Genomic DNA, 61,868 nt, shown 5'->3' on the forward strand with positions numbered 1-61,868 from the left:
TCAGACAGGCCAATCTAAACGAGGCTGCGGAAAGGCAGTATGAGCGTGCAGCCAGCCTTAGACCAGATGTAAGTACCTGGACTGGTGGGCCTGTTAGCACTTATCATGGAAATGCGCACACACGCCTGCACTGTAAATTCAATTTACAACATACTATGTATTACCCATCATTCTGACATTACATTATAGTACTGTTGTTCCTGGCAAGCAGTGATACTGCTGAATATGAAATGGAAACTTTGTTCTGTTGCCTGTGAACTGCTACCTTACTGCAAACACCAAAATCCCAAAGAGAAGAGAGTTCAGTGATTCTGTTGTCTGATACTGAAGTAACACACTTTAGAGTAAATACTTGATCATAACAGCGTAGTTAAACAGCCCGAGCCTTGCAGGGATCACGTCCCCTGATGTCTGCACAAGCGGTTGAGGAAGTTGGGAGCTATTATAGCCTGTCTCTGTGTAGTATACATCAGTCACTTCAAAGGGAAAGGGTGCATGGACCAGTCTGCAGAAGGTCACTTAGAGTTATAGGAACCCCTGTGTAGTTAGATGAGGCCTGGAAGGAGGTTCCTGGAGTCATTTATTATGTGTGCTTACTGATGCCCTGCTCTGGGATTTATGTTAAGTCGTAAGAGAGAGTTAGACCTCATCTTGTCTGCACTGCATTAACTAGTGTTAGTCTTCAAGGCTACACACTTTGTAGCAGTCTTTCACCACATTTTTTTTTTTTTTTTTGACATACACCACTTTGCAAAAGTCATGAACCACCTATCATTTTTTAATATTTTCTTTCCAAGGTGCCAGACCTTCTTCTAATTTTGTTTAAAGTGATTTTGAACAGTAGTTCTTTTAAAGTTTCTCATTGGACATTGGCTGCTTTTTGTATCTACGCATAACAGAAAACTTAACAAAGAAGCAATTTAAATGATAACTTTAGACACTTTGTTATTAGTATCCTGTCACAAAAACACATTGTTATGACATAGTGTGTTCTTATTTCTATAGCTAACAAAGATAACACAGGTTGACAGGCATAAAATCCCAAACATGTTAATTAAAATTGATAACATAAGATTATCATATATGACCTCACCTGGTGGTGAGTTGGATCAGGTGGCGGGGGAAGATGCTGGACAGACCTGGCACACCTAAACGTATTGTGAGGGTGCGCTGGGAACGCCTGGCAGAAGCTCCAGTCCGGGAGATCTTCAACTCCCACCTCCGGCAGAACTTCGACAGCATTCCGAGGGAGGCTGAGGACATTGAGTCCGAATGGACCATGTTCCGCACCTCCATTGTTGAGGCGGCTGCTCAGAGCTGTGGCTGCAAGGTGGTTGGTGCCTGTCGTGGTGGTAACCCCCGAACCAGATGGTGGTCACCGGAGGTGAAGGGAGCCATCAAGCTGAAGAAAGAGTCCTATCGGGCTTGGTTAGCCTGTGGGACTCCGGAGGCAGCTGACAGGTATCGACAGGCCAAGTGGAATGCAGCTCGGGTAGTGGCCAAAGCAAAAACTCGGGTGTGGGAGGAGTTCGGTGAGGCTATGGAAAAAGACTTTCGGACGGCATCGAAGCGATTCTGGCAAACCGTCAGGCGACTCAGGAGGGGAAAGCAGTGCTTCACTCACACTGTTTATAGTGCGGGGGGGGGTGCTGCTGACTTCAACTGAGGCTATAGTCGGACGGTGGAAGGAATACTTCGAGGACCTTCTGAATCCCACTGACACGCCTTCTGTAGTGGAAGCAGAGTCTGGGGATGAGGGGGATGACTTGACCATCACTGGGGGTGAGGTCACTGAGGTAGTTAAACAACTCCTTGGTGGCAGGGCCCCTGGGGTGGACGAGATTCGCCCTGAGTTCCTGAAGGCTCTGGATGTTGTAGGGCTGTCTTGGTTGACACGCCTCTGCAACATCGCGTGGAGATCTGGGGCAGTGCCATTGGATTGGCAGACCGGGGTGGTGGTCCCCATCTTTAAGAAGGGAGACCGGAGGGTGTGCTCCAACTTTCGGGGGATCACACTCCTCAGCCTCCCCGGTAAGGTCTATGCCAGGGTGCTGGAAAGGAGGGTGCGTCCGTTAGTCGAACCTCGGATTCAGGAGGAACAATGCGGTTTTCGTCCTGGTCGCTGGACCAGCTCTTTATCCTCTCAAGGATATTCGAGTGTGCGTGGGAGTTTGCCCAACCAGTCTACATGTGCTTTGTGGACTTGGAGAAGGCATTCGACCGTGTTCCTCGGGGTGTTCTTTGGGAGGTTCTGCGGGAGTATGGGGTGTCTGGCCCATTGTTGCGGGCCATTCAGTCCTTGTACAACCACAGTGAGAGCTTGGTCCGTATAGCCGGTAATAAGTCGGATTTGTTTCCTGTGGGTGTTGGACTCCGTCAGGGCTGCCCTTTGTCACCGATTCTGTTCATAATTTTTATGGACAGAATTTCTAGGCGTAGCCAGGTGGCGGAAGGCTTCTTCCTTGGTGGCCTCAGAGTCACATCTCTGCTTTTTGCAGATGATGCGGTTCTGTTGGCTTCATCACGGGGGGGCCTCCAGCTCGCAGTGGAACGGTTCGCAGCCGAGTGTGAAGCGGCTGGCATGAGAATCAGCACCTATAAGTCTGAGGCCATGGTCCTCAGCCGGAAAAGGGTGGAGTGCCATCTCCGGCTCAGGAACGAGTTCTTGCCTTAAGTGGAGGAGTTTAAGTATCTCGGGGTCTTGTTCACGAGTGATGGGAGAAGGGAACGGGAGATCGACAGGCGGATCGGGGCTGCTTCTGCAGTGATGCGGACGCTGCACCGGTCCGTCGTGGTGAAGAGGGAGCTTAGCGTAAAAGCGAGGCTCCTGATTTACCGGTCGATCTACGTTCCTACCCTCACCTATGGTCACGAGCTTTGGGTAGTGACCGAAAGAATAAGATCGCGAATACAAGCGGCAGAAATGAGTTTCCTTCGAAGGGTGGCTGGCCTCTCCCTTAGAGATAAGGTGAGGAGTGCGGCCATCCGGGAGGGGCTCGGAGTAGAGCCGCTGCTCCTCCACATCGAAAGGAGCCAGTTGAGGTGGCTCGGGCATCTGATTAGGATGCCTCCTGGCCACCTCCTGGGTGAGGTGTTCCGGGCATGTCCCACCGGGAGGAGGCCCCGTGGTAGACCCAGGACACGCTGGAGAGATTGTGTATCTCGGCTGGCCTGGGAACGCCTTGGGGTCCCTCCGGATGGGCTGGAGGAGGTGGCTGGGGAGAGGGAAGCCTGGGCTTCTCTGCTTAGGCTTCTGCCCCCGCGACCCGGCCCCGGATAAGCGGAAGAAAATGGATGGATGGATGGACCTTTGATGAAAAAAACAACTTTTTATGTTTATTTTTCTTTTTCTAATTATTTTACCAGTTATTTAATATATTTTAAGCTAGTTGGATATTTGTGTAGCTAGCTAGCCAGCTACATCTATGCTAGCTGCTTTACTGTATATGTCTGTGTATAGCCTGTTTAAGCATTAAAAGGTCAGCCTAAGCTTTAACTAGAAGAACACTGCTTGTCCATTTTAATTTGGAAAGTTGTGTGTATATTTTGTTCTGTTAAAAATGTCTTACTTCAGTCCCAGTCTTAAAGCCTTCACATGCACCTTCAGACACACACTGAGGGCTTTTCATTTCATTTATCAAGAGTATAGGGCCTCCTGTCTTTGACATTTTCCCTGCACATGTCTGCTTGGTGAATGACAGTCTCTCAAATATCAACTTAATCCAATAGCTTTCAGGTCATGAAAGATTCAGCGCTGGTTTTATGTGCTAAGAAAAGCAATGAATATGTGCCCCCAGAGAAAGGTGCAAGGGTGTTTTTCATTTTACACTCTAAAACACCGTATTTACCCACTCAGGGATTCATCTCAAATATAATGTCGGGTCTGAGCAGAATAGGCAATGCTTCCAGCGTGTGGAAATTGTCTAATCATGACACAGTACATGTCTTTTGCTCCCAGCAAATCAAAAATTCTGATACAATGAGCTTATGTTGTAATTTGTATGCGCTTAAGGTCATAATCCCTCAAGATTTCAGTGCTGGTCGATTTGGCTGCAGCTGTCATTACTGTGGTAACAGCAAGTGTGATTTAATACTATAAAAAACATCCTTTGAGCAAGATAAGAGAATATGCTGGATAATGTGATCATATTCCTCATCTCAAACGCTGTAGATCAGAGCTGATGCTTTCGGAAAAATATTGTCACTCATCTGTGTCATCACAGAGAGTATAATAGAGCAACTTTTACCCTCAAAAGAGGCAAAAGCCTGTTTTATTTCTTTTCTCCATTCCTGTTGTCCTCTGAATGGCTTTGGTGTGATTTAATCCAGGCAGAGTGTTACATATTGCCTCACTGTTAAGAATAACAAAGGAACCCTCATTAATTTGAGCCAGCTTACAAAAATTACTGTATGGGCAAAAACTGTTTGGAGAAGCCCTGAAATATAACAGTTTATTATTATTATCCTTTTTTTGCGTAGGTGAGAAAAACAAAAGGTTAGCAGTACAGCTGATTTGCTGTAAAACTGCATTAATTAATCAGCTTTCCAACATCCCCGCTGCTTTTAAATAATCCCGCTCTGTATGCGCGCATTTGTTGAGAGCTCTCACAATCGGTGAAAAGTGGAACGTAAACAAGTGAAAAATCAGTGTTGAGAAGAGGCAAACAGTTGTGTTTGTGAAGAGAAAATCTGTGATTTCGTTTCCAAGTTAGTAACAAAATGACATGCAGCGAGGACGCAGTCCTGGGAACCGGGCCAGGTCTGAGCAATTAGGTGCAGATGACTTTTAGGATGAGATATGGGTGTGTTTGTTAGTTATGGATGGCTATGACTTAGATTTTATAGATTTTCTGCTATTCAGGGTCATATGGTTTCACTTTGCAGCTTATAAGTGTGGCATTTTAATCAAGAGGACTCCAGAAACGCTCCCTTCAATGGGTTTTATCATGCATATCACAACAAATACTGAGACCTCGCCCACACACAAACTACCTTTGTTTTTTTACCGTGGCATTAGAGGACACACTCTTATTTGGTCATGCCTGCTAAAGAGAGATTGCCTTAGATCTAATTTAATGCGTATTTCATTTTCTTAAAGGAAGCCCTTGAGCAAATTTCACCAGGGCGCTTTCCTTGATCCACCATCCAGACCTGGCGAGCTTTCTAAATTATGTGTCTCACATCATTTTCTGTGTCAGATGCAGAACTAACAAGGGCAAGTTTAAAATAGTTTGCCCAAATAAATTCAAGGTCAACACCATTGCAGAAGCTTTGTATCTTAGCACCCTTGCACCTAACAAACACCGCTCCCTCCTTTTCTTACCGTTCTTCCAGTACCCAGCAGCTTTGATGAACCTCGGTGCCATCCTCCACCTGAATGGGAAGCTTCCCGAAGCAGAAGCCAACTACCTGCGGGCGCTCCAGCTCAAACCTGATGATGTCATTACCCAGTCGAACCTGCGCAAGCTGTGGAACATCATGGAGAGGCAGGGACTCAGGACTAAACGTGGGCTCGGGATGCAGAACGGCGATGTTTGAAGTGCTGAACTGCTCCCTCACTGATGATGTAGTCTCCTTTAGAGAACAGGATATGAAAGAGCTGGTGGCTAAAATCTCTCTAAAGACAATTTCTTGAGCAATCTGGCTCACAGCACTTGTGAAAGACAGTATGAGGGTGGTCCTGTCTAGGATTCAGTGGGCACGTGCTGTCTGACAGTATGCCATATCGCTGTATGCTGGCTCAAACTACTAAAACAAACTTTATTTGAATACATTTTTATAATGCTGTGTTGTTAAATGATACATTGAAGTCAAAAGCAAATAATGGCAATGTTCCAAAATATTATACAAGGTCTCAAATATCAGTTTATTGCTGTTTTATACAATTTAAACCTCTGGTGTGAGTTAGAGCACCTAATTTGAATGAGAGCATACATTTATGTGATCATTTCTGCAGCATTTAAAGCAAATTGTGTTTCCTTTACATCAGCTGGTTTAACTGAAAGAGGAACTTCCCTTCCACGGTTGTACACATCAGATTCTGTTTGCAGGTCTTAGGGAGAACTACTGCATATGTGAAAACTTGTATAAAGACTTTTGTTGCTCTTTTTTTGAGCAAATGATGTCACTTCAGTTAGTGCTGATTGAGGCTGAAGACTGCAGGCCTGACAGTGAAAGGAATTCTGGGGCAGGGGAGTTAAAAAGAAGCAAGCTTACCAGACCAAGCGTAGCATCTCTGCTTTAGTTTCGCTGCTTGTAGCACGAAATTGAGTATCGACCAAATTGTCGCCGGTTGAGCTACATCATGGGCCATGTAGGCACCACGTTTTTGACAAGGAAGAAGGTCTTCTTTTGCTAAACTGCCCAGTGACAATGTTGTAAGGGGGCAGTGCTAAATAGGTGGAGTCATTTAAAAAAAAAAAAAAGATGTTTTTTCTAATGAGAAAAACATTAAACGCATGCCAGTGCATAAACATCTTCAATCACCCTCAAATAGAGTGCTGTACATTGCTCCAAGCAGATAAAGGAATAGGTTTGAGCATAATGTACAGCCAGCCACATTCTTATGTCCACGTCACTGAGGGTTGTTTGCACGTGGTGCATTTTAAATTCTTGTGACTCTAATGAGAAAAACTCCTCAGCGGTGCCAAAGCTTGTACCGAGTCTTTACACCTCTCGTGCCAAGCAAGAACTTTTCTTCACGCCTGTGTTCCTTGTGTCAAATAAAGCTGTTACATTTCATGTGATCAAATTTAATTTATTAATGTTATTTTTTTTTTTTTTTTTTGTGAATATGCCAACGCTGTGCCGTTTTTATTGTTGTATCCGCTCACCCTTTCTCATTCCTCCAAATAGATAGGCTACAGTAGGCAACATGACAACTATATTGAAATGTTTTTATATGTGTATCTTTTTGTTTTTTTCCTCTCTGCTCAGGGACATCAGGTTGTGATTCCTGTCACAGAAACGGTTTGTGACACAGAGAGCTTTTAAAATTATTTTAGATGTTTTTGTTTGTTTTGTTTTGTTTTGTTTTGTTTTTCCCTGATGATTGTGATGTTTGGTTAAATTAAAGGAAATGTGTAGCTGAAAAAGTGTTGTGTTTTGTAAAAGTAAACCCTTTTCATAATAAAAAGATGATTTTTTTTTTTCTTTTTTTGTGCTCAGCGATGTTGTCCAGGATGCAACTCAACAGCATACATTTCAGATAGAAGTTTGCAGTCACAGGTTTACATACACTCGTCATGGTCATGTTTTAATGATTTCTTTGAATTGTTCTTTTTTCAGGGTGGAATGATTGTACAGCATACATCTCTCATGACTTTAAAAAACAAAAATGGGGTGGGGAGTTTATTTAGGATTTTCTCCAATCCACACAGTGTCAAAAGTATACATACAGGCTTAAATATACTGCTCAAAAAAAGGAAGTATAGCATCAAGTCAGTTAAACTTCTGGGAAATTGAGCTTTTCAGTTAAGTAGCAGAGGGGGCTGTTAATCAGTTTCAGCTGCTTTGGTGTTAATGGAATTAACAACAGGTGCACTAGAGGGGCAACAATGAGACAACACCAGTGTCAGTGCTGGTAGCGTGAGGTGATACCTGGACCCTGCAGAGGTTGCAATGGTAGTCCAACTCCTCCAGGATGGCACATCAGTATGTGCCAACAAAACCAGTAACCACCAAGGCTCAAGCATGCCATGAACTGGAAACTGCTGGAACACCAGCGTCACTGTGTACAGTGAAGTGAGTTTTACATTGCCATGACTGAGAGGGTTCCAACCAAGAAAGAAGCCCCTGCTCCAAAATTGACACCTTCAAACTCGACTGAAATTTGCAGCTGCCCACAAGGAGAAAAGTTTTATGGTTGGATGAGACAAAGATTGAGCTACTTGACTACAATGACAAGACTATGTTTAGAGGATTAAAGGTGAGGCATTTCAAAAGATTTGTTGAGCACTACCAAAAGCATCTGCTCAAGGCACAATTTGCATGTAACCAAATATTAGTGAGGTTCACGTATATTTATGAGCCTTTATGCATACTTTGACCCTGTGTGGACTAGAAAAAAAAATCCTAAATAAAGTTTTTTAAAAATTTTGCGCTCAATTCTTGTTTCTGAAAGTCATTAAAGATGCATGCTGTACAGTCATTCCACCCTGGGAAAAGAACAGTTCAAAGATATCATTGAAAGCCCCAAATTACCGTGACGTTCATGTCCATGAGGAGTGCATGTAAACTTCTGACCACAACACCTCTTATTCAGATAGCCAGGATTTGTTTGCAGCCCAGAGCACAAACCATGAATGCCATGTACAGCTATGATCTTTGTTAATATCTCTCATCACAAGCTGCCTGCTGTCTCTGCAAATGCAAAGTTTAAATCCCAAAAAGACACGGGGGAGTGGAGTCTCCTGATGTAAACAGCCTTAAACCATATCGGTGCATGTGCAAACATCCAAATGAAAAGCAGCCACAATAATAAGAAACTTACAATTAATACCAATGCATATACTGTATCCAATCTCAATAAATATCATATGTAGCACAGCTTCCAACAAGCACCAAAACCTCACCCAGAGCCATATTCGTCCAGAACACTAAAACGTTTCCCTAAAAATACCAATGTGCAAAACATGCACCAAGCCCCTGAGGCCAGATTTGCACATGTAACAGAGAGCTGACGAGACTAATTAAAGACAGAGCTGGTTTGACAAATCTAGTGAGAAGTGTAATAAGTCTTCCAGGAGTATTTTGAGAAGTGACATGCTAGTACTATTTGTCAGGGAGTTGGTAAATAAAATGCCATATGAACAGCAGCTGCAGGAGTTACTACAGGGTGCTAAAAGCAGACTGATGGACGGCATCAGGAGCAGCACGATATTAACAGATTAAAAGGGTGAGCTGAGCGCTGTCGACTCAAGCTTTGTGTTTTCTTTGCTTTGTGTTTCTCTTTCTCATTTGGAATCCCAAATGACCATAAAGCATTGGTAATAAAGATAGGTGTCAGTAGCTTTCAGCCATCCTGTGAAACAAACAGTTTGGGTTAGGGAGGCAGGTACCCCACACAGTCCTAAACACAATACACAGCATTTTTAACGTAGCTGTGTTGTCTGTGTGTTGTTGCCACGTCACATATGAATACTAATCATGAGTTTGATTAAAAATGCTAGTTTTAAGATTTGCATTGGATTAATTAGCTTGTGTGTCAACTCTCCAGGCTGTGCTTAGCCTCCATCTGGTTTGGACCCAGGAACTGCCAAACCGGTCCAGGCCTTTTTTGGACTCATCTCATGCAGCAGTGTGGGGGTGGAGGATCATATTTCATGGATTTCCATATTATGCTGCTTTTACTCTGCTATAATTTTGATGTAATTACTGTACTTTTATATTAAAGCTTTAGTGTATTTTGCTGATAAATTGTATTATTATAGATCAAGATACCCACCAATATATATGGAATGAAAACCAGCAGCTGCTGCAACATTAATGAGATACATACAATCAATAAATCAATACAATCATGTGTATTATGTATCTAAATGATATTAATATTATTCTGAAAAGTGTCACTCCACATAATGAGTATATTTACTTTAGGTACTTATTATTTCAGTCACTACCCAGAGCTTGTGGGCATAGGTTTGGGTAGAAATGTAGATCAAACACAAAGCTTCTGAAACAGCTTGCCCTTCACCTAAACTCCTCCACTTGGAGCAGCAACTCATCCGTGACCCAGAGTGGGCACTCCAGCCTTTTCAAGCTGAGAACCATGTGCTCAGACTTGGAGCCAAACTCTTCACGTTTGACTAGAAGCAACCCCAGTAGAAGCTGGAGGTCACTGCTTGATGAAACCAACAAAACCACATCATCTGCATCAGCAGGTGGAGTTTTCCTCACTCTCAAGAGGGTCACTGCTGCTCAGATTGGGGCTCGCAATGTGGCATCAGCTCTCCTTTTCATGTGTGGCTTGACCAGGGCATGCAGCTCCGGCAACGTCTCCAACATTCTGATATGGGTCAATCGGATTTGTTAAAGAGCATCCAAGACCCAAAATAGAATTAGCAAGTACTACAATCCAGGCTTTTCTCCATCTGATGAAGACTCTCAAAACTGTTTTTGAGTATTTGAGAGCAGAAATGTAATTTTCTCTCCAATTCTGTTACCCACTCTTAGTTTCATTAGAAGTGAATAGTGTCACAGTCTCAGTCTCTCCCCGAGACACAGACACACAAAGACACACACACATACACACACAGATCCACTAATTAGAGTTGGTCTTTTCACAAACTCAACATGTTGATATCATCTGATCAAGCAGACATCAAAGGCTTTGCAATCACACGCCAGACTCTGAGCACACCAGGCTGTAAATATTTAAGAGGATATCAAACTTGACTCACTTATTGAGTTGCATGAAATGAAAGTCCTAGTTTCTCACATTTTAAAGTGTGCTTTGCAAGTTAGCATAACTCTGTGAGGACATATATTGTTATGTAATAATAATAATAACAGCACAGAATGAAGCATGTGTTTATTATGTGCTGAAAGATGTTTGGGTTGGAACACCATCTAGACTGAATGAGTCCATCATACCCAGAGGACCAGAGTGCTGATGGCCTAGCTCTGGAAAACAGGTCCATCTAATCAGAGCATGGCCACACAAACATACCAAATAATATACATATATTTAAAGAATGGAAAAATTTCCCAATCTTTATGTTAGTCAATAAAAAAAAAGGAAGACTGTGCATCTATGTGACACTGAGCCATTTGCAACTGATTCTAATGCTAGGATAAAACAGAAACTGCCAATGTTTATCCTTTTTAAGTTCATCCCTTTCCTTTCTGTCCCACTAGAATTAAAAATCTGATTCTACAGCTCACAAATAGGCCCATCTAATTTCGTCAAGGCAATCTGTACCTCTTACTCTACTTTACGCTCAACTGCCAATTAACTGTAAGCAACCGTTTGAGTTTCAGAAGTTGAAAGGGACTCTCACATGAGGGCTGCACGTGTGTTTGGGTGTTCCATTACTGGCAGACGCTGTGGGAGCAACAGCTGGAAACACTGTTAAACTACTAAAAATCACACTGTGGGTATGAAAATGAGGTGGGCTCTGATAAAACGTTAGATCTTCTCTATTTCACCTGGCAGCACACATATGAGAGCAGGGGACAGACACTTGGGCAATTAGAAACCCACAACTCTCAAGTCAGAAATGTTGGAAACCAAAGGTCTCATTAATTGATTACAATGTAAAATCCTCCAAAGAAACTAGTGGCCCAATTTGGCAAATAAATGTAGTGGAACAGAAGGATCAAGTTGCATAAAATAAAAATTTAATCACCTCAAAACTGTAAATCAAAATTTAGTAATTCAATAAATGTTCTTTCCACTTATAATGGTAAAAAAAAAATTTGCCAAGAGAAACTGCTTCACATAATGTAGCCCAACTGATGCTGACCTGCGCCAAGAATGAAAACTCTTCACTGTGTCAACAGCAGCCTCTGCTGGCAGTTCTAGTAAACTACAGCTAGTCATTTCCCAGCGTTTGAGCAGGAATTAAAGGATGTGTGTGGAGTTGGTGAATGACCTTTTGCTGTTTATGTCATTGAGGCTTCTCAATGGCATGGGATGGCATGTTGGGTGTGAATGGAAAATATTTGTTTTGACAAGTGTGATTATGAAAATAGAGAGCAGTGCAACAGGTTTTCTGGCTTGTGCAGATTAAGTCTCTATTTCTATTTAGGCAGATTTTAATATAGTACATAGGCATATTTTTATTTTAAACTAACAACCTTAATTATACCATTTTAAAACAACTGACATTTAGGGATGTTTTAGACTTATTTTCACATGAAGAAGTTTTTGTAAATTTTGCACTTTTTAAATTCACTTTTTGTTTTTGGTGAGTATTTATTTATTTATTTTTTTAGCTCACTTCATAACTTCAGAAGCACAGGATATATCTACAAGAAATTTTCAGTTCTGTTAAAAACTACAACCAAATTAATATGATCTTCCCAATCTAATATTTACTGACATGTGAAAAGAAAGCTTTGTGTGGAAGGGTTGCCAGGGAAAAGCCACTTCCTGCTAAACAAAACATAGCAGCATGGATTAGCATTGCAAAGTTGCATCTGAACAAACCACAAAACATCTGGAACTATGTTCTTTGGACAGCAGCTCTGGCCATAATGCACAGCATCAACCAATCGCAGCACATTAGCACAAACACCTCATACCAACTGTTAAGCCCAGTGCTGGAGGGGTGATGACTTGGGTTTGTTTTACAGCCACAGGACCTGTGCTCTGTGTAGTTGAACATGAACTCCTCTGTATACCAAAGTGTTCTAGAGGCAAATGTCTGACAGCTAAAGCTGGATCGAAACTGGGCCGTGCAACAGGACAATGATCCAGAGCACAGCAACAAATCTACAACAGAATGACTGAAAAAAGAAAAAATGACCCAAAGTCCAGACCTGAACTTGAATGAAATGCTGTGGCAGAACCTTAAAAGAGCTGTGCATAAATAAATGCCCACAAACCTCAATGAACTGAAGCTTTGCTGTAAAGAAGAGTGGGCCAGAATTCCTCCACAGGAAAACACCTCACACACATTATTTTAAAACATCTTATCTCCAGCACACATACAAACATAAAGATTAGAACAGGAATAAACACACATGTAGACTTTGATTCTGTTCTGCCAGAATATTTATTTATAGAGCTAGTTTATTACCAAGGAAGAATAAATTAAATATGAATCTCGATTATATGATAATAAATATTATCTCCAAATACTCTCTTATTGTAATATTATCTTTAAATAACTAGTGCAAACCAGTATCACCTGGTAAGTAAACTCTTCTTTATCTATAACGTCCAAAAATAACTAAATCTAAACACAACTTTCTTGTTGTCCACACAAAAAAAGATATTCTGAGTTTTTGCTTCTGATATAAAAACAATGTAATTTTCTCCATTTAAAGTGAAATGCACATTTATTTTTGAAAAGTTTAAAAATGTAGTCAAAATGCTGGAAAAAACATCTTGGAAGCCTTTGAGAGTTACCTCGGAAATGCAGTGAGACACATTGTTTGAGGTAGTCGTGTTGATATTGCACATGCTAAGCTTATCTGTACTCAATCAAATACTCTGGGTAGATTTGATTGGGATCAAAAATGACAAAAATATTAGGATGAGAGATATCGTCAACACAGCTGTCGTGCACGTTTTCAAGCCTCCCATGATCGGGCTTTAGGAAAAGAGATTGTCCAAGGATTGATTTTCCGACCATCACACGAGCCAAAATTATAATTTTCGTTTGTCCAGAGTGCTGTGTTGTCCCGCCATGCATCCCTAGCAGATCTGTGCTGCTGTCACTGTATTTGTCTGCATATGTTGCATGTTTGGCAAAATAAATTCCTACATTAAAAAGCAACAACAGTGATTTCAGATTAGCTCAGATTAGCTGTGGTGAAGAGTTAGGAATTAATATTTGCATGATTACAAAATCAGTTACCTTACCTTTGCCAAATGAGTGGCCATTTTGTCCAGCTAACCGTACATCAAAGTTATACTTGCAAATGGAACGAACATTTTTGATTTTAGTCCCATGAAAGAGTCTTCTCTCTTGGATTTCTTTGATGCCTTGAATCCTCATTAAATGTTTCTTTTTCCTTTGATGAAAATAATAAATTTAAAAAAAAAAAAGGTAACAATGAATGGAAATTATAAATATAAAGGACAGAGTAAAACTTAACTTACCTACAATATAGTTCCCAGAGATCCAAATTCTGTATCCTGTTGATTGACACAATGGATCTGTCCAACAGTCCATCAGTCTTCACATAATTTGCCACCGTCTGATATTCAGGGCTGGGTTCACTCAGAGGGATCCACTTTATAAAGTATCAGAAATGAGTTAGTGCAGTCTGGGATTTAAACCAAATCTGCTGCACTTCATGTTCCTGTGCCCTGACTGTATGAAGGATTTTATTTTGGACATTAAACTACACATTTTAAACCACTCATATAACAATTTCATATTATTATCACCTGATATGGACATGCAGGATCAAACTGTTCCCAAAAAACAGGGGCAGTGCTGAAACAGGAACAGCTGTGGGAAGAGTTAAATTTCCATTGTACTGACACTTTCACTTTCATTTTGCATGAAACCATACTGATGCTAACCTGTAAATGCCTCACTATTACGACCATTAGGAACATAAGCCTGACTTGACCTTTTTTCAATTTTGCTGCTCCGGTGGATTCTTCTTTGCCTCCCAGTGGTCAGGTCTGTCTCTGACATTGCTGCACAGAAACACATATATTCATCTGAGTCAAGTTCTTCATATGTAAAAATGAGTGAACAGAAAAAAGCATCAAAATACCAGAGAAATCAATCCTGCTCCTGTAACTGGAAAAAATGGCATTTAAAACACCCTTGGGGTTTTGGAGGTATAATCTTTCCACATCCTTGCTGTTAACGGGGAGATCGAAGTCATCCTACACAACAGGGACAAGACAACAGAAAGGAAGTTTTACTTCACAGCTGTTTTGCTCTTCTCAACATTATGTCATGAAACAGATAAGAATGTGATCTAAAGAAACACACAAGTTACCTCAAACTGGTGCCAGTTTCCACAGTCTGCCAGGTAATACCAACACCACATTGTTCTGACAGAAAAGAAAGATTATATCCCAGAAAGACTTCCTCTCCCTGACTTGGCAGCTACATACTAAACTATGAATCAAAGCTCATTCATGGACACGCCTTATAGTAAGGAGATCACGTGACACTGTTGCCTGCACAGGAGGATTTGTCTTCAGTCCTCTAACCTGAAGGATGTTCTGAAAGAATTATTTTATATGTTTGAGTTGAAAAGTTTATTAATTGCAACATGCAAATTACAGACACATAGCTTCACACACTCATCGCTGTGAGATGTTTTTGTTCCCCTTACATTTAATATAAATAAAACTCAAAAGCACAAGTGCGCCACCTTGTGGCAGCACTTTGTGCAGACTGAATACACACAAACACGTCACGCAATTAATCGAACAAATGCACACAGCAAGGTAATTTTACAACACATGTGCTGGCCTTTTTTCTTTTCTTTTCATTTTTTTTTTTTGTTAAAGTTACACAAGGTGCAAAAATAAACCTGCCTAATTCAGGTTTTTAACAACAAACTCAAATGGCTTGGAAATCAAACGCAATGCAAAACTGTTGCAGTTTAAAATGAACTTGATTGGAGGCAACATGGTGGTGCAGTCACCTCACAGAGGCCTCGGGCGTCTCTGTGCGGAGTTAGCATATGTCCCTGTGCCTTTGTGGGTTTTCTCCGTGTGCTCCGGTTTCCGCCCGTAGTCCAAAAACATGCATATTAGGCTAATTTGTGATCCTAGTTTGGCCACAGTTGCGGATGTGAGCGTGAACGACCGATTGCTTCTCTGTTGTAGCTGTGAGAGACCCAACACAGTTTTGAAAATGAACAGACAGACAAACTTGGTTGCGAACTCCAATGAGATTCAGTGGTCAGAAAGAATTGCGACAAGTAAACATAACATCACAAGTTTATGTCATTATGACACAATTACAAAACCTTTCATGGAAAGGGGTGGTGGGGTGGTGGTGCCAGATTTTTTTAAAAAATGCAGAGGTAGAAGTGTTTTTATAACAAAACCATCAACAAAAATCCATGTTTCTATAATACATGGTACAAACAGAACACAGTGCAAAATGAGCGAGTGTGTTTTTGGTTTTATAAAGAAGCATGTTTATGGCACTGTGGATGTAGAGGAAGTGATGTGGCCGGTGGTAAGACATCGCCTATAATCTACAGGCTGCAAGCACCACTCGCATTTTGTTTAAACAAATGTGCGCACACACACACACACACACACACTGAAGAAGCAAGCACAGAGTCAGGGTTAAATAGAAAATCGTCACAGAGACCGTCTTCTGTCAGCGTTTCTTTATGTCACGCAAACATTCCCACTGCAGAGTCCAATGTTAGTACACTATACAGCATACAATTGAACACAAGGTCTTTATTGTTTTTTCCAGCTTCTCCAAAGGCACTTTAGATGACCCTCGCTCCACTTAGCCATGTGGAACCAATCATCCTTTCATCTAATTCCATATCCAGATTTTCCAGCCTTTATTTAAAAAAACAAAAACAAAGCCGGTATCATCTTCTTAGGTGTCAGTAGAACTCAATCAGATACTCTGGATAAATCTGATTGCTGTCAAAAATGACATAGATCTTTGGATTGGCCATATCATCCACACAACTGTCATAGAAGTTGGTAAAACTGGCATCTTTAGAGGGCGGTCTACAATACATTGGATGACCGACTGTGTACTCTCCAACAAGCACTCTGGCCAAGAACATGGTCTTATAGGGCGGCTCACTGGCAAATATTGGTGGTGAGAGTCCATGTCTCTGTAAGGTGGTGTTGTGTTTCCCTGTGGTGTGACAGAATTTACTGGAGTATTTGGCATCACGGGCAAAGTAGCTCCCTGCAGGAAAGAGAACGGAGTGCAATGTTAAAATAGGACAAAAGGAGACTAATAAAGTCTTTTGAGATACAACATCAAAGATCTACCTTTGCCATAGACATCACCATGGCTTCCTGTGAGCCGCCAGTCAAAGTTAAATGTACATATAGCTTGTATGTTGCTGTGTCCTGTGCCATGGAACAGCATTCGCTCCTCAATATCCAATGTTCGCTTGACTTTTCGTAACTGTGTTTTCTTCCTTAGGGGAGGACCAAGGAATGACAACATAAACAAATCATGACTTTGATACTGCATGACTGTACAACGTGCAGGCAAAAGGTTCAGCAACTCCGCCCGTGAAGAGGAAAAAAACGTTCCCAATTTAAATTTGGCCCTTTCTATCTATCAAGATTTTCTCCTTGTGCATCTCTTGACCACTTCCAGTGCTGCTGCTCTTTTTAGATCATTTCCTGGAAGCCCTGCTCAGACCACTTGCACATAGTGCACAGAGCAAATTTCAACTTCTGAGTCATCACGTGTGATAAGAGCTGAGTTACCGGCCACAGTTCATTCTGAAGGGCTCAAAATTTACACACACGCACCAATTTGGAAATGGTTGCACCACCTTTGCGTCACAGCACAGAGACGGCTCTTTTAAGAGTTTTTAACGATCTGCTTTTAACTGTGGACTCTGGTAGTCCTGCAGTTTTAGTACTTCTAGATCTGTCAGCTGCCTTTGACACTGTGGACCACGAGATCCTTCTATCCCGCCTAGAACATGAAATTGGCATTAAAGGCACGGTTCTGACTTGGTTCAGATCTTATCTTACTGATAGAAGTTTCTCTGTCCATCTAGGAAACTGTTTTTCTACCACAGCAAAGCTTTCTTGTGGAGTGCCTCAGGGGTCCATTCTGGGCCCAATTCTTTTCTCATTGTATATGTTGCCTCTAGGGTCGATTTTTAGGAAACATAATATTTGTTTCCACTGTTTTGCTGACGACATCCAGGTGTATATGCCCATCAAACTGAACAGCAGAGATCCATGGGAACCCCTGCTGAACTGTCTAAGTGACATCAAGTCCTGGATGAGAAACAATTTCCTAAATCTTAATGAAAGCAAAACCGAGGTCATATGCTTTGGTAAATTTGACCCCTCAAGCTACTCCTCTGGCACTCTGAGTCATTTGGCTCCTCACTGTCGTGATGCTGTGAAAAATCTGGGTGTCATTTTAGATAGTAGTTTTAAAATGGAGAAGCAAGTAAGTGCTGTTACCAAAATCAGTTTTTACCAACTCAGAGTTATTGCCAAGGTAAAACCTTATCTCCCACAGCAAGACCTGGAAAAAGTTATTCATGCTTTTATTACTTCCCGCCTGGACTACTGTAATTCTCTGTATTTTGGCATAGATCAATCATCGGTGCGCCGCCTGCAGGTAGTCCAGAATGCGGCAGCTCGTCTTTTAACCGGTTTAAAAAAGCATGAACACATTACCCCAGTCCTGTCATCCCTTCACTGGCTCCCTGTCCGTTTTAGAATCGATTTTAAGATTTTATTGCTTACTTTTAAAGCCTTAAACGGACTGGCACCTTTGTATCTGTCTGAGCTGCTTCACTGTCACACCCCTGTAAGAGCTCTGAGGTCATCGAACCAGCTGCTCTTACAGAGGCCTAAAACCAGACTAAAACAGAGAGGTGATCGAGCTTTTGCAGCAGCAGCACCAAAGCTATGGAACGATCTACCTCTCCATATCCGCACAGCTCAGACGATACACACATTTAAATCTCTATTAAAAACACATTTCTTTTCCTTGGCATTTGGCTGCAGTGCTACCTCCTTTTAGATGATTGTTTTATGGTATTTTTATGGTACTTGTTTTAAACGTTTTAATTTTAATTTTCTTATGTTATTTATTGTTCCTAATGTTTTTATTTATTTATTTTTATTTTATTATTTTATTTATTTATTTATATACTTTTATTTTTATTTAGTATAGTCCTTGGGGTTACAGATCTTGTACAGCACTTTGGTCAACGTCGTTGTTTTAAATGTGCTTTATAAATAAACTTGACTTGACTTGACTTGACTTGACTTTGGCTCAGGCGGTAAAGACTACGTGCTCAGGTGGTAGAGTGGGCCGTCTACCAACTGGAAGGTCAGCTGATCCCTGACTCCTTTTGTTCTGCATGCTGACTAAAGGAGGGCATGTGGGAAAGATACTGAACCCCGAGTTGCCCCAGCTGCAAAGAGCTTAGGTATAAAATAAAAGCGCTATATGAATATGTGTGACTGGGTGAATGAGACACGTAGCAGAAAGTGCTTTAAGTACTCACTTGGTACTTATATAAAGTACCAGTCTGTTTATCTTAAAAAAATAAAAAAAAACAGAACAGTAATTTAGTGTGTGTGTGTGTGGTGGAACTGAAAATAGCAAGTGTTTCTGACCCAGTAACCCTGCACTATATTCCCCTCATGGGGAATACAGGTTAGCTTAATTTAGAGGAACAATTTAGAGGAAATGTGAGCACACACGGGCCTTTGAAGTGGATTTCTGTGTGATGAGTTTCTGGTTCAGCTGAATGATTAAAATCAAAAGTAAAAAGTCTTCTGCCTTTTCAGCAGGCCAGGATGAGCAGCCAGCTCATTTTCAGAAATAGATATGCGTAAATTGATGCCTTTTAGCCAATTCATTTGTTCGACCGTGTAACCTTTTGAGCGCAATGGTGAATTTGTCCCACAGGGTCATACTGGCAATGTACTTCTGGGGCATTTTTGAGAAAACATTTGGCACAAACACCCTGAACTGTGGCGGGTACCAACATACCACTGTACGCCCACACACGGGAGCACTGTACTCCACTTTTGCTATTCACCACACTTTGTTTTCCTTTATAAAAGTAAGACAAAATCATGTTCAAGTTGAAAGGATGCTTTTTTTTGACTCCAGAGGTGGAGGTGTGCATTATAGATGGATGCTGGGAATTTCCATGGAGAGATCTAAAAACAGCAGAAGTGCAGAGCTGCACAGGAGACGAGCTTGAAGAGAACATCAGGTATAATGGGTGGATTCATGGAACTTTTTGACAGCACTGCACATCTGCAAGCTACAGTGAAAGAGTTAAAGGAATTTGCTAGAAACCACAGTACAGGCTGTTTTCAGGGGCATAAACTGAGTGAGAATTCAGAGGTTGAAGGAAAATCGGTTCAATGCTTTGATTTACTCAAACAGAAAAAATCCATTGTCTATTATTGAAGTTTAGGAAAAATAGGATTCTTTACATTTTTCCCCACTCACTAATAGACTGCAACCTAGTGTAATTTCACCAGTACATAAAAGGAAACATTTTTCCTCACAAAAATACAGAAAATAATTGTCTACCTGCAGAAGAACTCCCACAAGTCCAGGTTCTGGATCCTCTGGATGGATTTGATTGGATGATCCATTGTTCTGTCATAAAGTCTGGCTACTTCTTTAAATTCATATGTGTCTCTGCCGAGCTGGATGAGCTGCAAAAGCAAAACTGCACATGGGTAAGACAGTCAAGCAACACTTACAAAGCTCTACTGTTTTCTGAAACTGTTTTTCACACCATGGTCCATCTATTATCATTAACATAACCTATTCCAAATAAGGTCTGCAGCATAAATTGCTGTGTGGCGGTAAGAAGAGAACCACCTTCCTAACACTGAAAACCCAGAGTTAGCCTCAAAACCTGCTTTGCAGTTCAGGTCTCTGATGAGCTACCCTGGGATGGTGGCGTGTTTTTTGTAGCACCATAGTGTAAGACTGTTCCCAGTATCTTCACCACTTTCATTATTCCTATCCTTTAGTTTATATTTCTTTATGTGTTTTTTCTCTTACTTTTCATCTTTCTCTCTCTCATTTGCAAATGCTTGACCTCAGACTACACAGAGTTGTGCACTTCTCCAGACCCACCAAACACCACACACAATCACACGTACACCTGCCCAAATGTCTGTACCAATTTGCACTGCTTCTGTAAGAACCCCAAATCCACATCTTTGATTTTTGGAAATAAAGCATAAAAACGTGTAACCCTTTATTCCATATTTGCCACAATTTAGTTTTACAACTTGATTTGACATCTGAAATGAAAAGACTGCAAAGCTACGTTCTCAACACCAAAAATGTGTGAAGCAAGCTAAGTGGAACAATAAAATGTGCTCCTGTACTCACCTGATAGGGCTCATCTGTGTTGATTCTCTCCCAGTGGCAGGGAACAGGCAAGGCAAGATTATCACAAATAAACCTGCCAGGATCAGTGAAGGAGAGGAGCCAGTAAATAAATCACTGCATCAGAATGAAAATTGATGTGTTTGCTCTACACTCAAGACACCAAAAGAATTCAGTAAACACATGCAAAAAAAAAAAAAAAACTTGAATTTTGGAATGACCAGAAATACGAGTAAAGCTCCCTGTGGAACGGGTTTGGAATTTGAGGTGAACTTGAAGGATTCCTCAGGACAACGGATGCTTGACCCCTAACCTCTCATTTAAAGCATGGTCTTTTTCAACTCAACCAAACCTTCTAGCATCTCTTCCCTGTTGCTAAGCAAAAAAGAAAAACACACACAAAAAAAACACACTTCTACCTCTGGATGCCCAATAAAAACCATCAAACTTACCTAAAACCAGTTGCAGAGTGGAGGGAGCGTTTGATGGGCCGCTGCTTCCCTGTTGTTACATTTATCTGTCGCATAACTGGTAAGGGATTTAATAATGATTAGGGCTTCGTGCACAATTTCTACGACAAGATTAACTAGAATTGAGAAATACTGTTTAATGCATCTTCACCAGAACTGATGTAAAGGAATTTCCTTTCAAGAAACTTTAACAGTCTCATCCTGATGAAGTACCTTTAGTATTACTTTAACTAACTCATGAGTTTGCACCTGAGAAGTCCAGTCTGTACGTGTACTTGGCAGTGTAAAACTCCATCACTCCACGCTGATTCCTGTTGTAGCACTGCTCAATCTGAGCACTGGTCACAGAGCAGGCTGCACTGGGATCAATCTGAGAGGGAAATTTAAAAAAAAGAAAAAGGAGTTAAGCAGCCAATCAGTTAACCAAGAATTAGTTAAGAGAGTTGCTTCTTCTTTTAGGCTTAAAATTTATTTGCAAAAACACCAACTTTTTGGTTTGACTTGAAGCTTCTCTTTGTTTCATGTCTTTGGATTGTCAAAAACAGATCAACCAAGAAAATACACTTTAAATGTATTCACAGACTTTCTGATGCATCACTGTTACATGCCTTTTAGTTGCACTCTAACATATAAGTTAAGTAGTGAGTGGTGATGAGATTGATACTTTGCTGGCACATGATGGCCTCCCCATAATCAATCCCAGGGCAATTTTCTTCCCCTACTTTTTGTAAATGTATATTCATGAGATTAAAAAGGGAAAAGCAACTGGTACTAAAAACCTGCAGAGTCTGGCAAAATACGACCAAAGGAGGGGCGATATGCTGGGCATACAGAAAAAAGACTGCTACAAAGTCTGCTGTTGTGTATAAAGTTGTGGTATCATGTGAACTACCTCAAACATATGCCACACTCCACACTCAGCCAAGTAGAACCAGCACCAGTTGGGCTCTGAGGTGTCCATCTCCTCAATCTCAGTGGACTCCTCCTCTGACGATCTGATGGCTAACATTGCTAAATCTGAAATTAATAAGTGAAAACACGCCAACACACTTAGGCAAATCGAAACTAAAATACAAGGTATGGGGGAGGGCCCAAGGTGGTGTTTTATTCGTCAGACGGACCTGACGTTAAGGAGTTGTTTTTAAGCCATGGTCGTGAGAGCATTACATCCTGTAAACAATTTCATACAATGCAGGAAACTGCCATGTTGAACTAAGCTATCATTAGCGGGTGCCGCACCCGACTCCTCTCAACTCTACTGGTGTCTTACCAGTTTTCAGCCTGTCTCTGTCCTTATCGGAATACAAAGCCTTCATACATTATCAACAATGCCTCAGAAAAATCACAGATTCGGTCTGAGTCTGGGGGACTAACGCCAAAAATCATTTTCGTTGTCCTAGGCTTTGTTTACTTTTGTTTCCCGGTTCGTCAGACACTCGACGTCATAGCATAGACGTCATGTAACTCCTCCCGCGCTCACGCCGGGACACTGCTTCCCGGAATTTGTCCTGGCAGGCGTACAACCGTGCGGTACATTACACTCAGGTGGTTTGACGTGGGATGAGCTTGCTTCCTACACTCAGGGGAGGGGGGTGGAATTGCCGTCCGTCAGTCACAATTTCGGGTTACTATCTAGAAATTTCGACTTAATAACACGAGATACTTAATTCCTCGAAATTATTAGTCAGTAAATCAAATTTTTGAGGTAATGTAACTCGAAATTTTGCGATAATAACCGGAAATTAGCTCTGCTCTTTTTTCCCCAGTGCAGACAGTCAAACAAGTGAATTTTTTGTTATTTTATAAGTAATATTTTACATTTCAAACATTATTAACGTTATTATTTCTGAAAAATAATACACAATCGTGCATAATTTGATTCCAGTTGATATTTTGCTTAAAATATCATAAGTTTATTTTATGCAACTTATGGCCACTGTAGTGAGGTAGCTTTGTGTGTGTGTGTGTGTGTATGTGTGCGCGCGCGTGTGTGTGCGTGCGACATTACGCTGTCTATTAAGTGTCGTTTATCAGCCATCAGCCTTTTGGATGCTGGCAGTGATTGTACATCCCGTGTGTGAGGTTGCTTATCCTTCAGGACACACCCCTCTATAGAATAAAGTCTTTCTGCAAACTTCGCGCACACGGTCGAGGGATCTCACTGTGGCGCACACGGGAAACTAACGGGTGAGTTACGTTAATTCAAATCTTGCTGATAAACTTGGGGGAAAATTAAATTTTACCTTTATTTCTTGTCTCTTTCTTTTTAGAAGCATTCACTAAATTGTATTTCGATGGTTTTCTTCGTGCCTTTATCTTTTGGAGGGGATGAGAGTGTAATTCTCTGTAACAGGAGTTATTAGGACGAATGTGAGGATTGTCACTTAAATAACGATGCTCATGTTTTATATTTGCTTGAATACAAGAAAAATAACAGGTATGCTTTTCCATTTATTTATGATACAGCACAAAAGCCAGAAAGACCATGACTGAAGAATCAGCCAGCATTGCTCCTGCTGCAGACTCTGAGGCAGATAAACGGGGTCCTGAAGAAGGGACTCAGTCCAGGGGAAAATGGGCCAACAACATGGAGTTCATACTGTCCATGGCTGGTGAAATAATTGGCCTCGGAAATGTTTGGAGGTTCCCCTATCTGTGCTTTAAGAACGGGGGAGGTAAGAGGATGGGTTTATGGGGGACTTAAGTAACTCCTGCACCAAAAACACACCTGCATATGACAGTTTGTATGCATAATTTTAGGTGTCTTCCTTATCCCCTACTGCGTGTTCCTCTTCTTCTGTGGCATCCCCGTGTTTTTCTTGGAGACAGCACTGGGGCAGTACACCAGTGAGGGTGGGGTGACTGCCTGGAGGAAGATATGCCCCATGTTTCAGGGTAAAAACAAGGCTCACATTTAGGAACTGCGTGTTTTCTGACAGTGTTTTCTTCACTGATACTGCAAAAAAACAATAGCGTCGCTGTTTGCAGTCCATGTTGAAGACGGTCACACATAGAAAGCTAAATCTGTCATTTCAAGCTTCAGATTCAATAGCTGACTTTGATGTTATCTGACTTTCAAAGTTAACTACATAAAATTGAAGAGTTATTGAGTATTGCTTTTTATCAAATGTTTCTGATGTTAAACCAGCTTCTTTTACAGAGGAGCTGTTTTCATATAGAGAAGAAGACAGCAGCCAAAAATGTGCTCTAACTGTATGAAATGTCACTTGTCCTCAAGGGGTGGGGTTTGCATCCCAAGTGATTGTGATCTATCTGAACATTTACTACATTATCGTTTTGGCTTGGGCTCTATTCTACCTAATAAACTCCTTCAAAAGTCCCCTGCCTTGGTCCACATGTGACAACTGGTGGAACTCCGGTAAGCATGCTTGTTTAAACGCATCTGTATTTTATTAGCAGTGTGCCTTTGTTTTTTTTTAAGACTTAAGAGGAAACAGCACACGTTCATCTCACTCTTGTCCCTCTTTCTTCAACCGCTCAGCTTTATGTCATAGTCGCACGGGCATCTTTGCTAACCCCCACCTGTTTCAGCCTGAGTCCAACTGGTCATTCCTAAACAACATGACCTCGCCTGACTACTTTGTGAACATGACTTTGTAAGTTACATGTATTTTTTTTTTGTTAGTTGTAACAAAGATAATTGATCCCATGCTTAGCTGAAAATGTATCATGTGGACTTGAAAAGAGAAACTATGTAAAGGTTAGTAATTATTATGGGATTAAAGAGCACAATAGCATCTTTGGGACACACCCATGCTTTAAATGTATTCAGGGCAGGAAACACCTGCATGTGCTACTGTTAACTGCTACCTTGGGATAGTAGGTGGGTGAAAAACAACCCAGTAAATCTAACAGACTTGTCAAGCTTTACTTTAATCAAGTAGGGTGTCAAAAGTTTGAAAATTGCCATGTTAAAGATATATTTAATGGAATGTCTTCACTACATTATTGTAAGCAGTGCTTTGCACATCCCTTTAATCCTTATTGATGGGATATTTTTGTGATATTGTTTATTAAAATAGAACTATGATACTTTTCCATATTTTCTGCCATATACACTCAACTGACGCTTCATTAGGCACACCTGTTCAACTGCTCATTAATATAAATATCGAACTGACCAATCAAATGGCAGCAACTCATTACATTTAGGCATATAGGCTTATTCAAAACGATGTGCTGAAGATCAAACTGAGCATCAGAATGAATGCTTGATGACTACAGTGTACTCCATGTTCTGAGGGCTGCTTCCATCAGGATAACACACCAGGTCACAAAGCTCAGATTTTCTCAAAATGGTTTCTTGAACATGACAATGAGCTCACTGTATGCAAACGGCCTCCACGGTCTCCAAATTTCAGTCTAATAGAGCTCCTTTGGAATGTGGTGGAACAGGAGATTTACATCATGGATGTGCAGCCAAAAATTTGCAGCAACTGTGTGATATCAGTATGTCAATACAGTGTGCACCAAAATCTATGAGGAATGTTTTGAAGAATTAAGGCAGTTCCAAAGTCAAAATGTGGTACGATCCCGGTACTAGCAGGTTGTGCCTAATAAAGTGGCTGATGAGTGTATATTCTGTTACATACATGATGTCAGGGAGAGGGGATGCCCCTGACCATCTCAGGCACAGTAGCCCTCCCGCCTGCTCTTTAAAGCTTGTGTTTGTGATGCGCAGTCAGAAAAAACTGCCTTAAAAAGAGAGCAGCTAAAACATTTAGTTTGTTTTAGAGGATGAATTAAGGGGCTGCAACAAGTCCCATTATTATAAACATGGATTTTTTTTTTCTTTTTAAACTGTGAATCATGCCAAGCTACTCTAGTAGAGTCCAACAATAAAAAAAAATCTGGACCCAGACTACAAAAGGTCCACTTTAAATTACAAATACATTTACTTGGAAAAGAACTTAACTGATTATTTTGGAATATTTTTGAAAAGTGTTACAATGTTTAAGGATTATTTAAAATTCATATTTGATTTCCCCACTCTTTACTCACTCATATTTTCTTATCTCCAGCAATGAAACAATATTGATGAGCACATCACCAGAAGAGGAGTTCTGGAGGTTAGAAACTCCCCCATACATTTATTTTCTTAGAACATGAGAAGAGCTGGACACTCGCCCTCCCCATTTAGCTTGTCTTTGGGTGGAACATTCCTCAGCAATAGCTCCCAACGCTTCCCAGATACCAAAAGGCCATCCTAACTCAGTAAGCATAGTGTTAATTGTGAGCCAGCAGAAGCTGAACTGAGGCCACCAAATAAAGCAAGCAGCCAGTTACAGTTCTCAAAAGCCGTAATAACACTGAATAACAGCATTTTTATTCAACTTCCAACTTTGATTCAAAGTTGTCTGCCCCTCCCTTTTTTAGACAGGTTGAAACATGGCTGCAACTTTTCACATGATAACCTCCTGATTTTGTGTGAGAACAAATATTGGGAAATCTCTCGGCTCCGTACAGCTGTGCTGCATAATGAAAACAATATGCGCTCTTTGCCGTGCCCATTTATAATCTAAACTGCATTCATCCAAAATAAACACAGAGGAATTTCAACATCTGTATTCATGATGAAATGTTTAGTAGTATATATATATATGTATGTATGTGTGTGTGTGTGTGTGTGTGTGTGTGTGTGTGTGTGTGTGGGCTTACACGTCTCTTTTCTCCACAGTAACCGTGTGTTAAGAATGTCAAAGGATATCTCCTTGGGTAAGATACACTGGGATCTGGCTCTGTGTCTGATGTTTGCCTGGGTCATTTGTTACTTCTGCATCTGGAAGGGCATCAAAACCACTGGAAAGGTGAGCAATTCCTTATCATAGAGGATCTCAGTTTTAAGTCACTTAATGCACATACATAAGCAACCCCTGTTTATTCCTTAAAAGGTCTGCCTTTAAGGATTCATAGAAAAGTATTCATTGCATTGAGGGGAAGTGATAGAAAGGGAAAAAGACTGCACATCTTGATATTTAAGTAATGTTTCAGCTACTCAACGTTCATTATCAGCACCATTAGTAAAACTTTTTGGGTGCACAGTAAACAAATAGATGAGGGGTACTTACACCGGAGGAGGTGCTGCACGGAGATATGCCAAGCAGGAAGAGCACCACCTGGTATAACATTCTGACCAGGGGTACTTATCACTTCAAAATTGTGTGTGTGGGATGAACAACATGTAACTGTAAAATGGTGTCCAAAGGGCTTTGAGGTACCGCCCTGTCCCATTTAGTAGGTTGGTCAGAAGTGTTTCTCAGTCTGCAGCAATGTGTAGCATATAAACCCTGCCCCATTAAAAATACAGTGGGCCAGCAGCTTTAGATACAATACTTTTGAGACATCACGATCACATCGTGAGTGTTGAACTTTGAGACTGTTGTTTTAATGTTAGCAGGGAAATATGTGCTTTATGTGCTTTATTTTAGCGTGTTTTAAATGACTTGCTTTTATAGACCCCAACTGTGCTGCTTCGGCTCCTGCCTGCTGTTCTCATTAGCCCTACTTTCAACCACAGACAGCTGCTTTAAACAAAAGAAATACACTTTTATCCCTTTCTTGCTATTCCATGAAGGCAAAACAGCAGTAAAAGAAAGTTAATGGCTACCTGATTAGCACAGTGGAACACATAGCAGTCTAAGAGCTGGATTTTTTTCTTGCAGGAGGTGGTGGTGGCAAAAATGCAGTTAAAAAAGAACTACCAGAAAAATGACTTCATATCAGTATTGCAGTCGCAGATTACATCTTAATTTACTCTAAACCAAATTATATGCAACTTTAAAAAAAAGGAGTGTGCGACAAGTGATGCGCATAAATATAGCCAAATTGCAACCTGTTGTATGCATTTATGTGTTTATAGGTGGTGTACTTTACTGCAATATTTCCCTACTTGATGCTCTTTATCCTCTTCATCCGGGGAGTGACGCTCCCAGGAGCTGGAGAAGGCCTGAAATATTACCTCAGCCCTAACTTCAGCAGACTTGGTGATCAAGACGTAAGAACTCTCTCTGATTATCAGCTGTTTTTCTTTAAGCGTTTGGCGGTGGAATGCAAAATTGCAAACACAGTGCACACTACAACCACTTTGCTGTCATCTGAAAGCCACAGTGTGAAGGATGCACCAAAAGTCACTAACAGCAGGAAAAATCATCTGTATTTTCATTTCTCAGCACAACTCTCTCTGTTGGATGTCTCACTGTTGTAACAGGATGAATACAGGGTCCTGTTATCCTCGGTCACGCACCCCTCCCCCCCATTTTCTCCTGTTTCCGGTCCCAAAAGAGAGCCTTAACAAGAAAAGCAAACCAAAGAGCCTCTTCAGAAAGAAGTCTGTCAAAAGAGTATCCAGCAATGTCCTCACACAGGAGACTAAAAGAAGTGTGCTCAAAGGAGAATTTCTAACCCGTTTAAAGGCTAAATTTGCCTTACAAAGCAACCCTTTTTTTTTTTTTAAAGCTGAGTCAATGAATTGAATTTATAGTTGCATATAAACAGCATACTTAATCTTTCATTCTGGATTTTCTAGCATGTTCTTGCACAACAACACTAAAAAGGGGAGGGGTCTTGCTTCAGATCTTCAATCCTCTCCACCCCAGTTTGAGCTGTAGCCCTTTGGTATTTGCTTTTATCAGTTGTTTTCCCAGCAATTTCTTGTCCAGTCTTTGCCTGTTTGGCACAGTTCCTCTGCCACTGTCTCGCAAGGGTGGCTCATACAAATAAGTGGAAATATCTGATGGTCTCACATCTAGCTGGTGTTTGAGTTAGAAGACAAAATGTTGCTGCCCCTGTAGGAACTCTGATGCAACCGTGGGAAAACGTGTGAGAATACTGTTCGGAGAAATGCAGGTGAAAGCACTTACGGTGATGGGGCAGAGTTATGCAGCGCCAGAGGGTCTTAGAAACAGATCTAGCATTTCTAGTTTTTAGTTTCTACTCTTGCTTTAGCATGCAGTTCTCTGTTTTTACTTGAACTGCAGAGGAAATAGCGGTTGAGTTCTGGCACGCATCTGGGGTCTGTTTATTATGTGAATATGTCTCCTTTTGTCTCAGTGTGAATGTGCGTGTGCGAATATGTATGCGGAGAAGCTGAGAGGACTTCAAAATATAATTAATTCTAGGGACATAACAGTTTCCTCTTTGTCCAGAATAGGATGTAAAGATCATTTGCCACAGTCTCAGACTTCCATTTCTGACCCGAGGCAGGGAATAAGCCAATGCCACCACAGGGCCAGAGTAGAGGCCTGTATATTGCTTTGGAGCTTTGCCAAGTCTATCATGAGCAAGTCAGAACTGTTGTGCCTCTAATGTTATCCAGATGCTGTCACGACTGTAGCCTGCAAATAGACAATAGTGAAAACAAGTCTCCCTACACCCACAAGCCTCAACTTGCACACTGTCTCATATAATTGGGATTTATGACAGGGTAACAACAAAGCAAAAATATGCAAATGCTGTATCTATGAGTAATTTATATGTCAAGACACAAAAACAGCTCTTAGTCTGTTGGAAAACATGCTTATGGTTATTTTAACAATGCCAGCTTCCAGACATGTCAGAGCTCCTTTTCCCTCTTCAGGTGTGGTATGATGCAGGGACTCAGGTGTTCTTCTCCTATGCCGTTTGTCAGGGAGTGCTGACAGCTCTTGGGAGCTACAACAAATACAACAACAACTGCTACAGGTCAGCATCCTCAAAGGCAGACATTATCAATTTTATTTTTGTTAATTTGTCCACTCTTTGATAGTATTGGCTTGTCTCTCTGTCCTGTTCCAGGGATTGCTTGGCACTGTGCTGTCTGAATAGTGCCACTAGTATCTTTGCAGGCTTTGCTGTCTTCTCAGTGCTGGGATTCATGGCTCATGACCTTGGTATTTCATTGAGTGAAATTTCATCTTATGGTTAGTTAATTGCACACTCTATGGGATTAAATAGCCTGTCTTCAATAATTACCTGATATATATACTCCTGTATATCTGCTGCTTTTAGTTTTTGTGCATTAAGGCCTAAATTCATCCAGTGCCCACAAGATGGCACTTGCTGTTCAGATAGAGCCAGAGGGTTGTGATGCCGTGTTTCTAATATTTGGGGTTGGGTTGCCTCAAAAGATCATCAGATACAAACTTTCCCACAAAGTTACGTTTAACTTCTTTTTATGTTTCAGGATTTTTTTTTTAACTTGAAATTCTGCATTATTTAATCTTCAATGATCTAAACACATGTATAAACACATGAAGAACTTTGAATCCCTGTGGCACGTATTAATAAATGCATTCATATTCTTCCGACAGGTCCTGGTTTAGCCTTCATAGCCTATCCAACGGCTCTGTCGTTGCTTCCTGGTTCTTCCTTCTGGGCTGTGCTCTTCTTCTTCATGCTCTTTTTGCTGGGCCTAGATAGTCAGGTATTATATGCACTGCACACTACACAGGATCAGATCATAATCTAAATAAGCTAATCTTCAGTCCTGTGCTCACAGTTTGTGTGTGTGGAGAGCCTGGCCACAGCCTTGACAGACCTGTTCCCACGTTATCTAAGGAGGCCGGGCGCAAGAGAGATATTGGTTCTGGTCATCGCTGTTGTTTGCTTCTGTTTGGGGCTGCCATTCATTACTGAAGTAAGCTGAGTGTGGACTTTCAGCACTTGTTCAAATAAAGTACTCTCAGAACTGCTGGTTAAATATTCTGTTAAGATGACGTGTTCTCTTGTAATTAAAGTTTTAGTATAGGTTCCTGCTAATAGTTAGATTAAAAACTACACATGCGTTCTCTGGCCTTCTGACAGTTTTTCATAAGGGTTTTCTCACTGTATTTTTCTGTTCTTATTTCAGGGAGGAATATTCCTCTTCCAGCTGGTTGATACTTATGGTCCAAGTGGAATCAGCCTCCTCGTCATTGCTTGTGTAGAGTGTATTGTTATTGGCTGGGTATATGGTAAGTTATTGGCTCTGAAATGCTGCTGCAGAATTTATCCATGCAGAAGTAATTATCTTCCAGTTATTTCTTTGAGTGGTTTTGGAAAGGTTTTCTCTTTTGCATTAAAGCGTACTAATTCAGCTCTTCATTAGTAAGATGAAAGTCTTCTAATAATAACTTTAAGTGAAAGGGATATGTAGTTTATCTTCAGAATATCAACATCATCAGTATTGCAGTTCATCCACTGTAGCTACAAAAAGGAACTTCATTATATTTAGTTAGCTTATGCAATTCATACAGCAGCCTTTGTTTCATCAGTGTAATCATTTTATCTGTATCTTTACAAGCTTATCTCTTAGGGACCAACTTTGAATAAAACAGTTGTTGGGAGCTGCGGGTTTATTTTTGTCCAAAGTGAAATTAAAACAGCTCTACCAACAGCATTAAAAGTGACATTTTAATGATGATGCAGGGATGAGTATTCTGTGTTTGTTTGTGTTTAATATTATTTAGAGTTAACTTTACTTCTGTTACCACATGCAGGATAAACTAGATAACTACTTCAAAGGGTATGGCGTATCAATAACAGCATCCACTGATAGCAAGGCTCATGGATTACAGCTATTCACTTTAAATACCGTGTTGTGTAAAAGTCTTGAACCACTCTACATTAATTTATATTTTGCTTCTAGTCAGACTTTCTTGTAACTTTCTAAAGTGAACATGAGCAATAGTTTTCCAGGCGTTCTGAAGTCCAGTCCTTGTACCTGACCATTTTCAGAGACTATCAAGCTTGTTATAATTGTATAAACTCTGTTTTGTCCTATTGACTCTATTTCCATTTTCCTAATAAATATATATTTAAAAAAAAGAAAAAAAGAAAATAATTGTGTTTCAAGACTTTTGCACAGTAGTTATGGCTTATAACTTTATTCAGGCATACCCACCATAATGACAGAGGGAGTTATAGTGCACTAATTGGGCCCTATAGGTCACAGAAAGTACACAGCCCAGGCTTACTCAATAATATCTAAGCATATAGAGTCTATATGATCTCATTTTTTTTGTGTGTTCCTTTCACACTTCCTCTGGTGATGAATACTGCTCCCAGCACTGTTCTAATGTCACTGTATTTGCTTTTGGATAACAGTGTGTTTTTTATGCTGCCATGGAAGCCTTATATGTCTTGTCTACTACTTATGCTTACCTTTTACCATTGCTGTTTATTCTGTATAGTATTTTCTAGAATTTTTAAAGACGCGTGACAAATGCACAGTTACAATCTTGGTGCAAGTGGATCAATTAATGCTAGTGCATGCACTTCAGACTTGTGCTCAAAGTTATATGAAAATGTTTCATGACTTGATTGTATAACTAGTTATTAGGCAGTTATTACAATGTCATTATTGTATAATAGACCATATCTCTTGTACGGTTTCTGGTTGAGTCTCACTTCTCAGAATGTCTGTATTGTGTGGATGCAGACAATTTTCTTTCATGAAACTGAAACTATTTATTACAGATCTGAAAAGACTATTTCAATAATTTTTTTTTGATATTCAGATACTTTACTGCAAACTGAAGGACAGTGAGATATTGATGAGTTTCTTCCTCTTCCATTTCTTTGGCTGTTTAGCCATTTATTTGCCCCCCTTAGTCTATGCTGTGTGTTGAGGTACTTCTTCACCCACATTTAAACGAGGACACTCACTTTCTGCCTCCATAAAGCTGTAGTTAGTTTCAAGGTTGATTACTGTATCATTCAAGGAGCTGTGTCTGCCTTCCTAAGTAGGTTTGGCAAATTCTTCAGCTGCTATGCATTTGCAAAGGAAATCCGTTTGTGGATGTCTTTCCATTCTGCAGGTCATGTACTTTTCCAATCTCACAGAAGTTTCCTCCTGTTTTTTTAATGTCTCTCGTTCTTTCTATAGCAACTAATGGTGAGCTGCTTTCTAATCTTCATCTCCCATTTAACTCATCCTCATCAACTCCTCATTAACTTATCCTCTGCTGTCCCATGTGCTGTCATTTTCTCCTCATTTGGAACAACCATTTTGAGTTTTATTTCATGCTGTTTATTGATTTCTTTCTTTCCCCTCCCTCCTGTTGTACTGCAACATCGTATATACGGATTTGTGCGACTGATGTTACATTATTAAACCCAAACTGAGATTGGTGGTTATACAGAAGTGTAACTGAATTATTCATATTTTGCTTTTATGAACTGTAGTAATTAGTATTATTAACAGATACTGATATTGCTGGGTGACATTTACAGTCATGCACAAAAGAATGTTTCCGAAGGACTCTGTGCAGTCCTGTGAAAAACTAAGTAAAGCTAAATGGGTAAGAGTCAGCTGCTGCACTTGATTAATTGATCATCAGTGAGTGTGAGCACCTCTATGAAAGCAGAAGGCAATTTGCTGGTCTCAAGCATTCAGGTGTGTTCAACACAATGCCACGTTCCTCCCAGGAGTAACTGCAAACCCCCAAGACTCTACATCTTAGACTCTAAAGTCCTCATTTAGCATGTTAAATGTTCATGACAGAAGAATTAGAAAAAACTGAAATAGTGTGACGTGTTTGGAAGGTTTCTCAGGAGAATTCCTCTTCTCTCTAAAAAGAACATGACAGCATGTTTTACTTTTGCAAAGCTGAATCTGATCAAACCACAAGACTTCTGGAACAATGTCCTTTGGACAAACAAGACCAAAGTGGAGGTCTTTGTCCATAATGCACAGCGTCATGTCTGGTGAAAACCAAACATAGCATATCATCACAAAGACCTCATACCAACTGTCAGCATGGTGTGGGAGAGATGATGATTTGGGCTTGTTGTGCACTCACTGGACCTGAGCATCTTGCGGTAATTCTGTCGAACTTCATTGTACCAAGTATTCTCGAATCAATGAATCAAATCTATTCAACAGCTAAAGTTACAGAACAGTTACTTCAAGTTTTTGCTGATAAAACAAATTCTACAAGCTGCTGAATCATAGCGTGTACTTACTTTCTCATAGGACTGCACAGAGCCACATGAAAATGTTTTTTCTACATGGCTAAACATAGTATAATAGTTGCTTTGTTTAAAGATCAGTTTTGACATATTACTTTGATATAAGAAGGGTCTTATATAAAATATTAAATTAATCAATTTTCTGTTGAATACTGCATATTAAAAGTTACATAGTGCCCCATGTGTTAGAGTATTTCCTATAAAAGAGAAAAAGTTCTTTTCCCTTTGATTGAGTGAATGCCTCCCATACATTTCTGTGCATGTTACAGGTGCAGACCGTTTCTATGACAACATTGAGGACATGATCGGGTACCCTCCGTTACGTATGCTGAAATACTGCTGGATGTTCGTCACGCCGCTCATTTGCGGAGTGAGTCTTCACTCCTGCATCACATCTTTTTAATCTGATTCATCTTCTCTGTGCCTTTGTTCTGTCTTTCACACCGGATCTCTGCTTTAGTGCCAGTTTCCTCTCATCTTTTCATTCATATTCATTGTTTTATGCTTTTCACTAATTCTGAAAACCAGTTTTAGGTCGCTTTACTGCAGTCACATTACATTTACATACATCAGGTACAAATACAACTTTTGGGACAGTGTAGCCAACTGCCAGTGAACCTTGAGTTTCTGAAACGGTCTCTTATGGACAAAGCCACTTTGACATCATTGACATCCATTGGTTTTTGAAGCCTCAAGGTTAATGCTTTTGGCCCCAGAAATATACAGACACACATCTACTAATTAGTGCTCAGTACAAGGCTAATACAACACTGGAACTGTATTCACCATAAGTTGGAGTACAAAGTTCTTGGACATGATGTATTACACAGGAAGCCATATTATCTGTCATATTCTTCCATTAAAAGTCCATTAAAAATCCAGAAGCCACCAACTGCACAAACATGTGCAGTTTCTTTTTGCCATATTAGCCACTATGCCGAAGTACATACTGTATATCGGAAAAAAAAAAAAAAGAGTTGCTGGTGCCTTTACATCAACATTTACCTAAAATATGGCAGGCACATTATTTCACTGGAGTCAGTGATTTTATAATCACCAAGTATCAAATGAATATAAGAGGACAATAAGACTATGTGAAATCTGCTACTCATAGTGATAAATCTGCAGAGAATTATCTTTAAAATCTACACCTCCCTTTCTCACGGAGCTGCACGCTGATTTTCAGCTTACTGCGTTTGGCCGTGTTTTGATTCACTGTTACAGCTTTCGAAGTGTTGATATCTGCTGCACCAGGCAGTTGTTCTCAGCTCACTGAGCAGTCACATGCAGTCACACATTTGGCGATCTGTACTGCACCTGTGCTTGTTTAATCCTCAGCGCAGTCCTTTACATTATTGTGATGGCTCTGTACTGTGTCTGAGGTGAGTCCAGTCACAGTTGGTTGGATTGCCAATGTTGGCCAAGAAGGGACATTAGTGCTATCTTATATTGTAGATAAGCTTATGTTCTTTAATCAGCTAACCCCACAGTGTATTTTCTGGAAGCTTATCAAATGCATCTAACAAGGGGGTCAGTAACTATGCCATCACACAGACTGGGCAGATAATTAGCAAAATCAAAGTGTTTCTTTTTTTCCTGTTTTGACTTGATAGTAAAATGACACTTTCAAAAAAAGCAATTAGTTGGTTTTAAATGTTTGTGTCAGATCACACAGTTAGGTCCATAATTTGCTGGATAGAGACAGTTTTTGTGCTGTGGTTTTCCCTCTGTACACCACAACAGTGCATTTGAAATCAAACAATCAAGATGTGATTGAAATGCAGACTTTTTCAGCTTTATTTCCCCATTTTCAGAGGCCCAAAATTAATCGGACAATCTAACATAATTATAAGAATTGGTTTTAACACTTGGATGAAAATCCTTTACAGTCAGTGACTGCCTGAAGTCTAGAAACCACGGGCATCAGCAACTGCTATATTTCCTCCCTTGAGATGCTCTGCCAGGCCTTAACTGCAGCCACCTTCAGTTGCTGCTTGTTTGTGGGCTTATGTGCATTCAGTTTTGTCTTCAGTAACTGAAAGGCATGCTCTGCTGGGCTGAGATTGGGTGACTGACTTAGCCACTGAAGAATGTCTCATTTCTTTGCCTTTATTTTTTGCCTCCTCAACTTGGTTAGATCATGTGAATGTTTTTTTTTTTTTTTAACCGTGGAATTCATTCTGCTGTCAAGCACTTTAGTTGTCTTCTGTGGTCTTTCGGGCTTTCTGCTGACCTGGTCAGTGAATGTCTTTGTTTAAAGAAAATACCAAATTGATGATTTGAGTCCTCCTAAAATCCTCCCTTCAGCCTACTGATGGCCTCCCTCACTTTCACAACAATTATATCTCCTTCATTCGTCATGGAATATTAAGGGAACCGGCCCCTCCTGGCTGTAAAACTGCTTGGCAGTCATTGTCATCTAATTCATTTTGAGCCTTTGAAAATGGGGGGGACTGTGTATAAAAATGGCTGTAATTCCTAAACAGATAATGCTAGATTTGAGTTGTGAACATTTGAGTTACAGTCACAGAGTTACAGTTACAGTCACAGAAACACAATTCCAAGTGAACAATAATATGGTTTCATTGATGCTGCACAACAAAGAGCGACACCACACTTGTCCAACCGTCTGTCTTTCTAACTTGACGTTTTTCCATCCCCTAGCTTACACTGCTGTATATCCTGGCACACCGTCAACCTCTTGTCTATGGCTTTGAACCTGGCACCTGGGGAGTCACACTGGCCGCTTTACTCATGCTCACACCTCTGATATGTATCCCAGTATTCATTCTGGTATCACTATATAGGGTGAGTGAACTCAAATCTTCCTTTATGGAATATTTTTTTCAAATATTATTAAATAGGATAAAGCTATATCATGTTTTTCTCTGATTTTAATTACATTTCTCTAACAACAATCAGGATCCCAAAAACATGACTACACCATCCAGTGACCTGCGTCAGATTCGACCACACAACCCAGTTCTTACACTGTGTAAGTGTATCGTATTTAAGGCACAGAGACTGCCAAACATGACTGTGGACGATAGAGAAGAGAAGCTGGTAATGGAAGAACCTGGCAGTGCTTGATATTTGCTGATTACATTTTTTTATATATTTACACTTGTTGAAAAAAAAAAGAATCATATTCCATTTTTATAAATGTTTATAGCTTTGAGGGTCTACAGGGGTAGTTGGTTTTTGTGAACACAAGTTTTTACTTTATTACTCTTTCGCTTATGAATAATGGAGTCCTGTGCATTATACAGCTACCCAGTTCCAAACTGGAACTGGATTGAAAGAGCACTCTGCTGATTTAGCATTGTGCGCTTGTAACTTTCATGGACTCATGATTAGGGTTTAATCCCGGGATCCGGGATTCCCGGGAAATGCGATCAGAACCATTTCCCGTTTCCCGGGAAACGTTAGACGGGAAACCGGGAAAAAAGTCGCGCGCGTCGATTTGACTTTCAGAAAGAAAAGAAAGCTTCAGAATGTTAAATTTAAGGAAATATTGAGAGAAGGGTTTGTTTAATGCGAAAAGCATTACTCTTCATTTCAGGCACGTTCAGCCTCCGTTTAAGGCTTCAGCCTTCATCTCAAGCGTTTTAATAGAGGTATTACACAGTTGTGCTTTTTTCCTCTTTAATTTGTTGAAATCGTAGGCAATGTGTTTACCCTAAGGTATTTTGTATTATATAATTTTATATTATTATATATTGTTATATTGCATTATATAGCCTATAAAATATGCCTGCCCTGAACAATAAAGAAATATCTGTTTAACTTCGAGTGTTTCTTTTCCTCGTTTGCAGCCGCTTACTAACAATCATGAATTAGGATACGGGCCTAATGTGTGAAGAAATTATCATGAAATAGATTGCTTTAACATATTTCGCTTTTAAAATGGAGTTGAGTAAAATGTATATTTTTTAGGCTATAAGGATTGGCCAGTTTTTCAAAAGACGATTCACAGCGAACCTACTTTAACCCTCAGACACGGTGTTATAAATTTGTTGTTGCCAGAATGGCAATGACCAAGTCGTAGTGCATTACTTAAGGCCCTGTGTTATGCCATATTATAGTGTAGTACGGTAGTTAACTTTTCAATGACTATTACAGCGTTCCACTGGTGGAGATATAGCGCAACAGATGTCGCCACAACAGCGTGGCTGAGCCTTTATCAATGCTGTGGAGATGAACCGTATTGTTTTGCACCAGCAGTTGTAAAATAGCTTGGTATAATTCCATGTACAATGGAGGAATATTCGAATTATATTTGTTAAGGGAGTGTTGAGGAACGATACAACACCGCATAGCTCGAGCACTCCAATGTCGAGATGTAGGTTTTATTGCGTTAATCAAGCCGACGTTGCCCCCTACTGGGCATAACAGGACATAGCTGGAAAGCTACCTCTACAATATCACAATAGGTTAAGGCCGACACAGGCTACAGAAGGCCTAATTAAAATAAATAAATAAATAAACTTTTTCCCGGGATTCCCGGGAAATGGCTCGTCATTTCCCGGGATTTGATTCATGTCATTTTCGGGAAAAATATTAAACCCTACTCATGATGAATGATAGTTTCGCTTATCCATAAATGATCTACAATGAAACAGCATTACCTTAGCAATTTATTAGACTTAATTCAGAGACAGAAGAGGCAGCTTTTATCACATGTGCAGTGCACCTCTCAAACACCCGCACTTCGACTTAAACATGCAAAATTGGTGTTTTTTCACATTAAAACATAATGCAACATGCGTCTTAATTTGGCACGTTTGAGTTCTTTTTATTTTTTTACCTGAAAATGAAAAATTCTAGTCTTCATTAAATGTGAGATGCATGCAGAACTGTCACATTCAGTAAAGTTAAAGCCAATCACTTCGAATAGGAATTACTCTATTATTTTACTGTTATGTTATTATCGATTTAAAGGTTCCTATTTTGTACAACTCTTCTTTAAACTGTCAAAACATTGTAATCTAAATTTTTGTGTTTTATGTGGTTATACCTTGTGTGAACAATGATACACTATATACATTTCAGTAAAAGTATCAACATGCTAAATGTCCTGGTGGTCAGCTTGTCTTTTTGATTAATGAATTAAACTCGTGTTTCCTGGTTTGTATCTTTGTATCAAGAAAAAAAACACACACACACACACACACACACTGATCTGTTTTATCTTCCTAACATCTTTTTTTGTCATGCATATCTGTGGTTACAAAAAGACACTAATGCTGTGTTGATGTGTGATGGGACTAGATGTGTGTGACTAGCGAATGTGTTAATGCTCTATCATTATGCCACGCTCACTCATCTGTGTGATCCGAACTGGCATTCAATTAACTGACAATTCCACCCAGTTGTCTCCCACCTCTTGTCACCCTCCGTCCCGCCCCTCGGTCTACACTGACATAAAATGACCCTCAGTCCTGAAAAAGCCTTAAAAGACTCCTATTGGATCAGGTGGGTCAGAGTGCAACTCGCTGTAAATACGTCAGAGGATTTTAATCAACAACAGGATGATGAACAATTGGCCATTTACTGTTGCTACAGTGATGCTGTACAGCGTCTACATATGTAGTATGCAACTACATACATTTATGTAGAGTACATAGATATACGATTTGCAACAACATACCCAGTTAGATTGGGATTTGGGGAGTTTGGAGGCCGGGTTGTACTTCGGATGCTTTGTCAAGTTGTTCCTGAGAATTTTTGGGTTGGTGTGGTGGTGTGCATATTTCTGGTAGGCAAGCCCCCACCATCATGGAGTGTTATTGCCACAGGGGTTGCAACAATGTTTAGGTTGTTGATACTTCATCCACCAAACTTTTCAGGCAGAGCATTTCATTATAAAGAGATGATCACTGTCAATTAGGCCAACTGTCAGTGGTTTCAATGTTGTGGGTGATTTCTCCATATTTATATTGATGTACTATATATTGATAGCTCTGTGCTTACATTAGAAGAAGAGGATGCCTAAGGCTCAATATAGAACTATAGGCTTGCAAGTGGGGCAGGGCTTCCTGTATTTATAATTAGATCAACCACAAGGCTTTACATAATAAGCCACTACCCCACTGCAACATAGAGCCAGATTCAATGTAATGGAAAACCCAAACCTGATGTCATGGGTGCCAAGAAATGACTAGATCATAAAAGAGAGAGAAAACAAATTCATGTATTTGAAGGGACAACTCGTGCTGTGTCTTGCATACTTTGTCTAAGTCCTGTTATGACAATAGTTCAAATGACACATGCTCCCAAAAGGCCAAACTTTCTAGTTATTGTCTTGATTAGTGGTCTTGATTAGTAGTTCTCCAGCCTTTCTGAAGCTTTTTCAAAGTTTTAATTTTCACTCATTTTTAGTCTAGTCCTTGTACCTAATCATTCTCAATGAATCTTTTTTTAAGTCACTTAACACTGATCTCTGAATCATACAAATAAAAAAGACATCTAACTCAAAGCATGAACCAGTGTTGAGTCTATACATAACAGACAACTTAGCAAACAACTAGTTTTAAATTGTATCTTTAGGCTCTTTGTTACTTGCAGCCAGTTGCAAAAACACATAATTTGTTCCGGTTTTTTAGGTTCTGTGAAAAATACCAAAGATGACAGGTACAAAACTGTATTTTTGGTGATTCCCAAAGAGCTGTTTAGCTGAAAACTTGGCATATCTCAGCATGGTGTGCACAATGCGCCTAACAAAAATTTGAGGAAACTGAACAAGTTGTGGAAAAAGATGAAGTGGCGAGCCTAAAAAAACCAAACTAAAATACTACATCCAGCACATGAACAGTATGAAAGTGAAATGCATCTGCTCCTTCAGCTGATCCAGCTACCATTTCAATAAGGTAAGATCGTGGGGAGAAATTGAACAAGATTTACTGATAATACAAATAGTTGTTTGGCGATTAGACTCCGATGGCCCAGTGAAGCTGAAGGGAATCCCAGTAGAGATAGGGATTAGGCAGGACGCCCCCAGAGTCTAGATACGGGTGGTGGTGGAGACTAAGATGGAGGCTTGGAAGGAGCTCTTGGATGGTGAAGGGGACAGGGTGGGTTGCGCGAATGAATCTGGAAGGGAGAATGACAGATAAGCAGTGATTTTTAAAGCACACTGAGCGGAGGCTAGTTGGCTCGAGGAAGGCAAGCAGAAAGATGATTGGACTAGAAGAGATGAGGTCAGCATTGAGTTTGACAGCGTGGGAAAGTGGAGGCACATTTAAATAAATTGCTGCACCTATTTACCATTTTCCTAGCAAAATATAAAGAAATGGGCACTGGGGTGTCTCAGTAGATGAGCAGGTGACCATGTATGTTGCGTGGTGGGGCAGGCAGCCTGGGTCCCGACCTGTGGCCATTTACTGCGTGTCTTCTCCCATCTCTCTCTCTCTCTCTGCTTTCCTATCTCTCTCCACTGCACACTATCGAATAAAGCCGCGAAGGCCAAAAAAAATAAAAAATTGATATGTAAAAAGAAATTATCAATGGCTCAAGACTTTTGCACAGCACTGTATCTGCAGTTTATAAGGCAGCACTGTCTTGAGTGGTTCATTCAGTCAGGATTGCCTCCATGTATCTTAGTTTCAGACCCCTCTAAAAGAATCGTTGGCCTCTGTCTGGTCCTGGGCCCCTTTCCAAAAAGCTTCTTAAGACAGAAATTGTAAATCCATTTTATGAAATAATCACAGATTAACGAGTAGTTCCTGTCATATATGGCTAAGAGCATCTCCAAAAGGTCAGTAACCCTCAGGAGTCACTGTGAACTACAGAATTCATTTTTTGGTTTTTATCTCTTTATAGCCAGGGAAAGGACTCCTGCAAGGAGAGATCACTTGAAAGCATAGTTTAAGTAATAAAAGTATTTTGGCCATCAGACTGCTACATAGCTGAAGATGGGAACTAGGACAGGACCCTGGAGTGGCCACACTCCAAGCTGACTGCTGATGGAGACTCTGGACGAGACTGTCTGAGCATCCAGGACGATGTAAAGATGGAAAGTAGGAGGAAGGTTGCATGAATGATGGTCTGAAAGGATGAATCACAGAATAGTAATGAGTTTTAAAGAACGGGGATCAGAGAAAGTGTGTCTCTGGGAAGGTAGGCAAGATCGTCTTTGGATCAGAGTAATGAGGATGAAATTAGGAGTGAGGGGAGTGTGATATTGTGGAAGAGAAAGAAAAGAGCAGCAGGAAGGAATGCAGACATAAAGAAACAGAACCTCCTTACTGAACTTGGGCATTATGACTACTAATCATTTATGGTATTTGCTGCATCATAGGTTTATACTACATCATGATCAATAACATTCCTAGCATGGGAAAGAATGGCAGCTGTTACTGTAGGTTGATTATTGATATAATAACGATACTTTTTAATTGCACATAGTTAATCTGATGACACCAAATGGAAATGACCGATTTCAAAACTGATTCAACAGCTTAAGTCTATTTCTGGTTTCAGTTAAACGCATTTTGTCTCTACCCCTACAGCTCCTCCGGTGGGTCCACAGTCTTTAGGGCACATGGATTCACATGAGGTGCAATAAAATTTTGCACTCAGGTCCCAGTTAAGGCCAACAACAATAACACACATCAAGAACAATATATACAAAAACAAGAAACACATTTACAGTGTAGTATAAATAAGAAAATGACAAATATAAATAAGAAATGACAAGTCAGTTTCCCAGTGTCACAGCCATGTGCAGTGGATAGTGCAAATGTTATCTGTGGCTGGGAGCAGCAGGGGCAACAGAGCACCACCAGAGTTCAACAGTCTTACAGCCTCCAGGAAGAAACCGTTCCTCAGTCTCGTGGCTCTCCTCTTTATGCGCCGCAGCCTGCCTGAGGGGAGGGAGGTGAACAGTGTGTGTGCTGGGGTGAGTAGGGTCATTCAAAATACAGGAGGCTCTTTTCCTGCGTGTGCTGGTGTAGATGTCTTGAGCACTTTCCCTTAATCTCCTCTTCATAGGGTTTTTCTGAATCGCTGTTAGCTGCCCTCACCTACCCTCATCTCTGGCCATGAGCTCTGAGTAGTGACTGAAAAGAATCAGATTTGCAGATACAAGCAGTGGTAATAAGCGTCCTCTGCAGGGTGGCTGAGCTCAATCCTAGATTTCTCTAGGATTGAGGGTGAGGAACTCTGTCATTTGGGGGGGATCAGAGTAGAGCCACTACTCCTCCACATGAAAAGGAGCCAGTTGAGATGGTTCGGCCATCTGATGAGGACATCTCCTGGGTGCTTCTTGGGTGAGGGGTGTCCTACCAGGAGGAGGTCCTGGGGAAGACCCAGGACATGCTGGAAGAATTATATCTCTTGTCTGGTTTGGGAACACTTTGGTGATCCCCCTGAAAAGTTGGATCATAGTGTCAGATTTTTAAAAGTTCCACATAACAGATTGTACTGTGCTTTTTAGGGCTCTTTACTGCTTATATGATGCAGTGCCTTGATGCAATTTATTTCAGGATACACAACAGACAGTAATGCACAGAACAAGGTCACATTGATTTGAGACTCTTGCAATGATTAAAAAAAAAATGACTTAGCTGTAATAGAGGAGTAAAATTTAAATGAATCCCTGATACATCTCCATGGGGGACGGCACACGTTTCAGTGAGGCTCGTGAAACTGTCTTGTATTCTGGTATCAAAAAAACTGTAAATGCAGACATTTCATTGGCCTCCTTCATTTCTCTTATCTGAAGTTTTTCTTTCTGTCTCCAGCAATGGAACACTCTTCCTCTGTGTCTTAAAGTCATTTTCTCTTTTCTTTGTATCTTTTCATCTCATTCTCCTCTTATCTACTCAGGCACGGCTGCAATGTATCAGCTTTTCCATTTTTATCTCACTCTATCTCTTCACTCTGCCTCCCAACTCATACAGTATCTATACCTTTTTCTCCTCTTTCTTTGCAGAGACTGCGCTGCCCCTAGCATGCTCAACTTTCATCTTTTCATCCTTTCCCTCTCATTAACACAATCACGCTCTCTCTGACGTGCACCTCGTCCAGCGTTTGTCGTTAACCTGCGGAAATGTATGCGCCGTGCATCGTCCTGCTGCAATTCTAGATGAAAATGTTGGTAATATTAGCCTCCCATCTATGCATGCCAATCGCCTCTGGTGTTCCTTGCTTTATAATAACCCCGGCATCGATTCACAGACCACAGCACGTGCTGAGAATTAAAGGCAGATTGCAAGGAGGCCTCAAAGAGAGCCGTTTTTTCCCCCCTTTAAACTGTTACTCAGAAATATTTTCACATAACTGAGCTAATCTGAAACATGCAAATCTACTATTTTGAGGATATATTGGTTCAGCATTTGAGTCGCAGTGATTATAATGACCTCACACTGCACATAAAAATATGAAAGGATGTATATAGATTGTCTCATTACTATTGTCAACACTTTTATTGGGGCTTTATGGCTTATTGAAGGCTAAGTTTTGCGGTGCTTAGAGGGAAATAGTAACATCAGCAGTAATATAATCAGATCACATTGACAATTTCCAGTTTTGATATTTCAATATGGACCAAAGTTGGGAACAATTCAATTCTTCAAATTTAAAATTCATGAAACTCTAATGATTTCTCAGGTTTTTTTCCATGAGTCATTACTTTGGCTTTTAACTGGATACACCAGCTTGCCTTCTGTTTTGATTTCCTGCAATGAAATAATGCTCTGAATCATCACAATGACAAACATTTAAACAGAATGAATCACACTCCCCTTATCTATCAAACACACTAAATTTACTGCAGCAGACCTCAGTCCAAAGAAAGTTGAGATTTTACAGAGTTGAACTTTTTCCGTAACAGCACACATGATTTATTTTGAATTGTATATGAGCCATTTATCTGCTTTTTGGAGGAACTGTTTGTTGCCACAGGCACTCATTACACGGTGACAGGACCGGTGCTCATACATACAAATGACTTTACTGTTGAAGTTTATCTAAGCATGCAGACTCAGCAAAGTATCCTATTAGACAAGCCTGCTGTTAAAATAATATAGGTTTCCTGTACTGTAAATAACATGCATAAATATTTTAATAGTACCTTTAAGATTGGTCTCACAGGGTATTTGTGGTACTGTGTGTGTATATTCCCTTGCACTACACTGACTTTGTATTTTGTTTTAAAGCCTGAACTGCTTCTGGCTCAGAAAGCCAACAAGCACCACTGCAGGACCTTTATGGTGATAAACAGCACTTTTGGGTAGCATGATGATCTCTGCAAAATGTTATTACCTCCCTTTATTATCCAAGTGCTTCCTCTGCGTTTTGCCACCTCTTCTGCCCTTTCTCTTATTATGCCATTTAAACTGAATCCTGACATTCATTTTCTTCTAAGGAGAAAATATGACCAAATTAGTCAAATTTTGAAATAATCTTCCCAACTCCAGCAAAGCTTTTTTTGTGTGTTTTTTATATTCTATCTCTGTCCATCTGCCTCTGTTACCTACATAATCGCTCCCTATTATTTTTGGCAATAGACGCCCTGGAATTATAATTAGGCTGCACTGATCACGGGGACGCTGTAAACAGATTGATGAAAACCAGCTCTGACAGCTCCATTCCACCCAGTTATCATCATGTGGGTCCACATGGGCAATAAAACACAGCAGAGATTACACTGAATCTGCTCTTGATAGGAACAACTCACTATGGGTGTAATTAAGCCTTAATATGATGTAATCTCTCACTTCTGAAACCCTGAGTCTATCAGCGATCCTCATCCACCAGCAAAGCAGTGGGCATTGTGGGAATGTTCATTAGTCACTGTAATTGGCTGGTGATAGAATATCTGGACCAGATATTAAAGCTAGAAGGTTACCTGCCAGGAGAAACAAGAAATTCATATCTCTTATCTAATTCCATTATTAATAGTGACAACAATGTTTTACTGTCACTCGAGCAATTAAAGAGACAGTACAGATAGCACCACTCTATCCATTATTGCAGCCTTTTTGTGCACTTTTGTGGACTTGCTTTTCCATTAAGAACCAAGGCGGTATAGGTACTAGATCCTAACAAGCATTAAAACAGTCTTATAGGGCTTTTCAAATAAGAAATAACAATGTGACACATGCTTACTGAAATCAGCAGCTGACCTTACTGTCTTTTAACCAACTTTGTGACTATCTACATGTACCATGCTTGTAAATAAGGTTTTTTTTCTGTTAGTGGCCCCAACCATCTGCTCTTATCAGGAGATAATTATTTAAGATTAATTATGGGGGATTGATAGATAGAACAGTCAGTCAAACTAGAAAAAAGTACCAAAATAAAAGTACATTACCTGCTTCTCTGTTCTTGCTTGTGCTTTGCACTTGCAAAGGGAGGGTCATAAGATTATGAAGGCACCTGAACTGCCATTTCAGTGAGTGTGGGACACACATGTGCAAATCAAACACACACACAGGGCTTCCTACCACTGCTTTGAATGCAGAGACAAGTTTGCAATAAACAAGTTTTGTGCTCTAAGTAAATGGATGGTAAATGGACTAGTTCTTATATAGCGCTTTTCTACTCAGATATGAGCACTCAAAGCTCTTAGTGTTGATTAATATTGAATGAATATTGTTAAACTGATTTCATAAACATAAACAACTCATTGTGTCCTATATCTCCTTCAAATGAGGACTGCAGATGGATATTAGGTCACTTTCTGCATCGCTTTGGTCAGAGTCTGATGCTGGCATGACCGCATTTGTGATCATACATTTCCAGTGTCTCTGCCAGCAGCCATTGCTGGATTCATTTTCCAAAACTCCGTGAGCTCTTTCACTGATCAGGCCCTTCTCTGTTGGGAAATACCATGGTAACGGCGCTGGCAAGAGCTGACCTTGGCTATCATAACAAACACATAGGCACGATGCACAAATACACACACTGCTGCTGCTGCTGCAAGAGTTCCCCACCAGAGTTGGGCGATTGACATACTGTATCCCCCATGGCCACGGGGCCTCACTAGTCAGAAGTGAACAGTAATCAAAGTAGACACACAGGTCGAACTTTATTATCAACCATTCGATACCAGCTGCAAGTCCTCCAAAACACAGCGCACAGGACAGAGCGATTTGCAATATCAAACACAGGGCACCGTGGATTGGTTTGAAGCTTTTCGACTTGCTCCTTTTGGATGTTAAGCTGAAGTTTCAGGACTTTTAGGCTGCAAGTGTGTCAAACTGAAGCTGATGACCTGAAAAAAAAAGGACCTGGAAATCTCTTAGGTAGGATGGCATTTATTCCCTCTCTCCTTCATGCTTTGCTTTACACCGTTTGTCACTGAGTCGTGACAATGGCGAGATAAACAAGTTAAACTGCAGTTTTTAATAAAACTAAACTTGCATGCTAACGTTTGCATGCCAAAAAAAAAAAAAAAAAAAGGCAACCAAAAGGTCTCTACTGTCAAAAAAATCTGCTGATTTACTCGGAGATTAAATGGATGACATCCTCAAAGAGAATGTCTGATATTGTTTTCATATTATTGCTTTGCTTTTGAAGCAAACACTTTTCATCCCAACAGCTATTTGAAAGTGCATTTATGATCATGTTATGGCATTATACCCAACCAAAGCTGGTTAAATTACATATCATGGAACATGGCACATATTTGTTTGAATTTTGCTTAATTTTTTAAAAAACTTTTCTCCCCATTACCCAGCTGCTCTTTTTTTAATCTGATCATGTGTTCACTGCATGTACTGTATATGGTACTGTATATACCACACTTTTCCATAACTTGTTTTTATCAACATCATCAGAGGCTAGAAGTACGACAGCCAGTGAAAAAAAAATTGTAGCTGAGCAGAGAATATCTTGTTCTCTTAGGAAATAGACCAACAAACGGTGCTGTAATCTTATTAATCCCCAGCAATTGGCATGAAGCAATTTGGACAGTTTCTGGGTCAATCAATATTTGCAAACATGAACAACTTATACCTAGTGCTTAGATTAACCTAACCATAAAATGGTATCCAGACATGAAGAGATTATTCCACAGGCTGTGAATGACAAATTATTTGTGCAAATTTACCATTTTCCAACAGTTCATTAGGCCAGTGGTACATGTTCTGTGGTTTTTTTTTTTTGTGGCTTGAGTTAGTATACACAAAATGTCTAAAGGTGTGTAATTCTGCTTGTGGAAGTAATTTTTATGTGCATTATTTATTTACCCTTAGAATGCAAGCAAGGAAAAAAAAAAGAATATGTCAAATAAAGCTGTACCTGAAACAAATAATCAGCTGAAATGGTACACGATTAGTAGGAAAAGGACCAGTGAAGTTTTGGTCTCCCTGAGCCTTGACCCTCCTAAAAATATCCTTTTTGGTTCACCTTCATTTTTCTTCCTTTTTTCTAATTCATATTTTCCTGTACCCCACACGTTTCTCAGTAATTTATGTGATAGCCATTAGCTTTAGTTTTTAGAGGCAGTTGCTCAAGTTCATAAAAGGGTTCTAAAAGACTGTAAACCTGCCTCAGCGGCAGTAAATAGTAATTGAGTGGTATTTCCTTCCACTAAAATAGTCACCACAAAGCTACAACACCAACAGACTTCTGTCCTCGTTTGCAACCTTCATGTGCATCCAGTGTCAGCACATCATCCTGAATTCGTCCAGTTGAGATCTCAGTGTGACGCACTCAACCGCAGAGACACTACAGGCTGTGAGGACAAGGTGGCTTTCTGACCCCATTGGTCCACAGTGGTCCCATAATGGGGAAGACTGGGCAAAGTACAGTGGACTTGAACTCCCCGTCAGAGGTCAAACAAGCAGTTCCCTTTGAGGAGTTGGATCGTGTGGCGCCCCCTGCAGATGAAAAGAAGAAAGAGGAAGAGCCTCCTGACAGGGGAAGCTGGAAGGGCAAGTTTGATTTCCTGCTCTCATGTGTGGGATATGCCATTGGTTTAGGAAATGTCTGGAGGTTTCCATACTTGTGTGGCAAGAATGGTGGAGGTAGGGCTGTATAATTTATTGGAAATTCAAAGTTTTTCTAATTACTGTATACAAGATCTTACCAAACATATTTTATTTGTCTTTTTCGCATGCTTGTGTCAGGGGCCTTCCTGATCCCATACTTTATGACACTGGTGTTTGCTGGGATACCTCTTTTCTTCCTGGAGACAGCTTTGGGACAGTTCACCTCAGTTGGAGGACTGGGGGTGTGGAGGCTAATCCCTATGATGAAGGGTAACATATAAATGAAAATATGGATTTATATTTCATGGTGTACATTTAGAATTCAGTCTGGGACATGTTAATTACCTGTACTGGCACTTCTAGTGTCTTCTTATACCTCAATCTTTCCCACTCCTCGCCATACCATCATCCTTGTTGTTATCTCTATAAACATAAATGACAAAAATAAAAAAAAGACAATTATTTTTGACATTAAAAAAAACAAAACAAAGTTTCTTGCTTTACTGCTTGGGGATATCAATAATGCTGCTTCCTCCAAGCTGAAATATCTTGAGTGAAGCACATTCAGTGCACATCTTCAGCTAGCATAGACAACAACAATGGCAGTGAATGGGGTGCAAAGCCAAAAGCAACTGAGCATTAGAAACAGCACAATAAGGACTGCCAGCAATAAAGATGATGATGATGAGTGACATCTTGTTGCTTTTCTCTGCCAGGCAACATCTTTGCCTTTTTTTCCCCTTTTTAAAATTGTTAATAAGGTGCGTATCTTTCCCCTCTTCCTTTCCTTACATGACATGTGACCTTGCATGTGAGCTGACCTGTAAAATGTACAATACTGACACCTGTTCTCCCTTCAGGAGTTGGTCTGGCTGCAGTTGTCTTGTCCTTCTGGCTCAACATCTACTACATTATCATCATTGCTTGGGCGCTCTACTACTTATTCAACTCCTTTGGTTCGGTATGTTAATCAGTTACAAACCTGCAGCACAGAGAAAAAAAAGCTTTAAAACACTGCCATGCAGTCCCATCACCTTTTAAGCTACGTTGAGGAAACAGTTGCTTATCTTTGCATCCAGCAGTTATGCAGCTACTTTATCACCTGAGTTTCTGGCCATGTCATGAGTACTCATCTCTATTATCTCTGATTTTAGTCTCCACTAAAGCAACTTAGAGAAATTTTTAGTTTAAAAGAGCTAGCTTAGTCATTGACTTAGTCTGTTTACTGCCGAGCAGGCAGTGGTGGTTTTTAGAGATATTTCAATCAATGCTGCAGACGGAGGTGTTATTAGAGACTTTTACAAGAAGATTATGTGGACTTCAGTGGTGACTGGAAATGGATGTGAGCATTTCTGCAATGGCACAAATAAAGCAGGTATTAGTTAGCTTTGATAATGCAATTTGAAATGACCACAGATTAATTTTACAGCTTAGGCGATCATTTAAAACATCCAAAATTCAAAAACTTGATTGTACAAACAGTGGCTACTTACCTTTAATCTTGTACAAACCTAATTCTATAAATGTTGGGGAAATTTATGGGAAGTTTATGGGATTTGCATTCTCATTGCATTCTCAATGCTTTTTCTTTAAAAAAAATATTTTTAAGGCCAAAATATGTTAATGTTGTTATCTTATTATTAATCCCAGCATTGTTTTAAGCAACAGGAAGTGGTTTTTAGTAAAATATGTATTAGTAATTAAAAGCTAAAAGCTGGATGTGAACCTTCAGGTTTATGTAGCTGGCTCACAAATGTATGCAGAAGCACATAATGCCCTGCACGCTATTTAATGAGAACTTTTAAGGTTAATGATGTGTGGCCATTTCACTATGTTTCAGTTGCTACAAGTTTTCTGAAAACTCAGCTGAGACACTTTCAATATCAAACCCGATAAGCTGACATTAATCTAACAAATGGTTCTCTTATGTCCCCTTTTCCAGGCATTCTTTTTCCACCTCATCCACAAGTAAAGTTATTTGGGATATATTTACCATCTATCTCAATGTGCAATGGTTTTCTTTCTCTGCATTATCATTCTGCTTTGGTATTTCTCTGCATGACTGGCTGCCTTTAAGAAGCCTGATGGCAGAAATTTAAAGACTTTGCAGGCGTGAGGTTCTCGTACTGGGAAAAATACGGAGCAGGAAAAAAGGGTTGTCATTGTTGTTCAGTGTTTTTAGCTGAAGGTCGAAAACTGACTGAGTTCATTAAATGTCATTTTCACTGTTGGGTGGTTTGCCTTTCTGTCTCTGTCTTTGTTTCTTTTGTTTGGGAAAAGTCTTTGTGTGTGTGCGCGTGCGTGTGTGTGTGTGTGTGTGTATGTGTCTCAAGGAGACACTTTTTAAAATTTACTAAGTTTTGTGCTAACCTTCTTGTTTTTTTGTTTTAGGATACAGTTAATACATTTCAAAAGACTGGTTTTGCAGAAATAACTAATAACCATGATTTGTCCTCCTATGAGCCTGTTTCTGTTCATGCATACTGTATGTCTGTGTATGCAGGAGCTGCCTTGGCAAAGCTGTGATAACCCCTGGAACACAGACAAATGTTTTTCCAACTACAGTCTGACAGACACTACAAACCTGACCAGCGCTGTCACCGAGTTCTGGGAGTAAGTTAGTACAAGAATGTATAAAGAGTTATATCTGGAAGTTCACGGTGCCTATCTCTGTCTGAATTCAATGCAAGCATGTGTGTGTTCCTGTAGGCGTAACATGCACCAGCTGTCCAATGGTCTGGAGGAACCAGGAGAGCTACGCTGGCCCTTAGTGGGCACTCTTGGGCTGGCGTGGGTCCTTGTCTACTTCTCAATTTGGAAAGGAGTGGAATGGACAGGGAAGGTCAGACTCTGTGCCCCAGTTTCTCTCCATTCGCTCCCTCTGTGTTGTTTATGCTTTTTGTTTTCATCAATCGCAGACCTCTCGGGCCACATTGCCCAGTATTCTTTATTAGATCCTCTTTCTGCACCTCCTGCACATTAAAGCTGTAATCATGAAAACATAGCCAGAACCGGAGCATTTCATGAGGCAGACCTCATGCTGTTGTTGCCAGAATCAGTGGGTGGAACCTAATAAAAGGAAGCATGAATTCAGAGATATGAAAAGTTGAGCATTTGTATTTTTATTTGAGCGGTGCTAGCTGCAGGAGGCTTTAGAGCTGGCAAGTTCAGCATGTTTGAGAGTGAGATGCAGACATTAGTATGAAAGTAAAGAAAACTCTTGCAGTAGATTTTCGTCAATGCTGTTGCATCGTTTTGAGTTCATCCAACTAAAGGGCTGTTCAGCACAGCCACAGTCACAGAGAACAATTACTTCAAGTTATTGATGCGAAAAGTGGTTCTATAAGCTACTGAGTCATGGGGTGTGCTTATATTTCACAAAATACTGCATTTTGGCTTAATTTTGTTAAACAGATAATGACACAGTCTAATATTGTTGTTCATCTGAGCATGTGTTTTAACATTTTTAGAACCTGCTATGGACCAGATTATTATTATTTTTTTTTTATGATATCCTGATATGTAAAACCTTAGATCTGGAAGAGGGGCTGCTTTCTTTACTTTTCTTTTTACTTTTTACTTTTCGTTTTTCTTCTTTAATTAATTTTTTTTCTAGTTCCAAATGTTTACTTCTGCTCTCATTTTTCTGGTTACATCCAATCTCTCCTGTACGATTTCACAGAGGTGGAAATAGAAATAGAAAAATGTAATATTTTACCACTGCTGGATAATTTAGAGGTGATAGAAAAAGCTTCACTTTGCCTGCTGCCTGGGATTTAAAATTATAGCAAGTAAAATCTATGAGCAGAAACACATTTACACATTCACTGCCAGGGATAATTGGATTTTAATGTGTGGCATCTGAGAGCAGTGAGGAAAAATGAATTCCCCAAAGGCCCTGGCCTTGATGGACATTACCAATTAAGCATAATCATTATGCACAAAAACTGCAGGACACATCCTACAGATCTTTTGGCAAAGAGAAACCATGGAAATATTTCAGCAGCTGCCTCTTCTTGTATGCTGTTTTGCATCTCTTTTGACTTAACTATTTAAGCCTTAATTATTTAATAGCATGTATGCAACTGCAATTAGTCTGAAAACAAAACTCATCATCTTAACATAAAAGTATTAAAAATACGTAAAGCTCATACACCCATAAACACCATAGTCACTCTGAGAAAATGTTTCCTTTTGCATTTTTAATTCTTTTTAATTGAGTTTTCAATTCTCTGTCTTGCAGGTGGTGTATTTCTCAGCCACCTATCCCTACTTCATGCTGTTCATCCTGTTCTTCAGAGGGGTCACACTCCCTGGAGCCATAGATGGGATTCTCTTCTACATTACTCCAGACTTCAAAAAGCTCATTCGATCTGAGGTTCACAGTTTGCACACATACGCATCTAATCACCCGCACATGTTCACGGACAAACATGGGTACCTACACTATGTTTTCTCACAGGTTTGGCTGGATGCAGCAACTCAAATCTTCTTTTCATATGGACTGGGCCTGGGTTCGCTCATCGCACTGGGAAGCTACAACTCTTACAACAATGATGTCTACAGGTAGGAACAGAACATCCGGAGTGTTGTAGCATCCTCTTTAGTAGATGATGTACATTTCTTTTCTTCTTTGCGCCTTACTGATATTTTCTTTTTAGGGACGCAGTCATAGTGTGCTGCATCAACTCTTGCACCAGCATGTTTGCTGGATTTGTCATCTTCTCCATCGTAGGTTTCATGTCACACATCACAAAGAAACCTGTGGAGGAACTGGCAGCATCAGGTACAAGTCATTTTTTATGACTAATAAAATGCAAAGAAATTGTTAATTATTCTGATTGCTTCTGGATCATATTACTTAACTATTAAAAAATGTTAATGTATATGGTGTATATGGTTTTACTAAACATTGTGTAGGTGTTCTAAATGATTTGTTCCTCATTTTGGGATTCATGAGATAAATGGATTACAAACTGCACAAATGAACCGCAGCATGTGCACGAAGTACAAAAGGTGCTCATGTTTTCACTGATGCTGCATTAGGTGCACCTGTTTAAAAGTGTGTTAACACATATCTTACAAGCCTATCACAGTTCAGTGCATTTAGGCATGCAGATATGGTCAAGACAACCTGCTGAAGTTCTAACCGAGCATCAGAATTGGGAAGAATATGTTGCCCAGTCTGATGAGTCTCAATTTTTCCTGCAATAATCACATGGTAGGGTCAGAATTTGGAGTCAGCAACATGGAAGCCCCTTTAGTGCCAACTGAGCATTGTTTAAACACTGCAGCCTGACTATTGTTGCTGACCATATCCATCCCTTTATGACCTCAGTGCACCCATCTTCTAACGGATGCTTCCAACAGGATGATGTGCCATGAGATTAAGTTCAAATCATCTCAAATGACCTCCACAGTCACCATATCTCAATCCAATAGAGGACCTTTGGGATGTGGTAGAACCGGAGAGTCACATCATGGAAGTGCAGCCAACAAATCTGCAGCAACTGTGTGATGCTATCATGCTGTATCAATATGGACCAAAATCTGTGAGGAATGTTTCCAGCAGCTTGTTGAATGGCTGCCACAAAGCATTAAAGCAGTTTTAAAGGCAAGAGGTGGTCCATCTGGGTACTAGCAAGGTGTACCTAATGAAGTGCCCAGTGAGTGTATAATTCTGTCTATCATATAATGTCATAAGGTAAAGCATTTGTAATTTGAATTATTTGTCTCATTTCCTATATTTAGGTCCAGGGTTGGCATTTTTAGCTTATCCTCAGGCAGTCACACAGCTTCCCATGTCCTCCCTGTGGGCCATTCTCTTTTTCTCCATGCTCATGATGTTGGGCCTGGACAGTCAGGTACCACCAATGCACACACACACAACGCAAGTGATTGACCACAACATGTAAACATCAAAATCTTTTTTTCAGGTCCTGGATAGTACCAGTATATATGTGTAACACCTTTTGTGACTACAGAGAGCTTCTTAAAATCTCAAAATAGCCTGAAACAATTAAATTAGGGCCCATTTATGGAGAGACATTAAAACTGATTAACGCCTATTCATGTCAGCGTTGGCTGTAATTTGCCTGATTAGAGTGAGTTCAGCTAAATGGCTGAAATAATGATTTACATCGTCTTCTAGTTACAAAAGGACCGGCCTTGATTTTAGGGTGTTCAAATATAATATTGATTATAAATCACAACGAAATAAAAAAAAAAAATCATTAGACACAGTAGCTGACATTAAAAAAAAATCCTTTCTGAATCTGTTTATTCCGTATCAAAAAATGCTACAGACACACAACACTAAACTATTGGTGCTCTCTTTTAATAACAAACCACATGTCATCATGTTTTAGTTCTGCACGGTAGAGGGCTTCATCACAGCTCTGATGGATGAATATCCACTGGTTTTGAGGAAGAGGAAGAAGGTCTTCATCCTCATTGTCTGCTTCATCTCCTTCATCATTGGCTTCTCTAACATCACACAGGTGCTAAATAAATGTCTGTATGGAGAATGTATTAAACCTCTATAAAAATCAACAAAGTAAAGAAGGTTTAAATCATTCGAAGTATGTGTAACACTGAATATTACGAGAGGACGCTCTTAAAACCCAGCTTGTGAACTCTCGCACATTTTTCCAACACAAGGGAAAAGAGCTCTTGCATTATTCATAATAACAAAACGATCTCACAACAACCTGCGGTGTACTCTCATCATGCATTTTTTATTCAATGAAGAGAGGGATGTTAATATTTGGTCTCTAAAGCAGATATGCGTGTTCCTGTATGTGTGTGTGTTGAAATCTCTCAGGGTGGTCTCTATGTGTTCAAGCTGTTTGATTACTACTCTGCCAGTGGGATGTGCCTGCTCTTCCTCGTCTTCTTTGAAACCATTTCCATATCCTGGTTTTATGGTAGGAATTCTATTTTTCTTTTCTTTTTCATTTCATTTCATTTCTTTTAATTTTTTTTTTTATTTAATTTTTTTTTTTTGTAGGACTAAAGCAAATATTGCAAAGTGAAATTAAATGCTACCACAGCTACATTAATTTGAGGCAATCTGGATGAAACGCAACAATGTCTCCAGCATTTAAATTTCCTACTTAGATGTTCAACAGGAAATTACATCTCTCTGCTACCCTTTCTGTGGGAAATCTCTGCCATCTTGGCTTTCCTTTATTTTTTTCACCCAGTATGCCTTTGTTCTGGCAGTTGCTCATTAACGCCCACACTTCCTTTGGCCTCCTCCCTTTATGCCACAGGAGCTGAAAGATTTTATACGAACATTGAGGACATGATCGGCTATCGGCCATGTGGCTGGTGGAAGCTTTGCTGGATGATCTTCACGCCTCTAATCTGCTTGGTAGGAGAAGATTGAGTATGGATTTGACCTTTATGACCTTCACCCACTTAGTTCTTTAAATTTGTCATTTTCAGTCAGGCTTTGCTCTCTTCTTTAAGGAGATCAAGGCAGCCATCAGGCTGCAGCAGTTGCCGTAGATGGATAAGTGATCTGATTACTTCTGCCATGAGACAATTTGTATTTGATCTCATGGACTGTCAGGTCTTTTGGGAAATCTTGCAAAGTCAGTACTGTAGAGAATAAAAGGAAAGGAAACTGGAGGGAGTTTGGATGAAATGACAAGTTAGAAAATTATTTTAGCCAGGAAAACTGTTGGACAAATTGCCCATTGTGTTGTGTGATCTAAAAGAAAAACTATTATCCATGATTGGTCTTTATATGCTTTGCTAATAAGCAAATCTTATTAATAAAAGGTGAATAGAGTGTTAGCATGCTAACACACAGACACACACACACACACACACACACACACACACACACACACACACACACACACACACACACACACACACACACACACACACACATACCTGATGAACATAGGTGTTTTAGCATTGCCTTTGTGAGCATATTAGCATGCTGTTAGTAGTATTTCAGTCAAAGCATGTCTGTGCCCAAGGCTGCAAAAACCCATTAGTCTACAGTACAGTGTAAAAGTCTTAGGTCACCCCTTGTTTTTTTTATTTCACTTCCAGGGAGCCAGACCTTTGTGTACTTTTTAAAGTGGTCTTGAACAATATTTCTTTAAGTTTTCTGAAGGTCTTTCAAAGTTTTTATTATTACTTATTTTCAGTCCTGTCCTTGTACCTGACCATTTTCACAGGAAGGTTATTTACTTGTTTGTTAAGGCACTTAACATGACTATGAATCATTCAAGCATAAAAAGGGCACTGAACTGAAGGGATGATGTGTCCACACACAAAAAAAAACATAATTTGTTCCCATTAAAAAAAAGGTAAAATCTATAAACTAAAAACTATAAGTCTCTGAAAATCATGTCCTGAAGAAACTATTTTAAAAAATCCAGCAAAGGCCTGTCACAGAACCTGAGAGATGCATCTGGCCCTTCATTTGATCCATCTACTGTTCACTGAAGCCTCATCAGAAGTGGTCTCAGTGGCAGAGTGGTTTTCAAGAAACGATTTTTTGGGATGGGACACTGATGGTGGAGGCCCTCCATCTATGGGGCTGCATTTTAGCTAGTGGTGTTGGGCTTCTGACTGGCAACAACCTATTTTCTTAGCATGACAATGATCTTAAACATACTGTCAGTGCAGTAAAAGCATACACAACTATCAGTCATGGACTGGCCTCCCCGAACCTTAACATTATTGAAGCAGTGTGGGGTCATCTTGACAGAGAACAGAAAAAAAGACAGCCAACATCCAAATAAGAGATTTAAATGTTCTTCAATAAGCCTGGAGAACGATTCCTGAAGAGTAGGGGTGGCTCAAGACTTTTGCACAGTGCTACTAGTCATGAGTACCATGGCTTGTTTAGGCACCAAGGTTATAAATAATTGCACTGGAGTATAAAGCAGGTTTTTACTGCATGTTAAAATATTATTGTTAAAGCTGTTTTAATGAATTTTGTGACTATTGACTATTATAATATTGTTTTGCAGGGGGTGTTTACCTTCAGTGCCATTGAGATGACTCCGCTCAGCTTGGGGAAGTATGTGTACCCCCTGTGGGGCCAAGTGATTGGCTGGCTAATGGCAATGTCCTCCATGGTACTCATCCCAGGCTATGTTATCTACATGTTCTGCACCACCAAGGGCAGCATCAAACAGGTACAAACCTCTTATATGACTCACTCTGATTCTGATTTTATTCAGGTACAGTTTCACCCAGTATGCTTCACCTGGGTTCAAAACTTACTATTAATCATTCATATTCTGATTTCATTGCTTTATTTTTTTTTTTTTTACATGTCCAGCGTTGGCGGAAGATGACAACTGCCCAAGAGGATGAAAGGCGATCAGGGCAGGATGAATTCACACACACAGACAGTGTGGGTGAAGCTTCTGTCTAATCTTGAGTGTTCAAGCTGAAATGATCCGGCTGCCAGGACTTAATGTAGTCAGTACTGAAATTTAACAGTTCAATGGATGGATTGAGTATTGTCTCTGGACTGCAGTGTATGAGCATCCTGTACATTGAATTGGGCTAAAAATCGAATAAATAGATAAAGAAGATGAAGATGTATTTTTTTTTAAATAGATAGTTCCTTTTAAAAGTAAAAGCTATGACCATAAATTGAATGATGACAGGTCACAATGAACCTGTATACAAAGCCCATGTGTACAATATACCATGATGAATGTAAATCTCCACCCTCTTTATAAATTGCAACACAATAAAAGTCTTTGTTTATAAGCTTACCACAAATGTAATGAATGTTGTTGTATTGCGAAATGAAACAGTCTGGTAAAACTTCATTTTAATATATAAAACTGTAATAACGCCAAGAATCCCCTAAGTTTCATCTTAAAGAATCAACCAACCAGTCACTGTGATGTAGTTATTCTCAGCAATAAAGTATCACTTGTCTGTAGGCTATATTCATTGGAGCCAAAATTAAAATAATAAAAAGACAAATTCTCATGATAATCTTTACACGAGGAAAGCTGCACATGCTATGCACCGTATTGTGTTTCTCACAGTTTTGAGATACCTGTTTTTAGCTTTTAATTATGTATATTGAAAAGTTTGATTAAAATATTAGACAGCTGTAAATATAACTGTTTTGGTATCTACATGGAGTGTCTATAAAAGATGGATGTAGGCCCAGGAACTGAGGAGTGAAGCCAATGTGGAAGTGCCTTAAACTTAAATTCTTTCACCTGACCAGCAGGGGGCAACTCCTCTGGTTGCCAGAAGATGTTTCATTTTTCAGATGTTTATGATAAAATTAGCCTGTTGTTCAAGTAAACACATCACTAATGAGTTTATTGTCTCAATCACTATTTTTATGTCTTACTTAATACAAGATAATGTTCATTTTGTAAATTAAGGTCAAATTTAGAGTAAAATAGATGATATAAATGGGCAATCCTGTAGCGATGTCCAAAATGCAGAAAACTGGAGAAAAAAAAGACTAATGGGTTGGCTACATCCATATTTTATATTCAGTCTGTGCTTGTATTAAGTGTATTTTTAAACAATGAAAGATTTTTCATGATAAAATGTGTGACAACTGTGTGGATTAGAGAAAATCCCAAATAAATTCAAACTTGTACACCCAATTCTTGTTTTTTAAAGTCATTAAAGATGCATGCTGCACGATCATTCCACCCTGGAAAAAGAACAGTTCAAAGAAGTACCACTACATCCTAAAAGACCCATACCACCCATCTCCGTTCTCCCTGCTACCACCTATAGGAGACGGTTCTGGAGCATCTGCTGTAGATCCAGCCGCTTCTTCCCACAGGCTGTGAGAGCACTAAACAAACTGTGACCCTCCCCCGCCCCATCCGACCCCCATCACAATATTTTACAAGGAGAAATTGGCACATTTCATTTCATACCTCATGCTCAGGGACCTTCTCTGAACATTTGCGCAATTCTCGTTTTTCACAATCTTAATTGCACAGTGCAGCACATCTCTCAGGTTATGTCCCACTACCCAGTGTGAATGCTGCTTGTCCTGTTGCTGTTTTATATCTTAGAATATATATTATCTTAGATTGTTCTTATTTGCTCTGCTTCGATCCAGGTGAAACACCATTTTCGTTTCTTTATATCTTGCAACTGCAGAAATGGCAATAAATGAGAATTCATGCCCATGCTGAGTGTAAGTAAACGTATGATCACAATTTTATTTGATTTCTTTTCTAAAATGATTTGTTTCTAAAAATGTCATCATCCTATTAATGTGGCACTAGTTAAAAACAACTTTAAATAAAAACAAAAACAAGCTAATTTATAATGGTATAAAGGACTTCTTTTGCTGCCCCTTGGGGCTTAAAACACTGACATATCCTTAATCTCTTGACAAACATTTTTTGCTCATTATTTTGCTTTCTGAGCTCAAGTGAAATGTTAAATAACTCTCTTAATGTTTCCTATTTAGTCTTTCAGCAGAATCAGATCAACTTTAGCATTTATTTAGACACCATTTCTGACTGCTCTTAGCTCTGTTTTGCTCTCCCTCCATATCTGAGCGACATGTCTGGCTATTTTGCTGCTGGCCTCTGTCTGTGACACCATTGTTTTTTTCATCATTATTCTATTCACCATTTGTTCCTCGGCTGGTATTTAACTTTTTTTTCCCCATAGAAAACACCTGCCTGCTCCTGAAAACAATAAGATTGAATAATGAAAAAAATGAGCAGCACGCTGTTAGAAAACTGAGTGAAAGTGGAGTCAAACCTACATGGATTTACTATTAGAAAAAAAAAAAACATCTAATGTAAAAGCGGTGTGATGATCTATTAAACCCAATAACAAAGCAAACCATTGTGACAAATAGACTTAAATCATCTTTAATTGCATGTTGATATACCGCAAAGACAGGAAGGGTTTAAAGCCAACTGAGGGGGATGATGTTTTATATCTGTTACACTCAGTTTCCACCTGTCGATCCATAAATATGTCCACTATTTGTATTTCTTTTACTAGTATGAGCAAACACAGTGGTGAGAAGCCAGACAAGATTCACATGTCATTCATGAAGCAGTGTACTGGTATGGCAGAGCCCTTTTGTGAGTTTCTTCATGAAAGGTACCCACTACTGCGCTTCCATATCATCTGCTACACTCAAAATCCCAAAATGCTACATTGGTTTCCCTGCAAATGTAAATATGTCATTTTCAGCATGCCTCATATTCATGTTTCTTCATGTATCTTTCGCCCAAAATGTGCAACAAACAAACAAACAGAGGGCTGTAGCAGACAGAAAAAAAAAAAAAAACAGAAAAAAAAAATGGCCATGAAAGAGGGTTTTGGTTTGCCTCAAGGGACAGAAACATATTTGCCCAAATAAGCCATTTGTGTTTGAAGGGGTGTTTGCTATCATTAAAAACAAAAGCATATTTTTATATTTGTTAAGTTCCACCACAAACCTTCATTTACATCATGACAAAAAGAAAAATCTTAACCTCCCACAGCAAAGTCAGTCATGCACAATAAATTCCAGATTTTTGGGAGCAAGGGTTCAGTGAGCTTTGGAACTGACATGCATGAGAAAAAAACAAACAAAATCAATCACGTAATATCTGAAAGCTGTTTCAAACAAATAAATGAGCAACGGTACAATCATCATCAATCAATGTAAAATTCATAATACTAGAACGTTTCTAAATTTTATTACATAACCTTCAAAAGTTCATTTCTACAATGTAGCCGGTAAATGAATCATCGCAGCTCCTGATTCATTTTGAAAGCTGTAATTCCTCTCATTGTGTTATGAAATAATAACAAAAGCA

General features: G+C 39.9%; 5 protein-coding genes across 9 annotated transcripts in view; 3 read left to right on the forward strand and 2 right to left on the reverse strand.

Annotated features, from left to right (window-relative positions):
• tmtc2a (transmembrane O-mannosyltransferase targeting cadherins 2a) overlaps window positions 1–7,112 on the forward strand; it is a 57,461-nt gene extending 50,349 nt beyond the window's left edge. Inside the window, exons 11-12 of the mRNA XM_030720773.1 lie at window positions 5–68; window positions 5,335–7,112. Of these exons, the coding sequence (XP_030576633.1) occupies window positions 5–68; window positions 5,335–5,538 (268 nt within the window). The 3' untranslated portion in view covers window positions 5,539–7,112. The remainder of the gene's footprint in view (window positions 1–4; window positions 69–5,334) is intronic.
• Window positions 7,113–12,775: 5,663 nt separating this feature from the next.
• Window positions 12,776–14,854, reverse strand: LOC115773186 (protein mono-ADP-ribosyltransferase PARP11-like). Its single transcript, XM_030719716.1, has 7 exons — window positions 14,632–14,854; window positions 14,401–14,515; window positions 14,251–14,320; window positions 14,063–14,126; window positions 13,772–13,905; window positions 13,532–13,683; window positions 12,776–13,429 (listed from the first exon to the last, which is right to left on the reverse strand). Exons 1-7 carry the CDS (start codon window positions 14,680–14,682, stop codon window positions 13,137–13,139), a joined length of 879 nt encoding a protein of 292 aa, XP_030575576.1. The 5' UTR covers window positions 14,683–14,854; the 3' UTR covers window positions 12,776–13,136.
• Window positions 14,855–16,043: 1,189 nt separating this feature from the next.
• Window positions 16,044–22,628, reverse strand: LOC115773185 (protein mono-ADP-ribosyltransferase PARP11-like). Of its 3 annotated transcripts, none has more exons than XM_030719714.1 (8): window positions 22,449–22,628; window positions 22,071–22,195; window positions 21,428–21,548; window positions 21,161–21,236; window positions 20,712–20,784; window positions 19,893–20,020; window positions 16,622–16,769; window positions 16,044–16,535 (listed from the first exon to the last, which is right to left on the reverse strand). In XM_030719714.1, exons 1-8 carry the CDS (start codon window positions 22,492–22,494, stop codon window positions 16,233–16,235), a joined length of 1,020 nt encoding a protein of 339 aa, XP_030575574.1. In that variant the 5' UTR covers window positions 22,495–22,628; the 3' UTR covers window positions 16,044–16,232. The 3 variants fall into 3 exon arrangements, with proteins under 3 accessions (XP_030575574.1, XP_030575573.1, XP_030575575.1); XM_030719713.1 differs by having other exon boundaries at window positions 16,622–16,773; window positions 22,449–22,627; XM_030719715.1 differs by lacking the exon at window positions 22,071–22,195 and having other exon boundaries at window positions 16,622–16,773; window positions 22,449–22,599.
• A 596-nt stretch (window positions 22,629–23,224) lies between these two features.
• Window positions 23,225–37,600, forward strand: LOC115773350 (sodium- and chloride-dependent GABA transporter 2-like). 2 transcript variants are annotated; one of them, XM_030720032.1, is made up of 16 exons: window positions 23,225–23,365; window positions 23,645–23,853; window positions 23,939–24,073; window positions 24,417–24,557; window positions 24,681–24,795; window positions 26,221–26,268; window positions 26,877–27,006; window positions 28,059–28,193; window positions 29,775–29,878; window positions 29,972–30,096; window positions 30,487–30,599; window positions 30,675–30,812; window positions 31,026–31,128; window positions 34,396–34,496; window positions 36,791–36,934; window positions 37,049–37,600. In XM_030720032.1, exons 2-16 carry the CDS (start codon window positions 23,664–23,666, stop codon window positions 37,214–37,216), a joined length of 1,890 nt encoding a protein of 629 aa, XP_030575892.1. In that variant the 5' UTR covers window positions 23,225–23,365; window positions 23,645–23,663; the 3' UTR covers window positions 37,217–37,600. The 2 variants fall into 2 exon arrangements, with proteins under 2 accessions (XP_030575892.1, XP_030575893.1); XM_030720033.1 differs by lacking the exon at window positions 23,225–23,365 and adding an exon at window positions 23,489–23,548.
• Window positions 37,601–47,198: 9,598 nt separating this feature from the next.
• Window positions 47,199–59,687, forward strand: slc6a1l (solute carrier family 6 member 1, like). Of its 2 annotated transcripts, none has more exons than XM_030720034.1 (15): window positions 47,199–47,376; window positions 48,674–49,101; window positions 49,204–49,335; window positions 49,926–50,026; window positions 51,569–51,678; window positions 51,775–51,907; window positions 53,309–53,443; window positions 53,528–53,631; window positions 53,727–53,851; window positions 54,817–54,929; window positions 55,434–55,565; window positions 55,889–55,991; window positions 56,340–56,440; window positions 58,065–58,232; window positions 58,379–59,687. In XM_030720034.1, exons 2-15 carry the CDS (start codon window positions 48,861–48,863, stop codon window positions 58,472–58,474), a joined length of 1,794 nt encoding a protein of 597 aa, XP_030575894.1. In that variant the 5' UTR covers window positions 47,199–47,376; window positions 48,674–48,860; the 3' UTR covers window positions 58,475–59,687. The 2 variants fall into 2 exon arrangements, with proteins under 2 accessions (XP_030575894.1, XP_030575897.1); XM_030720037.1 differs by having other exon boundaries at window positions 48,737–49,101.
• The last annotated feature ends 2,181 nt before the right edge of the window (window positions 59,688–61,868 follow it).

Source organism: Archocentrus centrarchus, chromosome 23 (genome assembly GCF_007364275.1).
Source record: "Archocentrus centrarchus isolate MPI-CPG fArcCen1 chromosome 23, fArcCen1, whole genome shotgun sequence".
Lineage (NCBI taxonomy): Eukaryota > Metazoa > Chordata > Actinopteri > Cichliformes > Cichlidae > Archocentrus > Archocentrus centrarchus.

What these genes read in the sequence shown, in the direction of transcription:
- LOC115773186 (XM_030719716.1), bottom strand. Translation starts at nt 14,682, where the DNA reads ATGTGGTGTTGGTATTACCTGGCAGACTGTGGAAACTGGCACCAGTTT. An exon ending in GAAACTGGCACCAGTTTGAG is followed by an intron (nt 14,516 to 14,631) that starts GTAACTTGTGTG and finishes CCTGTTGTGTAG; the next exon opens with GATGACTTCGATCTCCCCGT. An exon ending in GAGCAGGATTGATTTCTCTG is followed by an intron (nt 14,321 to 14,400) that starts GTATTTTGATGC and finishes GTTTCTGTGCAG; the next exon opens with CAATGTCAGAGACAGACCTG.
- LOC115773185 (XM_030719713.1), bottom strand. Translation starts at nt 22,494, where the DNA reads ATGAAGGCTTTGTATTCCGATAAGGACAGAGACAGGCTGAAAACTG. An exon ending in GAGTGTGGCATATGTTTGAG is followed by an intron (nt 21,549 to 22,070) that starts GTAGTTCACATG and finishes TTTCCCTCTCAG; the next exon opens with ATTGATCCCAGTGCAGCCTG. An exon ending in GTACAGACTGGACTTCTCAG is followed by an intron (nt 21,237 to 21,427) that starts GTGCAAACTCAT and finishes ATCCCTTACCAG; the next exon opens with TTATGCGACAGATAAATGTA.
- LOC115773350 (XM_030720032.1), top strand. Translation starts at nt 23,664, where the DNA reads ATGACTGAAGAATCAGCCAGCATTGCTCCTGCTGCAGACTCTGAGGCA. An exon ending in GTGCTTTAAGAACGGGGGAG is followed by an intron (nt 23,854 to 23,938) that starts GTAAGAGGATGG and finishes GCATAATTTTAG; the next exon opens with GTGTCTTCCTTATCCCCTAC. An exon ending in TACTTTGTGAACATGACTTT is followed by an intron (nt 24,796 to 26,220) that starts GTAAGTTACATG and finishes TCTTATCTCCAG; the next exon opens with CAATGAAACAATATTGATGA.
- slc6a1l (XM_030720034.1), top strand. Translation starts at nt 48,861, where the DNA reads ATGGGGAAGACTGGGCAAAGTACAGTGGACTTGAACTCCCCGTCAGAG. An exon ending in GCTAATCCCTATGATGAAGG is followed by an intron (nt 49,336 to 49,925) that starts GTAACATATAAA and finishes TTCTCCCTTCAG; the next exon opens with GAGTTGGTCTGGCTGCAGTT. An exon ending in TACAACAATGATGTCTACAG is followed by an intron (nt 53,632 to 53,726) that starts GTAGGAACAGAA and finishes TTTTCTTTTTAG; the next exon opens with GGACGCAGTCATAGTGTGCT.